Genomic DNA, 72,089 nt, shown 5'->3' on the forward strand with positions numbered 1-72,089 from the left:
ATGCTTTATTTGTTGGTTGATAAACCAATTTCATAAAATCACTATAAAAGATATTGAATCCTGCATTTGAGAGGACATGGCATAGTCATTTATTATTATTTTCCATTAAACTGTATTGTAATCTCACCTGCAGACATATTGTACTGTTGGCTTGAAAGAGTAAAGTATATATTGTGTTTGCTGTCTCTTGACGAAACCTATGAAAGCTTCTCTTTTTTTTCGTTTTATATGTTCTGCAACTTGGATCATCAACCATTCATGTTCAGTTTTTTATATCCCCTGTATGTAGGGATCATCTGTAGGGTTTCTATTGTTTTGGGGGGAAAAAATACCAGCCTTATGGACTCCTTCCTATAAAAAAAATTGTCAACAAGTCCAAGTTTTACTAACCAGGCAAGTAAAATATTGGTTCAGGTGGTAACCCTGGTCATCTGAAACTAATGAAAGCAAATGAAGTATTCTGATGGAATATTATGCTGTTGTCATGCCCACCACTTTAGGAGCTTGTGTGCTAACCTCTGTGCCTGCTGCATAGATTTGAGTAAAGATTAGGCTTTGGAAATATTAACATACTTGTATGGCTAAACAGCCTAGAATTTTGCAAGCAGTGCAACTGCGTTCAGTATCACTTGCAACATCTAGGCTACACAGAGGTTAACTCTCACGTGAAAACAAGAAGTTGATATTTTCCATTAAAATTGGCATGGCTATTATTTTGCTACCCATATTAAAGAGAAATATAGTTTTTTGGGGGATATTCATACTTACCTAGGTGGATGCAGCATCAGACCGCTACAGCTGTCCCCCGTCGTCTCTGCACTGAGAATGGAGCCACCGAACACCGCCGATGGCTCAGTTCTCTCACCTCCCTGAGCAGAGAGCTGCTGACTGTCAGTAAGCAGCTCTCCTGCTCTGCTCCTCTACTTTAATTGGAGCACTGAGCTATGGAGAGGTAGGGTGTGGCTGCCTTAGCCTCTTAGTGGCTCACTGAGAGGCTGAAATTGCCATCAGTCCAGGCACCTGGTATATCCAGACTTCCTAAGTTGGGATGATGCGCTGCCTCGACTGACTGCAGTCATGTCAGTGGAGAGCGGACTTCAGACTGGTCTCTGCTGAAAACGGGTTACAGGAATGCAAAACGAATTGCACTCCTCTGAGGCCCCGTACACACGTCCAAGAAACTCGACGGGCAAAACACATCGTTTTGCTCGTCGAGTTCCTTGTGAAGCCGCCGAGGATCTCGGCGAGTCAATTTTTCCCATTGACTAACGAGGAAATAGAGAACATGTTCTCTATTTGGCTCGACGAGTTCCTCGTCGGTTTCCTTGGCCAAAAGTGTACACACGACCAGGTTTCTCGGCAGAATACGGCTCCAATCGAGTTTCTGGCTGAATTCTGACGAGAAATTAGGTTGTGTGTACGGGGCCTGACCCTTAGGAGAAGTCCAGCCTAAAAAGCTCAGGCTGGACTTCTCCTTTAAAGCGTCCCACTATACAAACTCCTATAGAATACAACTTAAAGATGGTCCAATGATTTGCCAACAAATATTGCATTCAGGGATATAAAAAAAGGCATTTATATGTTTAACAAATAAAAAAAAACTTTTTTTTGTTAGGGGTAACAACATTGAAAAATATATCAGCTTCCTATTATTTGTTTTAGTTTTTAGACAACAAAGAACTTTTCATACACTTCTAAATGTCCATAGTGTCTTATATCTGACACGCGTTCTTGGTGTATAGTCTTATAAAAATACCTTGTTAGGGAAAATATAGCAAAGCACATTGGGCCAGATCCACAGCCAGCCAGCGCAACGTAAATTTTTCCATTTAAGTTACACTGCGCAAAGTTGCCAAGTTAGGTGCCGATCCACAAAGCACTTACCTGGAAATTTGCGGCGGTGTAACTTAAATCCGTCCGGCGCAAGGCGGGCCAATTCAAATAGGCGAGTCCATTTGGGCGCTCCCGCGCCGGACGTACTGCGCATGCTCCGTCGGGTAAATTACCCGACACGCATTGCGCTAACAGACGTCGCTCCGACGTCATTTGCTTAGACGGTAACGTAAATGGCGTCCAGCGCCATTCACGGACGTCTTACGCAAACGACGTAGAGTTTGAATTTTCGACGAGGGAACGACGGCCATACTTAATAGGGCTTAGTCAAATAGGACTCAGCCCTATTTTTACACGGTGTAACTCGACGTAAACAACGTAGATTTAGCGTGACGGGCCCGTCGGAACGTTCGTGGATCGCCGTAAGTGTTCATTTGCATATTCTAGGCTGGCCGCAATGGCCTCGCCACCTAGCGGCCGGCCTAGAATTGCATCCTTAAGATCCGACAGTGTAATTCAATTACACATGTCGGATCTTCTGTCTATCTCTTGGAAACTGATTCTGTGGATCAGTTCCAAAGATAGAAACAGGGATACGACAGTGTATCAGTAGATACGCCGTCGTATCTCTTTTGTGGATTACCCCCATTATCTCTGTTTTAGGAAAGACAGTTACCAAACTCCAAAAAAATAATCTTCTTTACGATTTTCATCTATTTAATTGAGTCTTTAATATTATAATTCTATTTCTCCTTACTACTAGTAAGAGAGTCATTTTGACCACTGGTTAAGTAAAACTACCCTTAGTCTCTGAATCTACAGTTATTTATTACTGAATTAATCTGCTTTAGTTTAATGATAATATAGAATTTGTAGACAAATGGCAATGTTTGTTCAGTTTGTACAAACTGCATATGCACATGGGTTAACACATTTTGCATGCAAGACCAAGTAATAGGGGAAGGTTGAGGAAAAACCTGGTGACCTACCTAAAACAAACAAAAAAAAAAGTTGCCAGGAAAATTCTATGGAAAAAGGCATCCAAGGTATTCAAGGGTATCAGCCCGATGGGGCCCACACACGATCGGAATTGCAGATGAAAAAAATCAATCAGACTTTTTTCATCGGAAATTCCGATAGTGTGTACGCGACATAATTGTAACTATCACACATTGTGCAGGGTCTCACTCCTTCAACATATAAGCTTTTCATATGCTTATGGATGTATGGATGTTTATTCTATCTCAGATTTATGGACAAGTTTCTATCATCTACAGTTTTTGATCAGATGGTTTAAAATTTCTACTGTATCTAGCCTAAGTACATTTTAAAAATGTTACATAAAGGGAAACTCCAGGCAAAGAGCTACATTTACAGTTGAAAAACATATAGTAGGTTTGGCATTTTACCTGCCAAAAGAATTGTGATTCTGTACGATCAGTCTTTTGAGTTACACACGTTTTCCACCCAGCACTACCCAACAGGTGACACATGTAGTTTCTAGCTAAGCAGTTCATTTTTTGGGGTTTTGTGATTCAGCTTCTTATGGGCAGGGAGCTGACCCAGGGACCTTGTGAATGGGTGGAAGAACCAATCAAAAGACTGGTGGCAAAAATTACAAATTCTTTGGCAGGTAGCTTACCTATTGCTTTGAGTTCCTTTTTAAAGTTTTGTCTATGGTTACCAAAGCAGCAAGTTTATGTTGCTCTGGTAGTGTATTTCTGTTTATTGCTTTCCTTTGTGTGCCCTGTCTAGAAATATTTATCTCTGCATTGTTATAGCCTGTTTGGATAATCTTTGGCATTGATAAAAATTAAGGCACGCTTACTCACATACTTAGAATTCTGTATGATCTGTGAGCTTTTATTGAAAGGGGAACAGCCATGAACATGAGGCCTGTTAGCCTGTTAGCATTAGCAAGCCCTGTGTGTTGGCCTAAGCACACTAAAAGTGGGAAGCTTGCAAGTAGGTGGTAATTAAAATAAATAAAAACAACTTTTCACTGTATCCCGTGAAGTCACCTTGCCTGGCTTCTATTACTCTGATTTCAGCAAAGGAGACTTCCCACATGCAATGCAACTTGTGTTCTCATCTGCAACTGGTGTCAGTTGCCCCTAATATTCTTTACTAATTTCTGTTGAATAAAACTAAGTTGGTAATGACTGTATTAGAGAATACATCTGGAATTCCCAGTAGGAGTATTTTTGTGATTAATCTTGATAGATAAAACTATGTTTTTTTTTTTCTATAAACACATGTGGTTGATTTATTAAAGAAGTACAGAATATTTAATAAATCCTAGTAAAGTTGTACTCCATTCAATATTATTCATGCAGGTATGTGGCAACCCCCCCCATATATTTAATTTTTTATTCTATTGCACATGAATGGATGATTAAAGTGAAAACAGATTAATTTCATTGGCATTAATCCTTTTTTTACTGAATCGGCCGTCAAACAATGACATTTTGAAATTAAGTTTTATTTTGAAATAGAGTGAGATATTAGGGTACCAATGAGCTACCATAACAAACACATATTCGAGCCGATATAAAAAAAAAGTTTATATGACTATTGCCCATGCAAACAAACAAAATTTGGCTTCATTTGGTCAAAGGTTGCTTTGCTTCACTTTTGCTCCAACTTTCCTTGCGTAAGATCTGTAAATCAGTCCATTTACATTAAATATGTTTTGTCTTTTCTATTTTTATAGGAGAAAGATAGTACATTACAAACACAAACCAAATTTTACAAAAACTGCATCTGACACAAACAGTCTTGCTTCATCTGAGTCAGTCTAGCATATCATAGATCCATGTATTTGTTGACAGATTACATCTTTAAACAGCTTCTAAGCTTTGCATCACCTCTGAGCATTGAAGAGTATGGCAGCCTGATCAACTTGCAGTATTAATGTCATGAACACTGAAACAGCGCTCATCACCACTGACAAGCTTGTGGTCTCCAGGCTCCATGAGCCACAGCTACCATCACAGAGGGCAGATGGATTACAAGAGATCTATTCTAGAGCCAGGCCAAGGTCAAAAAGCTGGAGAGGGATACCAAACCAAGGTCAAGAGCCAAAGATGATCATCAGCCATTGCTAGAGGTAATACCAGGAAGATATTTAGAGACTAATACAAGGAGCCATGATATAACGAGACAGACTTGACATCCAAACAAAGGTCAAAAAGAGGGGTCTGTGGTCAATCTTTAAATGATTTGGAGCAAACTGAAATTTAGTTGTTTTTCCAATGGGTTCTTTGCTCAGCATTTTTTTTTTTATTTAAAAAAAGGAAAATGTCCAAGGTGCACAGAACAGAACCTAAGATTCTGCTCTCATCTCTCCTAATATGAACAATTAGAACCATTCACTAAAAGACCGGTGGGCATTAGCAAGAGATCATCTTGACACCCTAACACAGGTCAAAAAGAAGGGACTGTGGTCTACGTTCGCTTTTCATCTCTACTTTGAGGGTAGAGAGAAACACATTCCCCAAAAAAATTTATACAGCCATCAAACAACTCGTCTTGTAGTGAATAACAAATCCAGAGGTCAAATATTAAATCACTATTAATAGCCAATAGATGTGCTTCCATTTGGAACCAGATTGTGAGCCTGAAAAACATAAAAAGTGAAAGGTGCAGGCTGGATATAACAAACCTATGCCACTGTCACTGGATATTCAGGTATCCCTCCACCGTGTTTGTTTGTATGTGTCCCTAATTCAATAAAGCGTTGCAATGCTATGAGAATTTTTTTGTGTCACTCCCTGTTTATGTCTTTTTTTACATATACAGATTTTACAGATATTTTTCTTTTCCTTATAGGCAGATGTAGAGAAGCAGCAATATAGAGTTGTGCATAAAGATAGGATACACAATCCAACACATAGATCATAGGTTACAAGTGCATTACGTAACAGATACAATGCCTCCAAAGACTATACCATCACATAGCAAACGCATGGAAGGAACACACACACCCTACTATGTGGGGTAGCAATATGGGCTTATGTATCAGTGAATAGCATCAGCAAACGTGCCCAACTCAATATCGGTTGAGTTATACAAATATATTTGAAGGGGGAACAAGAAAGGGGAAAATTAAGGAAAAAAATGTAAAAAGCAAGAAAAGAAAAGAAGTAAAGTAAGAAGAGGAGAGCACAGCAAGAATATATACTAGATTTTACTCAGCATCTTTGGTCATAATACTCCCTTACTGAATTTGTGGTAAACAGCGAGTATACAAGTACAGTTTTTTCCGTAGTGAGTACAGTTTCACTTCTGTAGGCCAGAAGCTCTGAAAGTATTATGTCAAGAGATTGTCAATGAATAGATATAAATGTATCAGTCTGTAAGCTTCCTATTGCTGTTCATTCGTTAAAGCGGGGGTTCACCCTAAAAAAAAATTCTAACATTACATTGAGCTGAGTTCTGACACTGACAGTATGCAGTTTTTATGCTGTACATACCATTTTATTGCTATTTTATCCCCCGGCTTCCGGGTAGTGAATCCCGTGGGAGTGGGCGTTCCTATTCACCGGCTAAGTGATTGACGTGATGACCAAAGCTTCCCACCAGCGCATAATGTGCGTCACGAGTTGCCAAAAGAAGCCGGACTGCGAGTCGGCTCTATACGGCGCCTGTGCACGGACGTTGAGCTTCTTTCAGAAACTGGTGACACGCATTATGCGCCGGTGAGAAGCTTTTGTCATCACGTCAATCACTTAGCCTGTGAATAGAAACGCCCACTCCCGCGGGATTCACTACCCGGAAGCCGGGGGTAAAATAGCAATAAAACGGTATGTACGCCCAAAAAAAAAAAGATCAGCATACTGTCAGTGTCAGAAGTCAGCTCAATGTAATGTTAGAATTTTTTTTTAGGGTGAACCCCCGCTTTAAGCTGACCATGCATTATACAATTTTATTGTTCTATTTCCTTTAGATTTACCTTCAACCATGTAGTGCAAGGGCCTGCTTGATTGCATACAAATTGAAAGGTTTGAACTCATAATATAATGTTTTGGTAAGTCTAAATGAAAATTGTACAATAAAATTGTATAATGTATGGCCATCCTTACTCTATTGAGCCTGGTCTGCAGCCAGGCATACAGTGGATTCATAAACATGAAATCACATACCAAGTAGGGTGCAATCAGCCTGATCAGGTAACGGTCACCTGATTTCTATGGGTACCTTGAAAATAGACATGTGCAGACTGGAATATTTTGTTTCGTTTTTTCGTTTTCGTTTGGAAAATAAATGTATTTAGTTACTCCCGAAAATCGTTTTGATTTATTTCGTTTTTCGTTGGGGAATAGCTTTCGTCCGAAAATCCAATAATACTTGGTTTCTGTCGAATGGTCAAAAGAATATTCGCCGGAAAGTCGAATCTTTGTTGCTTTCTGTCTAATGGTCAAAAAATATTCAACGGAACGTCGAATCTTTACGTTGAATCGTACATTTACGTTCGAATATTCCGCCTACAAGAATTCTATTGTTGTATGACTAGTAATAATGTCGAATCTATTCTCTATAATGTCGAATCTATTTTCTCATAAATCGAAATCTATTCTCTGTAATGTCGAATCTATTATTTCTATAGTGTCGAATCCTTTCTCTATAATGTCGAATCTTTTCTCTATGATGTCGAATCTTTTCCCTATAATGTCGAATCTCTCTATATCGAATTTTTACCGCAAAAAAATGAAAATAAAGCATTTTTTATGTCGGATCTTTCGGTTTTCGTTTCTTGCACTTTCGTTATCGTTTGTTAAAACGATAACGAAAAAAACAGATTTTCGGACGAAAATGCATTCTAACGAAAACGAATGCACATGTCTACTTGAAAATATCTGACTATTGCAAATCAGTTGGTCAGATTATTCTATGGACTGCTCACCATGCATACAAGGATATGACTGTTATAGAAATTGTGTCAACAAAATAATGAAATCTTTGAAAAATTAAATGAACAGTTCAATCAATAAAGAGTAGTTTCCATCTTAAAGAAACATAAAATCCAAGTGTAATATTTACTCAAATTGATTACTTTTGGGCAAAAAGAAGCAAGAAATTATTAATTTAGATTTAACTATACCTACATAAGTTATTGCACACAAACCACTAATCATCATGAACTGTTTTCTCATTCTGTATCTGTTAATGTTCACACAGGAAATGCATTATTTTGAAAAAAATAATAATAGTGGATTTTAACCCGCCATCTGTTTTTATCTAGATATGAATCCTTTAATTGTGTCTTTATTAAATCCGGGGTGAAATTTTAAATTAGTTATGGGCAACGTTGTTACTTCTGCAGGATATTTGCTTATCACATATAAGTCCACAGTATACATGTAGGAATGGTATAGTATTACATTTAAGAATTTACTTTTTTTTTCCTTTTCGAAAAAGTCTAGGAAATTATATTTGTGAAAACTTAAAACCTGCGACCTTTGCTAAAAGCAAGCATACTCAGTTATTTAAATCATATTTATTTTTTCATAGTTCATTACATTTGTGTTTGCTGGTAACCTGGCAAATTGATTAAACTGATAATAAAATGTATTTACACCCAAAGTGATTTTTACTGGGGGGAGAGTAAGAATCCGCTCACTTTTTTTGCTGTCTGTGTTCCTGCTCAGGAGATTCACTCTCTGTATTTCTTCTGGCAATCGTTGCCACTGAGACCTGAAATGCAAAATTTTACAGCCGTTAGGCCTCGTACACACGACCGAGGAACTCGTCGTGAATGAAACATCGTTTTCCTCGACGAGTTCCTTGTTAGGCTTGTTGAGAAACTTGAAAAGCTTTCTTTGCGTACACACTGTTAAGACCACGTCTCGTCGTTCTCAAACGCGGTGACGTTCAACACGTACGACGGCAGGGGAAGTTCGATTCCACTGGCACAACCCTTGGGGCTGCTTTTGCTAATCTCATGTTACTGCGTGTTAAGTAAAAGTTTGTTAATAGACGATTTGCACTTTTCAGACTGTTACAGCGTGACAAATGTGCTATCTCCATTACAAACGCTACTTTTACCGAAGGTGCGCTCCTGTCTCATACTTTATTCTGAGCATGCGTGGGTTTCTAAGCATACACACGAACGTGTTTCTCGTCGAGACCCGACAATTCATTATAGCCGCGAGTATTTAAATTATTTTTTTTCCTTTAGAAATTTCATTTTGTGCAGGGAAGCATGCGCTACTTTACAGGCATACTATAGACACCCCCCAGGTATGAAATTTTAAGGAATATTTCACTTTTATTGTTTCACTTTAAGATTTTATTAAAATCACTGCTACCGAAAAATGGCCGTTTTTAAAACTTTTTTTTGCATTGATACATGTCCCCTGGAGCAGGACCCGGTCCCCAAACACTTTTTATGACAATAACTTGCATATTAACCTTTAAAATTAACACTTTTAATTTCTCCCACAGACTTTTAAAGGGTGTTCTGCGGCTTTTGAATTTGCCGCAAACACCTCAAATTGTTCGCAAATTGGCGTGCGAATTTGGCTTTTAGAGTCAAACTCATGTTCGACCCAAACATAAAGCTCATCTCTATAAGTTTACTGTCTTAATTTCATGGTTTTAATTATAATAAAGTGTAAGTGAATCTTGTCCTAAAGGTGGCCATACATGGGGACTTGATCAACGAATATTTCATCTATAACTATGAAGAAGGATTTACTTGCTTATGGGAGACAACCAGGTTAGAACGCGGATGTGGGTGGCAAGTGCAGGGACACCATCACAATTTTGCTTTGAGGCTCTGTGATTGGCAGATAGTTCCATAGCTGTAGTCATCATGTGCTGCATAGTAGTCTATAAATGTCTGTTTTATCCCACTCAGATACAGAATTCAATGTGAAAAGTGAATGGTTTAGGTGTACATTTAATAAATTGTGAAAGCTGATGATAACACTTTTCACCACTTATCACGGTGACAAGTCCCTAGTGAGAAAGAACTAAAAAAACTGAATATGTCAACCATGAATTCTCAGTTGTAAGTGCAACAAAAGTATTCAAATTGGACCTTTTTTTTATAAGATGATGAAAGCCACCAAACTTACTTTACCAAGTGCATTTTTTTGGTGAAACATTGAAAAAACAGCCAGGAAATTACCATTTTATACATTATATTAAATAAAAACTACTATTAAGCATTTCAAATAAATGCTAAAATATCAATTAAAATCACCTCTTTTCTGTGTGTGATTTGTTAATTCCACTAATTCCTACATACATGGAGTCTTGCAAAGTATTTATCTAAACATGCATGACAAGTAAGCATTATAAATTGACTGTACATCAGGACAACACGGCAGCTTCATGGCTCAATCCTGAACTCTTCTGCAGAAAATGACCCTGTGAAATGATAGCTGGAAATCTATAATTAGTCATTTCCTGATTTCATGTGAGGGTCATTGACCCAGAGCTCTACTTCAGTTACTATTTATGGCAAATAAGACTAGTCAACCAAAATTTTTTCTTATTTATGTGAAAATGTATTCACATCCATTCTATCTTTTTATTTTTTTTAGGAGCATGAAAAAAAAAGCAATTAATTACCCTAGAAAATGAGTTGAGGAAAATGCCATGATGACTTCCACTTGAAATAGACCAGATAAGGACATGGCCTGCTGTGGCGCGTTTAAAAGTGGATGCAAGGATTTTGGTTTCTGAATGCAGCACAAGTCTGATCCTTGTCTGTCCACACAACATTTTCCAAGCAAGATAAAAAGTCTGCTTTTAAATGTCCCTTGTCGGGCCTCCGGTCCATATCAGTGTTCAGTGTCACACTACAGCAACTTAGCCATTATTAGGATGCATAGAGATGTGACATGAATGGAGACTGGGACCAGACGACAGATGAATGAAATTTACATTTCAGCTCTATTATACTATCATCTGCTGATCACAAAAGAAACATGGGATTCATCTTTCTGTTAGTCTCAAAGATGTGCTAGCTATCTCAATGATATAAAAATACAACGTAATACTAATAATAACAACGAAAGATAGAAATATGTGTTGGGGAGTTGATTGGTAACACGTGGGAGCCTAAGCCTATATCAATCACAGCCCTCTTGCAAACTAAAGTAAAAATACTGAAAGTGCTAAAAAAAAAATAAAAAAAATAAAAAATACTGAAAGTGCTAGTTTGCTTAACCGCTTGCCGACCGCCCGCCGCAGTTTTACTGCGGCAGGTTGGCTCGGCTGCGCAAAATCACTTAAAGGGGTTGTAAAGGAATTTTTTTTTTAATAATAAGCATCCTTTACCTGCAGACATTTCTCTTTTCACTTCCTCATTGTTTGTTTTTGCTCAGAAGATGCTCTATTTCTTCTCTGTTCTGTTCACTTCCTGCTTGTCTGATTTTACTGACCACCGTGAAGGGGGGGCTTTACTGCGGTGGTCAGTAACGTGCTCACCCCCTCCTGGGAACTACATATGTGCGGCAGGATGCTCTCTACGTGTAAGGCCTTGTACACACGAGGAGACATGTCCGATGAAAACGGTCCGCTGACCGTTTTCATCGGACATGTCTCCTGGGAGATTTTCGTCTGATGTGTGTACACACCATCAGACCAAAATCCCCGCAGACAGAGAACGCGGTGACGTAGAAGACACCGACATTCTCAAACACGGAAGTTCAATGCTTCCACGCATGCGTTGAATCAATTCGACGCATGCGCGGGATTTCGGTCCGCTGGTTAGACGTACTAACCAGCGGACATGTCCGACGGACAGGTTTCCAGCGGACAAGTTTCTTAGCATGCTAAGAAACTTTTGTCCGCTGGAAACCTGTCCGCTAGGCCGTACACACAACCGAACATGTCCGATCGTGTGTACGGGGCCTTAGAGACTTCAAGGAGGTGTGAATTACTGGGCGTGCCACAATTCATACTGGGAAATGTAGTTCTTACATGAACGAGCGATGCAAACCAGGAAGTGAATGAGAGAACACCGGAGGTGATATAGATGAAAGAATTTAATAGGTATTTACTCGGTTTTAAATAGAATCATTACACTATTCTGTCTGTCCACCTTGCAGACATTATTTTTAGGCAAAAACATTTTTTCCTTTACAACTCCTTTAATATAACGTGATTTTGCTCTGTGGCCAATCAATAAACGCTCATTGCAATTTTTTTACCAAAAATATGTAGAAGAATACATATCAGCCTAAACTGAAAAAAACATTTTTTTTTATATATAATTTTTTGTTCATCCGCTGACACCCGCTATCCCATAGGGATACATGTATGTCCGTATTTCATCCAAAAATGGATGGATGAAATACGGACATACAGTCCGCACGTGTGAAAGGGCCCTAAGTGTTGTGTTGCATCTTTGAAACAATTCTGCCTACAAAATACTTCAATGCTTAGATTCATATACACTTTACCAACACGCACATGAATCTGTAGCAAGTTGCACCAAAGTTCTTTGCATTTTCTAAATTAATGTAAAATCGCACTCTGATTGGACGAGGTGGAGAGGCGGGGTAGTGATATGTTCTCTACCTCATCTAATCAAAGAACGATTTGCATTCATTAAAAAAATGCAAAGCACTCTCTCAATGATGCCCGTGCTGAGTGGTATTTAGAATGCCGCTCGACTCAGGACCTGGAATCAGGGTGAGATCATTGGGGTAGAGGTGTTTACTTCAGTGGTTCACAGCTTCTAGGAGTATTGGCCAGGTGTGCCATAAACTTAGATACATTGGTTCAAGCAATGTAAATACAGTATGTAAAATTATACCATGCCTGGAATTCATCTTTACACTGATAACGTGATTTGCATCAAGCTGATCTCTTTTGCATGTACAATATGTCAAAAAATCATTTTAAACATTTCCTGGGGACCAGAGTAAATGGGATTTCCTGTCTCTTGAAAATTCCCTTTAAAATAAAATAGATCACCATCAACCAATCTCCTAACCAAATATGGCCTTTGGTGCAAGCACATATTCCCTGAAATAAAGGAAGGTTACTGAAAGTTACATGAATAAATCAATCAATCAATCCATAAAAGACAGTCAAGTGTTTGGGGCATGTGAAAAACTCAGCTTCTGGTATTTTAAAATATCTACTTCTCTTACTAAGCTAGAACTAATGGGCTCATTTAAATCATATAAGCATATATAATATAATATCTCATATATTAGATATGTATGGGATAGCTAATATAAAACCCCAAATAAATTCACATTAAAGTCATTAAAGTTAATCATAGAGTAGCGGTAGCAAGCAGTGGCGGCTGGTGCTCAAAGTTTTTGGGGGGGCGCAAACGAAAAAAAAAAAAAAGGAAAAACAATTGCATCCTCACTGTGCCCATCAAATGCAGCCACTGTGCCATCAATTGTCACCACTGTGCCATGCCATCAAATGCAGTCACTGTGCCATGCCATCAAACACAGCCACTGTGCCATGCCATCAAACACAGCCACTGTGCCATCAATTGTCACCACTGTACCATGCCATCAAATGCAGTCACTATGCCATGCCATCAAACGCAGCCACTGTGCCATCAATTCGCACCACTGTGCCATGCCATCAAACGCAGCCACTGTGCCATCAATTGTCACCACTGTGCCATGCCATCAAATGCAGCCACTGTGCCCATCAATTGTCGCCATTGTGCCAATTGTCCCCACTGTGCCCATTGTCACCACTATGTGCCCATTGTCACCACTGTGCCCATTGTCACCACTGTGCCCATTGTCTCCACTGTGCCCATTGGTGCCGCTGTGCCCTGTAAAATGCCCCTCCCCCTGCCTGGCACTTACCTTTCTGGAAGTCAGCCATCCTCCTAGTCCTTCCACGTCCCTCGATTTCTTCTCCCGCCCACGATGACGCTTCAGCCAATCAGGTTACCGATAACCAGAACCGGTGAACCTGATTGGCTGAGAGGCCTGTCAGTCTTATCCAAGGAACGTACCCCCCTGTACGCTCCCTGGATAAGCATCCGGAAGGCTGAGGGCTGTACTCGGAAAGCCTATCAGAGCCGCTGGCTCTGATAGGCACTTCCGCACAGCCAACCAGCTGCCGTTATTCAGGTGGCCGGCGCTCAAGGTCCGGCCATCTGAATAGACCAGCGGCTGGCAAGAATAACATAGATTCATGCAATGCGTGAATCTATGTTATTTTCAGTGGCGGTGCGAGAGCCAGAGGGGGCGGCGCTCCAGCGCCCTCTATAGACGAACCGCCACTGGTAGCAAGTCAAATAGAGACTGCTTCTTTTCCTGGTTTGAGGCTCTCCAGTGTCATTTAGCCCTTTGTTCCCCAGATTTGCTTTCCCTGGCCCATCCCTTTTATTCGTTCGATTTCTGTTGTTTCAGTCACGGAGGCTGAGCATTTGATGTGGGCATTACCACAGCTTTCTGTTTTCAGGATGTACAGCACCCTGCCAGCTCTTCCAACCAGCAATGATCTTCCTGCATTGCAAAGAGAAGCACAGACACCCATTGATGATGTCACTGGATATAAAATAAGGTATATAATCAGAATTGATGAGGGAGGAAAAGAGGAACCAGGGAAAGAAAAATAGAAGTAGATTAGACTTGAGGTTTAACCACTTAAGGACCAGAAGATTTTCCTCCTGAAAGGGGTTGTAAAGTTTTGTTTTTTTATTTTCTAAATAGGTTCCTTAAGCAAGTACATGGTTGGTTCACTTACCTTTTCCTTCGGTTTCCCTTCTAAATGTTTTTTTCTTTGTTTTCTTTGTCTGAATTTCACACTTCCTGTTCTTCCTCAGTAAGCTGTTCTAGCTGACTAACCCCCATTTAGAACAGCTCAGATGATGGGGGCAAGCTTACTGAGGAGAAACAGGAAGTGAGAAATTCAGACAAAGAAAAAAAAAATTAGAAGGGAAATTGAAGGAAAAGGTAAGTGAACCAACAATGCACTAGCTGAAAGGAACCTATTTTGAAAATTAAAAACAAACCTTTACAACCCCTTTAATGACCAGGCCATTTTTTACGATTTGACACTCCATTTAATTGACAATTGCACGGTCGTGCAACTCTGTAACCCAAACAAAATTGATGTCCTTTTTTCCCCACAAATAGAGCTATCTTTTGGTGCCATTTGACTACCTCTGTGTTTTTTTTTTTTGCGCTATAAACAAAAAAGTCAATTTTGAAAAAAAAATATATAATATTTTTTACTTTTTGTTATAATAAATATCCCCCCAAAAAATAAAAATGTATTTCTTTATATGTTTAGGCCGATATGTATTATTCTACATATTTTTGCTAAAAAATTGCAATAAGTACATATTGATTGGTTTGCGCAAAAGTTATAGCGTCTACAAAATAGGGAAAATATTTATGAAATTGTTATTATTATTATTTTTTTTTACTAGTAATGAAGGAGATCTGTGATTTTTAGCGGGACTGCGACATAGCGGTGGGCAGATCAGACACTTTTGACACTTTTTTGGGACCATTGACATTTATACAGCAATCAGAGCTAAAAAATAGCCACCGGTCACGGTAAAAATGTCACTGGCAGGGAAGGGGTTAACACTAGGGGGCGATCTAGGGGTTCCTTAGGGAGGTGTTTCTAACTGTAGGGGCAGTGTACTGACTAGAGGAGGAGAGAGATCGCTGTTCCTAAACACTAGTGTAGCACTACCCCCGAAGGAGCTGCTGGTTTGTTTTGGATGGCATGTTACCTCATGGCTCCTCCGCCGTCTAAGGGTGTATGGTGAATGTAGCATTAACGGAATGTCCACGACAGGTGTCTTTTTCTGTGCTCTTTATTATCCAGCTGGGTAAAAACAATAAAACTTTGTGGTGATAGGAGAGTTGAAGTAAAAGTAGAAATAGCAGATTCAGACGTAGCAATAGGGAAACAGTCCTGCTTCCAACAACACTTAGTCTTCTTCACCACTCCAGCCGGAGTGGGTATAGCGTACCTGGACAGGCCTCTCTCAGCTAGAGTATCACTCGGAACGTAGAGGAAAAGTCTCTGCCACAGACCCTCCTTAGGATTGAGGTAGCGGAGGTAATCCTCCTTGATAGACTTTGGCCTGGATCTCCTTCAGGTAGTTTGCAGGTTACCGACTGACAGGTGACCAACTTCCAACCTTTCAGTAATCGGTTTCCTCAAACCCCGGTGGATTGTCGAGACCCTATTGGATTGCCAGCCTCTCTTGACTCTCCTCAGATGGATTCCCCACCGATTAGCTTCCTCTCACTGGAAACACGCTTGGGATCTTCTCAGGATTGAGGACCCAGTCGATTACTGGGGCCCCGCCACAGCTTTAAATGTTCCGGACCAACATGGTCCCAGAACCAGGAACACCGCGTGGTACGCGCACCCTGGCCTTGGAGGCCATTTTGCCGGGGTGCCGTGATGCAGTCACCCTAAAGGTGGGTGCCGCACTCGAAGAAGAAGAACCCAGAGCAATGGCGTCTGTCCCATAAATACCCTCCCCCAGCATGCACAGCGAGGAGAAACCCTCCTGATAGGCTGCTGGAGAAAAGCACCCAAACCTCGACTCCACTGCTGCCAACTATCGTCCCGGGGTGGGAACAGCACCCCAGGAACAACATAATAAGCCCACAGCACAGTCAAGCTGAGATAGAGACCCAATTTGACCAGATTAACTGGATCAGAGCCAACTAACACTCTGATCCCCCTATAAAGTTAACAAAGCATCGGTACTTGGAAGTAACCAGGCGCTACAGTAGGAACAACAGATCTCTCTCTACTCCCCTGTGAGAACGAGGGATCTGTCTGTCCCTGTTCTGGCTCTCTAAGAAGTGATCGAGGGTGGCGGCACGCCCCCCTTTTTTTTTAAGTGGCCGGCGTACAGCTACGGTGATTCGCGCAGGGTAGCCAACCTGATGCCGAATAATAAATTTAACTACTGGTCGGCAAGTAGTTAAAGTGTTGCTAAACCCACAACAGTAAAATCAGTCTGTTTAATGTATGCACTAAAGCATGCTTGTTATACTTCTTCTCTGACTTCCACCACAGACCCCAATCCATCTGCTGATAGTACAGAGCCTTGGAGGCACTCTGCACATGCTCAGGTTGGTGTTTTTTTGTTCTTGAGAGGGTGCATGTGATAAGCACAGGGCCAATCAGCACTGTCCAGACAGAGGGTCAAGGGTCCTACAGCCTCATCGGACAGTCATAGGAGAATGAAAACTCCTCCTACATGCTTTGACTAGTGCTCGGCAGGACACTGATAGAAGTCACAAGACTGCTATACACTACTGATAAAAAAACTTATTTAGCAGTTTATATTTACTAAAATAATTTCATTTCCGTGTACTGTGGGAGACCAGATATAGTAAATGCAGGGTCCTGGGTTTAGTAACATTTTAATGTTTGGAATAATAGGAAACAACTATTTAAAAACATATATAAAGAGTAAAATACCTATCGTATTTGCCAGCGTATAAGACGACTGGGCATATAAGACGACCCTCTAATTTTCCATCTAAAATGTTGTTTTTGGGATATACTCACCGTATAAGATGACCCCCTTGCTACTAGTCATGCCCCGCCTCACCTCACTGTGCCATTACATGCCTCACTGTGCCATTACATGCCAGACTGTGCCACCATTACATGCCAGACTGTGCCACCATTACATGTCAGACTGTGCCACCATTACATGCCTCACTGTGCCATTACATGCCAGACTCTGCCACCATTACATGCCAGACTGTGCCAACATTACATGCCTCACTGTACCATTACATGCCTTGCTGTGCCACCATTACATGCCTCACTGTGCCACCATTACATGCCTCACTGTGCCACCATTACATGCCTCACTGTGCCATTACATGTCTCACTGTGCCACCATTACATGCCTCACTGTGCCACCATTACATGCCTCACTGTGCCATTACATGTCTCACTGTGCACCATTACATGCCTCACTGTGCACCATTACATGCCTCACTGTGCACCATTACATGCCTCACTGTGCACCATTACATGCCTCACTGTGCACCATTACATGCCTCACTGTGTCACTGCATACCTCACTGTGCCATTACATGTCTCACTGTGCACCATTACATGCCTCACTGTGCACTATTACATGCCTCACTGTGCACCATTACATGCCTCACTGTGCACCATTACATGCCTCACTGTGCACCATTACATGCCTCACTGTGCACTATTACATGCCTCACTGTGCACCATTACATGTCTCACTGTGCACCATTACATGCCTCACTGTGCACTATTACATGCCTCACTGTGCACCATTACATGCCTCACTGTGCACCATTACATGCCTCACTGTGCACCATTACATGCCTCACTGTGTCACTGCATACCTCACTGTGCCATTGCATGTCTCACTGTGCACCATTACATGCCTCACTGTGCCATTACATGCCAGACTGTGCCACCATTACATGCCAGACTGTGCCACCATTACATGTCAGACTGTGCCACCATTACATGCCTCACTGTGCCATTACATGCCAGACTCTGCCACCATTACATGCCAGACTGTGCCAACATTACATGCCTCACTGTACCATTACATGCCTCGCTGTGCCACCATTACATGCCTCACTGTGCCACCATTACATGCCTCACTGTGCCACCATTACATGCCTCAATGTGCCATTACATGTCTCACTGTGCCACCATTACATGCCTCACTGTGCCATTACATGTCTCACTGTGCACCATTACATGCCTCACTGTGCACTATTACATGCCTCACTGTGTCACTGCATACCTTACTGCGCCATTACATGTCTCACTGTGCACCATTACATGCCTCACTGTGCACTATTACATGCCTCACTGTGCACCATTACATGCCTCACTGTGCACCATTACATGCCTCACTGTGCACCATTACATGCCTCACTGTGCACCATTACATGCCTCACTGTGTCACTGCATACCTCACTGTGCCATAGCATGTCTCGACGATCCCTGACATGCAGAATCTGTCAGACCGCGGCCGTCCATTTTTCAAAAGCCGCGCCTCGCCTCGTGCTGTTCCGTGATAGGCGGAACACTCAGCTTCCCAGGAGACACTGTGTTCAGTGTTCCGCCTATCACGGATGCCCTCTCGTCCGAGACCTCACTGTGCACCATTACATGCCTCACTGTGTCACTGCATACCTCACTGTGCCATTGCATGTCTCACTGTGCACCATTACATGCCTCACTGTGCACCAGTATATGCCTCACTGTGCACCATTACATGCCTCACTGTGCACCATTACATGCCTCACTGTGCACCATTACATGCCTCACTGTGTCACTGCATACCTCACTGTGCCATTACATGTCTCACTGTGCACCATTACATGCCTCACTGTGCACTATTACATGCCTCACTGTGCACCATTACATGCCTCACTGTGCACCATTACATGCCTCACTGTGCACCATTACATGCCTCACTGTGTCACTGCATACCTCACTGTGCCATTGCATGTCTCACTGTGCACCATTACATGCGTCACTGTGCACCATTATATGCCTCACTGTGCACCATTACATGCCTCACTGTGCACCATTACATGCCTCACTGTGCACCATTACATGCCTCACTGTGCACCATTACATGCCTCACTGTGTCACTGCATACCTCACTGTGCCATAGCATGTCTCGACGATCCCTGACATGCAGAATCTGTCAGACCGCGGCCGTCCATTTTTCAAAAGCCGCGCCTCGCCTCGTGCTGTTCCGTGATAGGCGGAACACTCAGCTTCCCAGGAGACACTGTGTTCAGTGTTCCGCCTATCACGGATGCCCTCTCGTCCGAGACCAAGGACGAGAGGGCATCCGTGATAGGTGGAACACTGAACACAGTGTCTCCTGGGAAGCTGAGTGTTCCGCCTATCACGGAACAGCACGAGGAGGAGGCGCGGCTTTTAAAAAATGGACGGCCGCGGTCTGCATGTTAGGTTACTGGCGTATAAGATGACCCCCGACTTTTAAGAAGAATTTCAGGGGTTAAAAGGTCATCTTATACGCCGGAAAATACGGTATTTTTCCTATAATGTTATCAAGGGAGGACAGGAAACTTTCATTCTGGGAATCAAACACAACCAACTCGTCTTTTTATAATAGCGATGTAGTGGAGTGCCCATTTACTCACCTGACAGGCGCATACCTGGGTTCCTGGACATGCTCAGGGAAGCTAAATCTCTTTGTTTCCCTTCCTCAGCAGCACAGAGAGGCCACACCTAATGAGGCAGAGTAGCTGGGCAAGTATTCTGCAGCCAGGTGAGCCAGACGCTTCATTGTTAGAACTGGTAAGAATAATACATAGCTCCCAACTGTCCCTCATTTGTAACCAGGGACTGTCCCGCTTTTGAAACCAAATCCCTCTGTCCCTCGTGCAGTCTCAGCCGTCCCTCTTTTTAGTCTAATGTGCACAACTGTTTTACTATAAAAAAAAAACACACTAAAAATCAGCGCTCATGGCTCTCAGAACAATCGCTATAAACCAAAAGTTTAAAATTAAGTAAATTTTTTAAACTTTTGGGGGCAGATCCACAAAGAGAGTACGCCGGTGTATCTACTGATACGCCGGCGTACTTTCAAATTTCCGGCGTAGTATCTTTGGTTTGAATCCTCAAACCAAGATACGACGGCATCTGGGTTAGATCCGACAGGCGTACGGCTTCGTACGCCTTCGGATCTTAGATGCAATGCTTTGGCGTCCGCTGGGTGGAGTTCCCGTCGTTTTCCGCGTCGAGTATGCAAATTAGCTATTTCCGACGATCCACGAACGTACGAGCGGCCGTCGCATTCTTTTACGTCGGCTTTTTACGGCTTTTTTTTTAAAGCTGCTGTTTTGTGGCGTATAGTTAAACCTGCCAAGTTAAGTATGGCCGTCGTTCCCGCGTTTGTTTTGAATCTTATTTTTCGTTTGCGTAAGTCGTCCGTGAATCGGGATGGATGTAATTTACGTCCACGTCCAAAAAAATGACGTCCTTGCGGCGGGAAATTTAGGGACGGCGCATGTGCAGTTCGTTCGGCGCGGGGACGCGCTTCATTTAAATGAAACATGCCCCCCTACTCGCTGATTTGAATTAGGCGCCGTTACGCCGCGAGAGATACACTACGCCGCCGTAACTTACGGCGCAAATTCTTCCAGGATTCGAAACAAAAAAAGTAAGTTACGGCGGCGTAGCGTATCTCAGATACGCTGCGCTGGGGCAGATCTTTGTGGATCTGCCCCTTGGTTTATAGTGATTGTTCTGAGAGCCATGAGCGCTGATTTTTTGTGTGTTTTTTATGTCTTATTGGTACTTCCGGGTACTATCTTTTTTGCTGCTCTGGACTCTCTCCGATATACACCCTCTAAGGAAAGATTGGCAACTTCCTGAATCTCAAATGATCTTTATTTCTCTATTACACTATCATTGTTTAGCGCCAGTGTATTTTTCTGTTTTACTATCAATAGTGTATGCTGCATGATCCAACCTCTTGCAAGTGCAATTGCTCCAGAGCTTAGTAAATGAGGTAAATATGCAAGGAAAAAAAATGCATTTTTGGTTGCATATGATTGGATGGTGGAAGTCAGCAGAGCTTCTGCTCATTTACTAAGCTCTGGAGCAACTGTTCTTGCAGAGTGCGACCACACTTTGTAAAGTGCACAGTCTATTTGCCTTTAGTAAATCACCCCAATGTGTGCTAGAAGGTGTCCCTCTTTGTAATAGCACACAGCTTTTCCAGAAGACCCAGCCACTGTGGGCAACCCTTCCCCTGTATGCGGCCAGAGGTGAGGGGCATCGTAGAGCCTCGGAAATGGCCAGAAAGGCCCGAGGACACCTCAGGAATGGAGTATTTCCGTGTCTTTTCGAGCATTACCGATCAACGCCATTCAGCTCCGCTCGGAACCGGTGCCCCACCTTAGGCCAAACGCGGTACTGCACACCGCTTTGGCCTAAATCCTGCTTGTTTTGTGAGACAACACTCACAAACTGAGTTAGGATTTTTTTAAATACAGTGCTCGTATTGCGAAACACGTTTTTTCTGCTCTTTAGCTCCACCCTTTGGGCAACTTCTGCTAATGTTGTCTTGCGTGTTTGTTCTTTGGATTTTAGTCCGACGTATTTGTGTACACACGATCGGATGATCCGACGGAACACATTTGTTGTCAGACAATTTGAGAGCATGACCATTCAACATTTGTTGTTGGAAATTCCGATGGAGCATACAGACGGTCGGATTATACGTCAAAACACGTCCATCGGACAATTGTTGTCAGAATATCTGATCGTGTGTATGGGCCTTAATAGAGACTATACAATGCAACTATGTTATCTTGATTAAATAAAGCATCACCATGAAGAGGCCATGTTTGATCAGCTTCCATTACTCTACAGTGTATGCATGTTTTATTGCCATCTCTGTCCGATCATTAGGCAGTTTATCAATTACAATACAGGGACAATTTCCTGTAAAGAAAGTGCAGCACACAGAGTGTGTGACCATGATGCATGGTGGGTGACTGTTGTCCTAAACCATATGGTATATTGTAACACACCTACTGTATAAATGGCACTGTAAAGGATGACTTATAAATCCATAAGTATATTATCAGCTGAACTAGATAAATGCTGCTTTGTGAGAATTACAAGGTCTCACCCAAATAAATACTAAATACTGTACATATATATTGTATATAATCATATTATTGAATTTGCAAATGAACATGGTTTCACGGTTTTGCATTTTTCCAGGCAATGGCTTCCATTGTAGTGTATTGCATTCAGTTGCATAACATCTCAGAGCTGCTATGAAAGTCGATAATGGAAGATTTTCCACTTCCAGGTGCTGGGATTGCAGGTATAAACAGTGAACAGATAGATTTAAAATGCTCAATAGTTGTCACTGACTGCAGGTCTGGTTCTCATAGAGGTGTGTATAAGGTCCATGCACACTGGCATAAAAAACGTTGCTTCTACAGGAGTTTTGAGTTCTGACTGTAGAAGCAACTCAATGTTATCCTTTGTGTCCATACACATTAGGATGTTTACAGGCATATTGTGAGATCAATGTTAAGAGGCAGAAAAAAAGAAACCTTTCTCATTCGCGTTTCTGAATGGAGCTCACTGGCAGAAAAAAAATGCAAAACTCTCCTAAACTCGTCTAAACTTTGTACAATAAAATTCTCTATATGAACATTACAGGAGTATTTGATCCCAACATATATTATCTGTACTGTTCCAGGAGGCAAAAGTCCTCTGCCCAGGTTATTCCCCTTAGTTTTCATACAGGTAAATATATTTATTCAATATAAGTATTTTATAAGCGCTGACAATTTTAAACTCTGGGCCTTGGTGCTGCCCTCTTTAACCCTGCTGACATAGACACTGTACCACGATTGTCATTATAGAACCTGACTTCATATCATTTAATAACATTGTAAGTACAGGTGCCAGTTCTAAGTGAAGATCATGCAATGATGATGAATCCATGGCTTCAAATAAAAGGGAACAGCAAGTGTTCTTGGATTAGGGTTGGAGCTGGGCCATGGGTTTAATAGTAGCTTCTGCGTACCTCATTGCTAAGTCACTAAATAAGCCTCACTCTGAGAAACTGTTATAAAAATACAGTCTGAAAAGACTACCCTATCTGCTTCAACAAGAAACTGCTATAGAGGCACTTATTCCCTTCTCATAGGGAACACTAACTTCAGGCCGTCCTTCACTTTCAAAGGGTGACCTCTTGTTATGACACTTAATTGTGTAAATTCTACTTTGTTAAATCCCTTATTATACTTCAGGCTTTCTAGCATGCACCTTCTGTGCTTCTTCTGCAGTACAAGTATTAAGGTCCTCTAGAAGTGCTGATAGGTTCAGTGATGAAGACCATGCACCTTATGTGAGATTGCTGCCTCTAGTTTATTTATGGAATCACAGAGATTGTCTCCAGTTCTGAATGTTGTACTTCTGGTTAATGGAAATTGGCTTTTAACAATATTGTTATAATTTTTTTTTTAGATACCTATGTGACCAGTCTTATGTATAAATGTTATTTGTGTGTTTTGGTGTATGCAAGCACCATTTATGCCTATCGAATTTAAATATAATTGTACAAAAAAACTGACTATTTCTGAATGTTTTCACACAAAATGTTCACACAAGGTCCACACATTTTCTAGCTGAATGCAATTGGGAAATTTCGCTACTCCTGGGTGAAAGCTGTGTGAATCATGCATGAATATTCATTTATAAATAGACCCCAAAGTGTATGCAGCCATGGTTGCTCGTTACATATGATGGCTATGTGTCCTATTTAGTTATTTCGGTCTACTATTTATCTACCTAAATGCAAATATGTTGCTGTATTTTGAAAAAAGACTTAATGCCCGAGGGCCGGATTCAGCAAGAATTTACGCCGGCGTATCTATAGATACGCTGCGTAAATTCAAAGCTGCGCCGGCGTATATTCTTTCTGTATTCAGAAAGCAAGATACACCGAAATTAGGCTAAAATCCAACTGGCGTAAGTCTCTTACACCGTCGTATCTTAGGGTGCATATTTACGCTGGCCGCTAGGTGGCGCTTCCGTCATTTCGGCGTAGAATATGCAAATTACCTAGATACGCCAATTCACAAACGTACGTGCGCCCGGCGGAATTTTTTTACGTTGTTTGCGTAAGGCTTTTCCGGCGTAACGTTGCTCCTGCTTTTATGATTATGTTAAGTATGGACGTCGTTCCCGCGTTGAATTTTGAATTTTTTACGTTGTTTGCGTAAGTCGTTTGCGAATGGGGCTGGACGTAATTTACATTCACGTCGAAACCATCCTTGCGGCGTACTTTGGAGCAATGCACACTGGGATATGTACACGGACGGCGCATGCGGCGTTCGGAAAAAACGTCAATCACGTCGGGTCACCACCCATTTACATAAAACACGCCCCCCTCATTCTCATTTGAATTAGGTGCGCTTACGCGGGCCCCATTTACGCTACGCCGCTGTAACGTAGGAGGCAAGTGCTTTGTGAATACAGCACTTGCCTCACTTACTTACAGCGGCGTAGCGTAAATACGATACGCTACGCCGCCGTTTCTACCTGAATCTAGCCCCAAGTGGTTTTATAATACTTTTTATTATATTATACATACAGTATGTACTATTATTTTATCTATATTTGCATTTCTCACTGAACACAAGGGAAATGTAAAATGTAAAAAGGAATGGAAACAAGCTGGGCAATAATTATTCGATGCAAATGCAATCCAGTCATTTTTGAGATCACATATGGACTTGGAGCACCGCTCCAAGCTGGAGGATAACCGGTGTCCCTACCGGTATTCAGAAAGTGGGAGCAGGCGTCAGGCACTAATTCAGATGCATAGACATATAAGGGGTAAGACCCAGTGCTTCAGAAATGGCTATGTATGGCCTCAGCCAGGGGTGGACTGACAACTCATGAGGCCCCCTGGCAATAGGAGATTATGGGGCCCCCGGCAATAGGAGATTATGGGGCCCCCAGGCAATAGATTATGGGGCCACACAGTATACACACACACAGTATACATACACACAGAATACTCACACTGAAAAGGTACTGGAGAGGCGGGGCAGCTATAATCTTGGGATTTTTTTTAAAAACACAGATTTTTACATACTGTCCCTGGTTTTACTGAGGCTGGCAACCCTGATGAGTTCCCCTAGTGGCATGGGGCCCTCGGGCAGTGCCCGAGGGCCCGAATGGTCAGTCCGCCCCTGGCCCCAGTCAGTGCTGCTCCGGCCAGGAGTCATGGCAGGAGCAGTGCTGGCTGAGGTCATGCACAGCCATATCCACATCTAAAGCACTGGGATGGTTTTGAGTGATTTCTTACCACACACCAGTAATTTTTGGGTCTGAAAGTAGAATTTGATTAGGGCCCCTCCATCGCCACTTGCAACGGGTTTTTAATTAACAACATTTTTTTTTTTAATAAAACCCTTTCTCTGCTCATATACAACTATTTCCTTTACCTACAGAATACCCCCTATAGCAATTATTCCTATATAAACCCAAAAACAAAATTTTTATCCTTAGAATATGGTGGCTGTATTGGTATGCCTTTTTGAGACTTTTTGATGATCCTGTCAAAGCCATAGTGTAACAACTATCACTTACTGCACTGTATCTAGAAGGAGCAGTTATACCACCCTAGGCTGATCTTCTTATTCGGACTCCTCCTTCTCCTTTTATATCCATTACATAAGGAGGAGGTGTTTTGCAGTTCACAGATAATAGCTGGGAAAGCTGCTAATATTGTTTGAAATATCAGTTCACTGCACAGGAAATTACAAGGACACTAAAATTCTGGCAAGGTCACTGTGTAATCTTATGTACTTGCAAAAAAAATGCACTTAATTGTAAAAAACAAAATAAAAAAATTAATGTAGCCACAAAATCTAAGGACTGAAAAGCTTCAATTTATTACATTTCTGTTCTTGGGTTTAGATATTCTTTAACTTTAAGGAGTTTCTTACTACTGTTTGTGTCAGACCCCTTTTCAAAAATAAGCACAGTTTGTTGTCAAGGGTAGATTTAAGACCAATCATCCACATGGCAACCTACAGGAGCTTAGGGCCTGGTGGATGCCCAGAAGCCCAGTTACAACATTCTTGCTCTTAAATCCAGGGGAAAGCTGTGCACTTGCTTATAACTGTACAAAGGAGGATGTACTTGTGTTTGTTGGGTCGAGAAATGCCAGTTTAAACAATGCAAATGGATATGGGTTGACTACACCTATTATTATTCTTGTCAATCAATGCTGCTACCACAGCTAGAGCCCCGTTCTAGCTTAAAGCTCAACTCCAGGATATTAGCAGTTCGCCTTCACACCTTCCTCCTGTTGGTATGAAAAAAAAAATGATCCAAATAACCATCTTACCTTCTCAAAGCCACAGTCATGTTAAATCCTTCTCTCTTCTTCTGTTATTATGGCATAATGTGGCATCTCATGTTAATAGAGGTGACCCTTATTTCATTATAGGCTCCAGAGGCAAAATAACTTGCAGGGGGATGCCTGGTCCCCAGGGGCAAGAAACTGTGAGGAGACTGTGACTTTTATCCATTACACTGTAGGAAAACTTAGGAAGAGGTATTTGAAATAGAGAATGAGGGATAAGGTAACTAATATACAATGCACAATTTAAATTTCATTTTTGACTGGCGTTGGGCTTTAATCCATCTCAAAATTGTGTTATATCTGGCAATCATTTACCCTACATTTTTTATTGGATGGCATGAATCCGGTACACCTATTCCTCTGTTTACAATTTTTTAGAACTTTAATATTAACTTAGATAAGCATGCACCATACATCAATGTAATTGTTCTTTTATGCTTGATTAGGGTAGTCCCTGGGGACTGTGGCAAGTAGCTGCTTAGTATGCTTTTCCTTGGTTATACTACAGTTTTGCCAAGCATCACACCATATAACTTAGTACGAGTAATGCTGCTTCTGCTGTGTATACTGTAATGAGAATAGTGGCATTTACAGTGCCCTACATTTGAAATTTGCTTTGCTATTTTTATGCTTGAGAAGTGCGTAGGCATGTATGGGCCCTCAAACTGGGCCTTTCCACAAGCTGCCATTTAGGCTGTACCTGTAATAAGTCTTATTTAGGGATCAATACAAATCTTGCTTAAAGTGGTTGTATACCCCAAAATTTAACATTTAAATACGTCTCCTAATCTCCTTAATCACATGCAATGTGTTATTTTTGCCTACCTGCATTGTTTCCCTATAAATCGATGTATTCCCGAGTGATGACGTAGACATGCGCAGGCGCCGTATCGTTGTTAAATCCGGCAAGCCGAGACCCGGCCGGATACATTCTCTGTTTATGTCGGGGCTGCGTCATTTCCTGTTGACGTCAGCCACGACATCCCGCGATGGTTGGGCAGCTATCTTCACCCCCAAGACTCTTTGGCCAAGAGGATCATGGTTACCATGTGACTCCAACGTCACACGGCTAAAGGAGACAGACGGCGCGATTATCAAATAAGGAGAACTAAAGGGAAGTGCCAGATAAACACGCCCCGGAATAACACAGCGCAGAAGAAACTGTGGGCGGAAGTAGAAAGGGAACTAAACAAGGAAGACCACAACTAACATGGCGCGGATATAACAGCAGAAATGATTTTACACGATCATCTCTAAAGCGTTCGATCGTTTTAGAACTGTTTGATATTCAAAACCATATGCATGGTTAAATTAGAACCGGAGGGTATACAACCGCTTTAAGCACTTATGGTCAAAAATCTCATGCAAAAAGTGACATCTAAAATGACACGTATGATTATATTCAGCATACACCATATGTGAACATGCTAGAGTGAAGTAGCCTTTGGAAATCCATGTCTTCCTCTCCCCTCCCCCTATCCTGTTGTGTAGTGGAGGTTTATCACTTATCAGAGTGACAGGGTGAGATCTGCGTTGGTATTTTATCTCTGGTCTGTGGCACTGTCCCTTCAGAGCGGAGACGCCACATGCATTAGAGTCTCACTGTGCAGAAAGGACATTCTTCTGTGACTTACAAAATCCTTTTTATGCACTCAGCAGCATGGGAGTTTGGGAACCCTGTAATTATTATAAGGTATAAAAAAAAACTGCCATTTAAACATAGACAGTAATTCTGCGGATGAAAAAATACTTGCACCTGCGAAGCTGCTTTTGGGAATAAGGAGGCATCAAAATGTAGACACAGGGGTGGATTTACTAAAGGCAAATAGACTGTGCAATTTGCAAAGTGCAGTTGTTCCAGAGCTTAGTAAATGAGGTAAAGCTTCCCTTTGCAAAAAGTACCCAATCACGCGCAAGGAAAAAAAAATTCATTTTTGTTTGCGCATGATTAGATGATGGAAGTCAGCAGAACGTTTTCTCACTTACTAAGCTCTGGAGCAACTGTTCTTGCAGAGTGCAACTGCACTTTGCAAAGTGCACAGTGTAGTTGCCTTTAGTAAATCAACCCCACAATGTTGCAAGCTGGTCACAAAAAGTTTTCTTACATATGTATCTTTCTACCAGGCGGGAGAGCATAATGAGCTGTACATCCTTAGTCATCCCTGCTGGCACAGCTCATGCTTCTGACACATTGGCGGTTCACAACTCTTCTGGCAAACATCTCTATTGTGATTGAGAGTATTATGGGGACTAAAACTAAAAGTTCTTATTTTTAAAGACTCTATCTGGCTACGACTTAAAACAAAACCCATCTGGGTACATCAAACAGCTTTGGGCCCAGCATATTAGCTAGAAGCTTCATGATGTGCTATCAGTGACCATACTATTATTATAAATCAAGCATGTACAGGTGCTGCTTATCAATCAGAGCATGGGTTGTAAGATCTAAGGAACAGGGTCCTCTGATTCCTCATGTATTGAATTGAATTGTAACATTGTAAAGTGCTGCGCAAAACAGTTGGTGCATAGGTATGCACAGAGGGTGCACACCCTAATCACTACATGCAATGTCTATTTCCTCTACTGCTCGGGCTTCCCTCCTTTACTCTCTCCCCCAGCTCCTGTGGGGGATATTTCAGGATGGAGAGTAGGGAAAGGGGCTAGTAAATATGTCATTTACCAGCACCTTCCTTTTCTAAATGAGCACAATAAACACACTAACTGTGTTCATTCATAACTGAAGCATAGTGAGTGAGTGAGTAAATTATATAGCGCTACAAATGCCAACTAAATCGCCTCAAGGCGCTGTAACCAATGTGATCGCCCAACCACGCTTCAGAAAAGATGGGTCTTATGTTTTTTTCTGAAGGCCCAATGATTTTCCTCCAATCGAATGTCTGCAGGTAGAGCATTCCATAACCGAGGTCCTTGGACAGCGAATCGTCGTTCTCCTTTCGTTTTGTAGCGAGATTTGGGGGTGTGGAGGAGGTTCTGATTTGTTGATTGGAGGACCCGACTTGGGGTGTAGTGTTTTATTTTCTCACATTGCGTGCATTTGTGGGTGAGGTAGATGGTCTTGAATGTCACCTGGTCCTTTACGGCTAGTAAACTATGTTTACTATGCTTCAGTTTGTGAATGAACAGAAAGACACTCAGTACAGAGCATTTTTCTTTCATTCACTGTCCTGTGCAGCTGAGGCTGCAGAGAAAGGCATTTGTGTCTGAGCTTTGGGGTGCAAACCCTAATGCTACAGGCTGCACACACCTATGTGTTGGTACTATATAAATCTTGTATAATAATAATAATAGTAATTGGTACTAGAAAAAGAGATTTTCCCATGATCCCACACAGTATATTTACTACAATGATTCTGTACAGTCAGTTAGTGTGGAGGTAAATGTAGAAGATCTCAGTTGCATCTGCTACAGTTTAGACTAGCAAGCTTTATGTAAAATGGGATGGTTCTAATGCCAGTGCACCTAAAGGGAAGTTGTACTGTGAGAAATATAAAGTATGTCACTACGTTGGTACTTTTTAAGCCACTGACACAAAACAAACATGCAGCAAGTGAAATCAGAACTCCTTATCTGCATGCATGTTCTCAGTCAGTAATTTAAAAAACGAAACAAAGCACTGGATCACCAGGCAACTAACATTTTACAGAAAGAAAGGTCTGTATATTTCTCTATGTAGGAGCTTTGTTGAATAAGATAAAATCAGTAAATGAAGTCTTCCAAAAACCATAACTGTAAAGCCCAAAGCCAGTAATTAGACAAAATCTGCCTCATTAAAGCAGAGTTCCACCCAAAAGTGGAACTTCTGCTTTAAGCACTGCTCGCCCCCTGACATGCCACATTTGGCATGTCTTTTTTTTGGGTTGGCAGTGTGTGTCCCCTTTTTAGTGGGACTTCCTGTCCCACTTTCTCCTTCCGGGTCCTTGGCCACCTAGGTGACTCCTCCTCTCACCCTAGGCGGCCCCTCCCTGTCAGCGGTCTTCTGGGACACAACACAGGTCCCAGAAGATCGCTGGCCAATGGCAGAGCGACTCGCGAATGCGCAGTGCACGCCCGGCCGTGAAGCCGTAAGCTGTCACGGCCGGGTGCCCACAATAGATATGATGGTGCCAAGGAGAGGAGGAGGAGAGGAGCGGGGCTCCATGCGGCCGCATTGCTGGACCATGGGACAGGTGAGTGTCGGTTTATTAAAAGTCAGCAGCTATGCTTTTTTTGTAGCTGCTGACTTTTAATAAACAAAAAAAAGGGTGGAACTCCACTTTAAGTCTAGGGGTGCAGGAATAGTTAGTTATTTTACACCAGAGGAAAAAGGGGACAACACCAGGGTAAGGTAAGTAATGCAAACATTTAACCCTTACAAGGTGGGGGGAGGGGTGGGGTTATAATATACAGGAGCTGATTTTGTATAATCCCAGAGTAGGGCTTTTAAGGGTCCATTTGAGACCAATTTCAGATCATTTAGAATTAATATCGGGTGCACTTGACTTGTATAAGGTGAGAAGCAGTTCTACAAAGAAAAAAGCCCCTCGACACTCCTCTTCATAGTTTTTGGTACAGACCCCTAAGTAATAAATTGTAGAAAAATAAACATTCTTTGTTTTAGTCTAACTGGGGTATCTATTCTCCCTTTAAAGCAAACCTGTGCTTTTCCAATGCAGATTTGCTTTTATCCTGCCTCTGCAACAGCACATGTTTACCTGTTGTTCAACTCTGTACAGCCAAGTATGGAAGATCATGTAACTCACTACCCTTTGGGGGTTATTTATGAAAGGCAAATCCACTTTGCACAAAAGTGCAAACTTCAAGTGCAAAGTGCACTTGAAATTGCACTGAAATGCACTTGGAAGTGCAGTCGCTGTAAATCTGAGGGGTAGATCTGAAATGAGGGGAATTTCTGATGATTTTATTATCCAATCGTGTACATACTCGGACAAGTGTGCGATACACGAAACGCGTCAGCCATCTAGGCTGCAACCACATGTCGATCATTAGGAATTCTTCTAGACCTACCATCCACAACCCATTATACTTATGTATATTTTTTTAGAACAATTGCAAGGTGCCACTCTGGTGATGTGTCTGTATATTTCTATGAACTTACACTTTACAGTCATTTATGAAACCATTTTACATTCCATGTCATGAAGTCAACATATGCTATTATGATTTTCTTGATATCCATGCCTTAATACGTGTATGTATATACTAATGAAATTAATAATTTTTACTTATTTACTTGTTTTTTCATAATTGCTATGTACAGTATTTATACAATTATCTATGTGAATAAATGTTTTTCATACATCGAATCTCCACTGGTCAATGTCCTCATTTAAAGTCCCAATTTCCCTCTTTTACAAAGTTGAAATTCTTAGATGCTTATTTCAGGCAAGGAAACTGATTGCCCAGAAATGGCAATCGGCACTACCCCCCTCCAGTAAGGAACGGTAACATAGTATGCATGAGACAATTTTGAAGGAAAAAGCGACATATGTTAGACAAGGTGGATTTAAGAAATATGACAATATTTGGAAACCTTGGTGGGAGGCAAGAGGTATTAACATTTAATTAAAGGAAGGGTAATAGTATAGGGATATCTGAAGCGACCTAAAGGAGAAAAGAGGGAAACATAGAAAGAGGAAAAATGGAAATAATTTTTAAGATAAGTGAGAGTGTGAGGGGTTGGGTGAGAAAATGAGATGGATGGATGGGACGGTAAGAGATGATTGGTGTAGCATAGAGAGAAGACCAGGGTAATAGAGTGAGAAATACGAAGAATTCTAATCCCATCCAGGAAAAACACCTGTGGTAATAAAAGGTGTATAACAAGCTGCGCTATAATACAATAACTAGAAGTAAAAATAACAATAATAGTTAGAGATTGAAATCAGCCAATCCTCAGTCAATCACTTTTAAAAAAAATGAGATTAAGAAATTGGTGAAATACCACTTAGAAAAAAGTCTATGAAGACAAATCCAATGGGGTCTTAGAAGTGAAAAAAACACATAGAAGATAGTCTATGAAGACAAATCCAATAAGGTCTTGAAAGTGAGATTAAGTCACAGAATTGAAGGTGCCATCAGAAATACTGAATATAATTTCACACCACAAAACACTCGTGATCCACCACTGTAAGGATTATGTGCTTACCAGAACAAGTTGGTAAAACAGCCTGTATAATTAGACCTGCAGGTACCAGTCACACTCCTCCGATTCAGACAAAGGCTGGATAATAGTTGAACTGCTAGCACTCAGAGATCACTGCCATTCCACCAAAAAGATGTAAAAAGCTCACATAGCGTAATACAGTTAAAACCAAAGATATTTATTCAAATGACAAAATGTGAACTTACAAACTGTGGTTTAAAAGAAGCGTATTGTTAAGAACGTTCGGATGAAAAGCCGGCCGGCATACGATCGCCCGTCTCTTTTGCGATGATGTCAGCACGTCTATCCTCCCGACATATGTTTCGTCTTAATTAGACATCGTCACTGGGGAACGGGCGACGCGCTGAGTCATCGCTATAAATAGGACCAAGGAGAACCAAGCCTTGATCTGATTCTCCAGCAGAGGAACCATCTTGCTCACTGGCAAAAAGGCGCCTATGCCCTAACTTAAAATAGCATTATATAAACAATATTAATATGTTAAAATTAATAAAACTAATAGGACAGAGAACAGGATCAGTGTAACTCAACTGGTCATACACAATGCCTATATTACAGGAAATATAAATCGATAAGAATATTGCATTAAAATATGTCAAATTAAATTGAGCCACAATTCCTATAAAGTAGAAAATCCCTAATCATTGATAGCAGTAAAGAAAGTTTACATAAAACTTAAATATAAATAAAAAATATAATATAAAATACCCAAAATATATATATATATATATATATATATATATATATATATATATATATATATATATATATATATATATATATATATATATATATATATATATATATATCTTTAAGGTATAAAAATGTATGAAAATGGTAATAATATTGTGAAATATCTATAAACACGCTAATGCGCATAAGTGCCAGCTTGTAGCCAACAAATCTCAACCCATTATGTGAATATGAAAGTAAACAAAAATACCCAAAAACCATATATAAAAAATATAAAAAATATGTATGATTACCACCAATTAGTGTGAATCAATTAGTGAAGCACTTATGCTCATATTTAAATGAAACATAAGGATATCTAAAATATCTATGCAACATGAAAAAATATATAAATGATATATAAATTATAGAAGTGTATTTAATAAAACATCACAACTTAGGCCGTGTACACACGGTCGGACAAAACCGATGAGAATGGACCGAGGTTCAGTTTCATCAGTCCAAACTGACCGTGTGTATAGCCCATCGGTCTGTTGTCCTTCGGTCCAAAATTTTAAAACATGCTTTAAAATCAAACCGATGGACCACTGCCCGATCGGTCCAAACCGATGGTTAGTACAGAAAGCATCGGTTCAAAACCCGCGCATGCTCAGAATGAAGTCGACGCATGCTTGGAAGCATTGAACTTCGTTTTATTCAGCACGTCGTGTGTTTGACGTCACCGCGTTCTGACCCGATCGTTTTTTGGAACGATGGTGTGTACGCACATCAGACCATCAGGCCACTTCAGCGGTGAACCGATGGAAATGGCCCGTCGGACCATTCTCATCGGTTTGGAACGACCGTGTGTATGCGGCCTAAGAGTTGTCAATAAAGGCATTGAGGTCTACCTCCACTTTGAGTCTAAAAATGGTATAGCATTTAATTTTATGAATCCAGGCCATTTCTAGCCTGGATATGCTGCGCACCAAATGGGAATCACCCCAGGACATTATTAGACCGACACAGATCACTCAGAAAAGCAGATACCCTTCTGCAAGAAGGTAAGCGCTCTGAGAGCACATTTTATAGAGGAGCACTTTAGAAGATTGTGGAAGATTACGCATTCACGAAGATCACTCATTTTTACATACAGGACTTTTATTTATTCATTGCACACTGTCATTTTATGCTGTTTAACAGCCCTTACTTTATTTATTTGTTACTGTTTTATGCGCTGATCACTTTCATATTTCATTCACCAAAGAGTCCCCCCGCCACTGTGGGGCATACTTATCGATACCCAGAAAAAATCGTTTTGGCTGGGTTCTTATAGTGGGCCTCTAAATAGTGTCGGGACACTGGATGTTTTGGAAAACCACTAAGGATGTTAGTAATATGTTCATTCAACCTGACACAGAGGGGTTGTTAAGTCCTGCCCACATATTGCAGCCCACAAGGGCACTGGAGCAGGTAAACGACCCCTACCGTAGAACAGGTGATAAAAGGTTTAATCTCAAATTCAGCAAGAGTGCTTGAAGATGAAAATCTATTAATGCGCCTATGGGTGCAACCATTCAAAGTACACACCCTGCATCTCCTACATTGGTAGAACCAGTCAGATATTCGAGGAAACCTTTCCTATTGGGGGGGGATCCAATATATTGGGTGCCACTCGATTCCTAAGAGATGGAACTCCTTTGTAAATGACCTAAGGCCTACCTGGAAGGATGGGGTGGAGCAATGAGTCGTTGGTAAGAATGTGCCAATGTTTGTTAAGGAGCTTTTTTACACTCGTATGTTGGACTGAATACGTTGTTATAAAGGGAACAGAAGGAATATTATTTCCTCTCTGTGGTCTCATTTGAAGAAACGCCAGAATAGCCTTTCTCTAGAAACCGAGTAGTCAGAACATCCGTCTGTCTGAGGAACTCCCCATGATCGGTACAGTTTCTCTTGAGGCGAATGTACTGGCTTTTAAGGACAGACTTTAACCAATTGTCATAGTGACAGCTCCCGACAGGAATATAGGAATTCCTGTCTGTGTCCTTGAAGTAAGTAGAAGTAACAAAACTGTCATTACTAACCTTAACCTTCAAATCCAAAAAATATATTTCATTTTGGCTGGCCTCGAAATTGAGAAAAATACCTCTATCATTAGTATTGAGTTCATCCATAAAGGCATCCAAGTCACATCGCTCTCCATCCCAAAGGAGGAGGATGTTGTCTATATACCTGGCCCACAACACCACCTGGGGTCGTTGTTGGGCATAGACAAAGTCCTCTTCCCAAAGAGCCATGAATAGGTTGGTTAAACTGGGGGCATACTTAGCCCCCATGGCAACCCCACGGTCCTGTCTGTAAAACTGACCATTGAACCAAAAATAACAATGTGATGCTGCAAAGAACAACAACTCTAAAATGTATGAAATTTGTTCATCAAACAACCCTGAGTCTCTTCTTAAAAAGTATTCGACTGCAAATAAACCCAATTTATGTGGGATGACTGTGTATAAGGAGGTGACATCAGCTGTCACCAGCCAAAGACCAGCTTTGGGAGTAAGCCCAGCCAGTAACTTGAAAACATGCCGCAAATCTTTAATGTGTGACGGCATTTTAGCTACCAATGGCTGCAGATAAAAGTCGATGTACCTGCCCACCCGGGATGTGATAGAATCTATACCACTAATAATAGGGCTTTGCGGGGGGCAGGTAGTGTGCTTATGTATCTTGGGCAAATAGTAAATTACCGGCGTACGAGGTGCTGTCGGCACTAGATATTCTTTATCTTTCATATTTAAAATCCCTAATACAGATCCCCTCTGATTCTGAACCTCAAGTTCCTTTTTGTACTTCACCTTGGGATCCGAAGGAAGTTGTGTGTAGGTATTCCGATCGCTCAAAATCCTGTGGTAATAGACTTTAAGTGGTGTTCTCTATTCTTATAGGCAGGTGGGAGAAAAGGGAAGGGGGTTATGATTGTAAAGCTGTAAAACAAAAAATGTTTCAATAAAGATGTATAGTAAAAAAAAAAAAGCTCCAACTGGGGCTTACACAGGATTTCCTGAAAGGAACAACAGGGTAGCAAAGTAAAGGTGAGTATGTGCTCCAGGGAAGATTAAACAAATGATCAAAGCTCAGGTCTGTCCTAAATATAGTAACTACATTGAACCAACATAAATAATGCTAAGAACAGAAATACATTTTTACACTATTTAAAGGGATTGTAAAGGTACAATTTTCCCCCCTAAATAGCTTCCTTTACCTTAGTGCAGTTCTCCTTCACTTACCTCATCCTTCGATTTTGCTTTTAAATGTTCTTTTTTCTTCTGAGAAATCCTCACTTCCTGTTCTTCTGTCTGTAACTCCACACAGTAATGCAAGGCTTTCTCCCTGGTGTGGAACGTCGTGCTCGCCCCCTCCAATGGACTACAGGAGAGTCAGGACGCCCAATAACACACAGCTCCTTTCTCTATCTGTAACGAGCATCCTGACTCTCCTGTAGTCCAAGGGAGGGGGCTAGCACGACACTCCACACCAGGGAGAAAGCCTTGCATTACTGTGTGGAGTTACAGACAGAAGAACAGGAAGTGAGGATTTCTCAGAAAAATCGAAGGATGAGGTAAGTGAAAGAGGACAGCACTAAGGTAAAGGAAGCTATTTAGGGAAAAAATAAATTGTGCCTTTACAACACCTTTAATGCTGAAGTGTAGACAAACCTGCGCCCCTAGTGGTCTTAAAGTGGCCGACATACCATGAAGGCGATTCGCGACACCGAAGCTGATGCGTGTGGCAGGCGCCCGTGATTGCTCCTGAGAGAGACAGAACCGGAATCTGTCAATGTAAACAGACAGATCTCCATTCTGTCAGGGGAGGATAGACAGATCATCTTCTTCTCCTAGTGATTAGGAACAGCGATCTGTCTCCCCCCCCCCCAGTCAGTACACTGCCCCTACAGTTAGAAACACCTCCCTAGGGAACACTTAACCTCTTGATCTCCCCCTAGTGTTAACCCCTTCCCTGCCAGTGACATTTATACAGTAATCAGTGAATATTTTTAGCTCTGATCGCTGTATAAAAGTCAATGGTCCCAAAAAAGTGTCAAAAGTGTCCGATCTGTCTGCCGCAATGTCGCAGTCCCGCTAAAAATTGCAAATCCCCGCCAATACTAGTAAAAAAAAATATATATATATAATAAAAATGCCATAAGTCTAGCCCCTATTTTGTAGACGCTATAACTTTTGCACAAACCAATCAATATACGCTTATTGCAATTTTTTTTACCAAAAATATGTAGAAGAATACATATCGGCCTAAAATGATGGAGAAATTTGTTTATTTTTTATTTTTTGGGGGGGATATTTAGTTATATTTTTTCCTCAAAATTTACGTTCTTTTTTGTTTATAGCGTAGAAAAAAACAAAAACGCAGAGGTGATCAAATACCACCAAAATAAATCTCTAATTGAGGGTAAAAAAAGGACATAAATTTTGTTAGGGTACAGCGTCACATGACTGCGCAATTGTTAGTTAAAGTGACGCAGTGCCGCATCGCAAAAAATGTCCCGGTCATTAAGTGGTTAAACATCCTTCCGGTCCTTAAGTGGTTAAACACAGTCCATTGCTGGCTCAGGAACATAATGTGATCAAGCACAGGCTGTGAACAGACAGCTAAATCTGCTAGGCTTGTTGAGGTGCTCAGACCAACCTATAAACGCTGACAGATATTCCTTTCATTTTGGCAAACTCCAGGAATGACAGATTGCCAATCAAGCCTCTGCTAGATCACTACCGCATATTTTCAGATTGTACGTCATTGTAATTTACACCTGATGTTGTACATAGAGCTGTTTTCTTGTTCTGTATACTGCAGCCAGCAAATTAAAAGGTAAAAAAGTAGTTGTGAATTGCCATCTGAGACCACCTTTGTGGTGAATCTGTGCTCTTGTGTTCAAATTTATTTGGTGATCTCACTCTTAAATTCCACTCAAAGCTCCACAAATCCTACAGCCACTGTGTGACTTCCCAAATATCCCTGTAAGTGTTGATCCTCCAATGTTGACATTGCTAAAATGACATCACTCTCATACCAAATAGTTCTAGTAAACCACAGGCAGCCAACTGTTAGTATGGAAGAACTTTAACTGCAGAGATCTCAGGTCATTGATGTGGATAAAGAGTCAAAGCTGATGTCAGCTTAGAAACATATAAATATATTATTATTACACTATGTAAAAATTGGTAAAGGAAGCCTATAATGGGACAAACACATTTTTTGGCATTCGGCCGAAAGAAGAACAGGTGCAGATAATGACGACGAAAAGGGGGCGGGATCAGCCCCAGGGGGCTGCACATTGCGGGGGTGTGATCTGTTCTCCCCTCCCTCCTCCTGTCCTCCCTCCTCCTCATGCAAAATGGTGATCTCCCTGTGTCACAGAGCTGAAGTGTCCAGGCGGCCGCAGTAACAATATCCCGCCTCCTGCAATAGACATCTGATGGCCACTGGTGAGGCTGCATCTAACAGGCATTGGTGAGGCTGCATCTGATGGACACTGATGAGGCTAAATCTGACAGGCACTGGTAAGGCTGCATCTGACGGGCACTGGTAGGCTGCATCTGACAGGTAGGCTGCACCTGACATGCTCTGGTGATGCTACATCTGACAGACACTGGTGAGGCTGCATCTGACAGGCAGGCTGGATCTGACAGGCACTGGTGAGGCTGCATCTGACAGGCACTGGTGAAGGTACATCTGACAGGCACTGGTGAGGCTGCATTTGACAGGCAGGCTGCATCTAACAGGCGAGCGGGTGCTCACTCGATTCACACAGTGCCTCTGTGTGCCGCCGATCTCCATTCCCTGTGACGTTACGATGCACGGGGGCGGAGAACGGCGCAAAATTCAAAAAGGTAAACAAACACCTTACATAAAGAAAGGAAGAGGTACAGCGCAAATTCTAGTGTATAGAAATTCTGATGTGATACCAGAAAATTCCTGACGTGACGCAAATAAGTGAAGGTGACACAAAATCGTAAGGTCAATTGCTATGCATCACTGAAACTAAACAATTGACTATAAATAAAAATGCACGTGAAAAACAAAAATAACTTGTAAATGAAAACAATATATGAATGTGTATAAAATCTGTGAATGAATGAGATTGTGCAAGCAAAAAAGACTACAGGTGAGGTATTAGTCCATATGCTCCCAGATATCTTAAAGAAAACTTCTTTAGAAGAATGAACTTCACAGCGAATGTCTTCAGAAAAAAGGATAGTACAGGGCTGACACAACCTTCCACCAAGGCACACCTGAGTGACAAAACAATGCCCTTACCAGATGTGGAGACCACAACGGTGGTCAGACTGGACCCGGGTATATTTAGAGTCACCCAAATGACTGTATGTAGCACACTGGATCTGGCCTGCACTCTGACGTTTTTCACGCTAACCTGAACTGACCCAGGAAGGGGAAGCCATAGAGGACGCCGAGATCCAGCTTTTGAAAGCGCACTTTGTGCACCTTATTGGGCTTATGATTCTCCACCTATCTGTAAGTGCAATATTTTACTTTGATCATTAAATTGTTTTGCAAAGTTGCACTATGGGCCCTTTTTCTTTTCTTTTTGCATCTGAGCCATTCATCCGTTCTGACCGATGGGAAATAGCTTGAAGCAGATCCAGTGTGCTACATACAGTCATTTGGGTGACTCTAAATATACCCGGGTCCAGTCTGACCACCGTTGTGGTCTCCACATCTGGTAAGGGCATTGTTTTGTCACTCAGGTGTGCCTTGGTGGAAGGTTGTGTCAGCCCTGTACTATCCTTTTTTCTGAAGACATTCGCTGTGAAGTTCATTCTTCTAAAGAAGTTTTCTTTAAGATATCTGGGAGCATATGGACTAATACCTCACCTGTAGTCTTTTTTGCTTGCACAATCTCATTCATTCACAGATTTTATACACATTCGTATATTGTTTTCATTTACAAGTTATTTTTGCTTTTCACGTGCATTTTTATTTATAGTCAATTGTTTAGTTTCAGTGATGCATAGCAATTGACCTTACGATTTTGTGTCACCTTCACTTATTTGTGTCACGTCAGGAATTTTCTGGTATCACATCAGAATTTCTATACACTAGAATTTGCGCTGTACCTCTTCCTTTCTTTATTTTGTTTAAATATTTGTATCTATATTTTTGGTACTAGCAGCATTTTCAATTTTTTGTTTAGCGCAGTGTTTTTTCAGTTTTTTTACAAAACACCTTACATACAGTATACTGTAATCTTATAGATTACAGTACTGTATGTAAAAAATACACACCCCCCCTTGTCCCTAGTGGTCTGCCCAGTGTCCTACATGTACTTTTATATAATAAAAACTGTTCTTTCTGCCTGCAAACTGTAGATTGTCCATAGCAACCAAAAGTGTCCCTTTATGTCAAAAATGGTTTTAGAGCAGCTAGAAAACAGCGATAATAAATTATAATCACTTGCAGAATTGTGCGATAGCGATTTGTGGGGAAATTCGTCATAAAAAAAATAAAAGTAATAACAGCGACAATTCTGCAACTGAGCAAATTTTAGTGATTTTGAGTTGATTACATTATTGAATAATTTTTATTATAATTATATTATTATTTGTTATAATTATTTATAATTATTTATTATATTATAATTTATATATTTTTTTTTTAAATTCATACCTGGGATGCCTACTAGACTCTTGTTTGGACAGATTTAAGTGAGTTATTCCTAAGAATTACAGGCCTACAGTATAAAACGCCAAATTTCCTTGCAAATAATGGTACCGCTTTCAGCACCTTTTTTTCTGAAATAATCATACCGCTAGGGAGGTTAATATGCAAGTTATTGTCATAAAAAGTGTTTGCGGACCTGGGTCCTGCCCCATGGGATATGTATCAATGCAAAAAAAGTTTTAAAAACTGCAGTTGTTTCAGGAGCAGTGATTTTAATAATGCTTAAAGTGAAACAATAAAAGTGAAATATTCCTTTAAATTTCATACCTGGGGGTGTCTATAGTATGCCTGTAAAGTAGCGCATGTTTCCCATGTTTATAACAGTCCTTGCACAAAATGAAATTTCTTAAGGAAAAAAAAGTAATTAAAAACTAGCGGCTATAATGAATTGTCGGGTCCCGACAATACAAATAAAAGTAAGTGAAAAAAACGGCATGGGTTCCCCCCCCCCAGTCCATTACTAGGCCTTTTGGGTCTGGTATTAATATTAAGGGGACCCGCGAACCAAAATAAAAAAAAAGGGTGGGGGTCCCCCAAATTCCAGTACCAGGCCCTTTAGGTCTGGTATGGATATTAAGGGAAACCCTGGGAAAAATGTAAAAAAAAATGGCGTGGGTTCCCCACAAAAATCCATACCAGACCCTTATCCGAGCACGCAACCTGGCAGATCGCAGGAAAAGAGGGGGGGGGACAAGAGAACGCCCCCCTCCTGAACTGTACCAGGCCACATGTCCTCAACATGGAGAGGATGTGCCCATGTTGATGGGGACAAGGCCCTCATCCGCACAACCCGGATCCTCCAGATCCCAGCCCCTACCATTTCACCAAAAGTGACAAAAAAGGTAAAAAAACACACACAGCTTAGGACAAGTCCTTTAATAATAATAAAAAAAAATTCTTCGACCTGCCGCTACGAACGATACAGCCTCCATAGGAGGTGTCCAACGGAATGACACGTGAGCCATCTGACAGCTCTTAAAAAACCGAGGGCGGGGCCACCCGTTGTGTGGACAGGTGACCCCGCCCCCTCTGACGCAATGGGGGTTTCCGGCGGTTTCCCTGTGGCATCACGGGTGATCCCACCCCCTCTGACGCAATGGGGGTTTAGTGTGACGCATCAGAGGGGGGCAGGGGTCACCTGTGACACCAAGGGAAAACCGCCGAAACCCCGTTGCGTCAGAGGGGGGTGGGGTCACCTGTCCACATCACAGGTGGCCCCACCCTCGATTATTTAAGAGATGTCAGATGGCTCACGCTTCATTCGGCCGGATGCCTCCTATGGAGGCTGTATCGTTTGTATCGGCCGGTTGGAACTCGTAGAAGGATTACAGCGCTGGAATTTTTTTTTTAAAGGACTTGTGCCAAGCTGTGTGTGTGTTTTTTTACCTTTTTTGTCACTTCTTTTGTGGAATGGTAGGGGTACAATGTACCCTGTTACTAATTCACATGGGGGGGCCGGGATCTGGAGGTCCCCTTTGTTAAAGGGGGCTTCCAGATTCCACAACGCCCTCCGCCCACAGACCCCCACATCCACCGGGCAAGGGTTGTGGGGATGAGGCCCTAGTCCCCATCAACATGGCGACATCCTCCCCATGTTGAGTGCATGTGGCCTGGTATGGTTCAGGAGGGGGGCCGCTCTCTCGTCCCCCCCTCTTTTCCTGCAGCCTGCCAGGTTGCGTGCTCAGATAAGGGTCTGGTATAGATTTTTGGGGGGGACCCCACGCCATTTTTTTTTATTTGGCACAGGGTTCCCCTTAAAATCCATACCAAACCTGAAGGGTCTGGTATGGATTTTGAGGGGGACTCCTACGCCATTTGTTTTCAATTTGTCGCAGGATTCCCCTTTATATCCATACCAGACCTGAAGGGCCTGGTAATGGAATTTGGGGGGAGCACCACGCATTTAATTTTTTTGGTTCGGGGTTCCCCTTAATATTCATACCAGACTCAAAGGGCCTTGTAATGGACTAGGGGGGGAGCCCATGTCATTTTTTTCAATGACTTTATCTGTATTGCCGGGACCCAACAATTCATTATAGCCGCAAGTCATTTTAAATGACTTTTTTTCCTTTAGAAATGTAATTTTGTGCAGGGAATTTTCTAAATCCAAATCCACTTGAGATCAATAGGAGTCAAATCTGTCAAATTAAAAATGCCAATTTTTAAGGTTACTAGGTATGGGATGTCCAAAGTAGCATGGGATGTACTGTCCTGGGGATCATATAGCAATGTAAAAACATTTTAAAATATTTTTTTGAACAGGAGCAGTGATTTTTGCTTAAAATTAAACATTAAAAATGCCCAATACCTTTAATTAACAGGCCTGTGGGGTGCCTTAATCCTCCCTGTGCAGGGTCTCATTTCTGTAATGTACAGAAAGTGCTGCAGTAAAAATTGACATTTACAAAGGAAAATAATGTTAAAATAAGCACACAGACCCGTCCAAATGTCTGCTATATATTTTGAGGGACCTTAAGAGTAGTCCGTGCTTTTTTTTTTTTTTTTTTTAAGAAGTAGGGAATTAAAGCTCTTTGCCTGTATTTTTTTTCTTTGAAAATTTCACTTTTGCTGTATTGGATGGAGAGCGTATGTGAACAGCAATTTTCAAACCTTGCCACAGATTCTCAATTGGATTTAGGTCTGGACTTTGACTGGGCCATTCTAGCACACAAATATGCTTTGATTTAAACCATTTCATTGTAGGTGTGGCTGTATGTTTAGGGTCGTTGTCCTGCTGGAAGGCGAACCTCTGCCCCAGTCTTCTAAGATTACCCTGTATTTGGCTCCATCCATCTTCCCATCAACTCTGACCAGCTTCCCTGTCCTTGCTGAAGAAAAGCATCCCCACAATATGATGCTGCCACCACCATGTTTTACAGTGGGGATGGTGTGTTCAGGGTGATGTGTAGTGTTAGTTTTCCACCACACATAGGGCCAGATCCACAGAGCAAGTACGCTGGTGACTTGTCCTCAATGTTCCCCTATGGGGGAAGTTCCTCCACTGACTGCGCAGGCGCATACTTCCCGACGGAAATCCCCGAACCTCGCCCGGCATCCAGGCTCATTCTTTAACATCCCCGTGGATTGGAGGATGTTAAAAAAAGAGCCAGGAGGCCGAGCGAGCGAAGCGAGCCATCCGAGCGCAGCGAGGACGTGAGGCCGACTGGCCACTTACCTCAAAATCCACGTCGCCCTGGATACCGGCCGCCGTTCGGGGATTTCCGTCAGCAAGTTTGCACCTGCGCAGTGCTTGAAGGAACTTTCCCGATGGCTGGAACCATCTCAGCGCATCAGTTCGCGCATGCGCTGGAACTTCCATGATACATGAAACCAGCATGTCAGATCACCGGTGTATCTACTGATACGCCGGCGTACTTTCAAATTTCCTGCGTCGTATCGTTGTTTTGAATCCTCAAAACAAGATACGACGGCTTCTGGGTTAGATCCGACAGGTGTACGTCTTCGTACGCCTTCGGATCTAAGATACAATACTTCGGCGTCCGCTGGGTGGCGTTCATGTCGTTTTCCGCGTCGGGTATGCAAATTCCCTTTTTCCGACGATCGACGAACGTACGCACGGCCGTCACATTCTCTTACGTCGTCTCTAGTCGGCTTTTTCCAGGGTATAGTTAAAGCTGCTTTTTTTACGGCGTATAGTTAGATTTGCCCTGTTAAGTATGGCCGTCATTCCCACGTCGAAATTTGAATTTTTTCTTTTTTTTGCGTAAGTCGTCCGTGAATCGGGATGGACGTAAGTCACGTCTAAGTTTAAAGAATGACGTCCTTGCGACGTCATTTCGCGCAATGCACGGCGGGAAATTTAGGGACGGCGCATGCGCAGTTCATTCGGCACGGGGACGCGCTTCATTTAAATGAAACACGCCCCCTAATCGCCGATTAGAATTCCGCGCCGTTACGCCGCTTGAGATACACTACGCCGCCGTAACTTACGGCGCAAATTCTTTGGGGATTCGAACCGGCCTAATGTAAGTTACAGCGGCGTAACGTATCTCACATACGCTGCGCCGATCTATTTGTATGTGAATCTACCCCATAGTTTTTTTTTTACTAAAGGCAACTCCACTTTGCACTACAAGTGCACTGCAAGTGCACCTGAAAGTAAAGTCGCTGTAAATCCAAGGGGGACATGTAAGGAAAATAAAAAACAGCATTTTAGCTTGCACATGATTGGATGATAACATCAGCTGAGCTTTCCCTCATTTCAGATCTATCCCTTAGATTTAGAGCGACTGCACTTCCAAGTACACTTTCAAGTGCAATTGCAGTGCAAAGTGGATTTGTCTTTCGTAAATAACCCCCATACGGTTTTACTTTTAGGCCATAAAGTTACATTTGGTCTCATCTGACCACAGCAGCTCTCTGCTCCTTTTCCTGTAGCACTCCATAACTTTTAGTTGAAAACGACTGGAAAAAATCATGACAAAAGCTGTAAAAACGTGAAGGTCTGCTAAAAAAAACACTCAAAACAATGCTTGAAAACGTGACACTTTTGTGCGAATATCGCCTGAAGCTCCTAAACGTCTTCAACGTTACAATCCAAATCCAGTTGACTTTGACTAACTACTACTAGATATATTATGACTTGGATAAATGATAACCTTCACAAAAAATAGTGAAAGATTCATGTACATGGATAATAGATTGTGTGAGCATGCATGGTTATGTCATTGGAGGCAGAAGGGCAGCTAAATACTCAGTGGTTGGCTTAGCTTGGACAATCCAGTAGTGCCTGTCCAAAAATATCCAACACAGCTGATTGCTGCTTCTCCTATGGCATCTACAGATGTCCACACACAATGTAACCTGAAAGATGGGTCTTGGAGTACTTTTAATCATGAAGTGCATGCTTCCTTCTAATTCCCCTGGCCTGCTGTCCTGTACACATCTAATCACTCACAAACGCCACCTGAAGCTCCCCAACATTATCTCCCTTTCTCAAGGTTAATTTAGCTAATGGCAGGACTTGGAGCAGACAAGAGGAGCAACACATACTGTATATACAAACACACCAGGTCCTAATGAGCTGTGACCCCTTTGATGCAGCAGCGTGCTATTCATTCCTCCTTCCTGTGGAGCTTGTGTTGTCTGCACATCACACAAAAGCAAACAGTGTCAGCACAGCCAGGACATGACTCCCTGGAAGAACCTGTCATTTAGATCTATTTACTTTGCTTAGGACTGTTGCTATCCCTCGAGTGCTCTTCTTCCTATTTACCCTGCTGTACTCATAAGCAAGTTCATGCTTATGCATTCTTATGCAGCCCATTGATATAAAAGGATAGTTGGACATGAAGGCCATTTTGACATGCACAGGTCACAGAAGCAGAAGGCACACGACACGGGCCTGCAAAATAGGCTTGGCCAAAATGTAGTTAAACTCAACACAGAAGCGGTGGGGAAGCATAAATGGCCTCTTTAGTGGGGAAACAATAGCAATGTGTACAGCATGCTATCCTAAGGTGACCAGATTTTTTAAATGAAATCCGGGGACATATTTTTTTTTTTACTAGTAATGGCGGCAATCAGCGACTTTTTGATCGTCGCCACCACTGCTTCACAGCCTGTCAAGTCTCACTCTCCGGGCCCCGGCTACTACTGGGTGGGGAGCGGTGGAAGATCACTCAGCCAGGGAAGGCAAGGAGATAAGCAGGCAGGCGGCTGGCCAGGATTGGGGCCACGGCAGAAGAACATGTGAGCGGAGCGGAATGGGCATGCACCCGAAACTGAAGAAATATTCCCTCTGGTCCGACCAGCACACGATCATCAGATAGGGGGAGAGATAATGGAAACAAATCCACCCCCCTAAGCTAGTAGAAGCACTGACTTTCTTTGAAATTGCTCCAGCCCCTGTTCAAATCCAATCTGGGGAAAGACTTGGTCCGGGGACAGTGTCCTCAATCTGGGGACTGTCCCCTGAAACCCGGGGATGTCTGGCCACCCTATGCTAATCAGCCATTGCTTGTTTTCCTGGGAAATAGCACGTTTAGCTTGTGGAACATCCATAGATATCAAGTTGTCACCCAATGCTTCTGTAAATGGCCTAATTTGGCAACTGTCATCTATGGGTACCCTCAGGGCTAAAAAACATATACATGAGATGCTTATAATTTGCTTCTTAGCTGATTGACTGTGGGTGCGGTTATACTAATTATACTGGATTAGATGTAAAGTGGATGACATACTCATCCTGAGTATAGATTCCCATAATGCCTCCACATCTATACACTATATATTAAGTAAAATATATAAAGACCCAAGTTAAAAGTCCAAAATTTGTGAGAACCGCAATTCAGTTTTATATATATATATATATATATATATATATATATATATATATATATATATATATATATATATATATATATATATATATACAGTACAGACCAAAAGTTTGGCCACACCTTCTCATTCAAAGAGTTTTCTTTATTTTCATGACTATGAAAATTGTAGATTCACACTGAAGGCATCAAAACTATGAATTAACACATGTGGAATTATACATAACAAAAAAGTGTGAAACAACTGAAAATATATTTCATATTCTAGGTTCTTCAAAGTAGCCACCTTTTGCAGCAGACACATCTCTAGAACTGTTAAGAGGAGACTGTGTGAATCAGGCCGTCATGGTAGAATATCTGCTAGGAAACCACTGCTAAAGAAAGGCAACAAGCAGAAGAGACTTGTTTGGGCTAAAGAACAGAAAGGAATGGACATAAAAAAAAAAACCAGTGGAAATCTGTGCTTTGGTCTGATGAGTCCAAACTTGAGATCTTTGGTTCCAACCCCCGTGTCTTTGTGCGACGCAGAAAAGGTGAACGGATGGACTCTACATGCCTGGTTCCCACCGTGAAGCATGGAGGAGGAGGTGTGATGGCATGGGGGTGCTTTGCTGGTGACACTGTTGGGGATTTATTCAAAATTGAAGGCATACTGAACCAGCATGGCTACCACAGCATCTTGCGGCGGCATGCTATTCCATCCGGTTTGCGTTTAGTTGGACCATCATTTATTTTTCAACTGGACAATGACCCCAAACACACCTCAAGGCTGTGTAAGGGATATTTGACCAAGAAGGAGAGTGATGGGGTGCTGCGCCAGGTGACTACCTCTTGAAGCTCATCAAGAGAATGCCAAGAGTGTGCCAAGCAGTAATCAAAGCAAAAAGGTGGCTACTTTGAAGAACCTAGAATATGAAATATATTTTCAGTTGTTTCACACTTTTTTGTTATGTATAATTCCACATGTGTTAATTCATAGTTTTGATGCCTTCAGTGTGAATCTACAATTTTCATAGTCATGAAAATAAAGAAAACTCTTTGAATGAGAAGGTGGCCAAACGTTTGGTCTGTACTGTATATATATAAAAATATATATATATATATGTTGTCATTTGCATCATCAGTATCCCGTCTTATGCTGGGGTGCCAGCACTAACCAGCCTTAGGCACGACATGTTAGAAATTTATGTTAACAGCGTTTTTTACCCTGCTTTTACCCCCCGCTAGCGTCCGAAAGAGGGTTAAAACCACTGCAAAGTGCCTCTGCAAAGGCCCTTTGCCGGCGGTAAAGCCACGGTGCCCCATTGATTTCAATGGGCAGGAGCAGTGGAGGAGCGGTATACACACCGCTCCTTCACCGCTCCAAAGATGCTGCTAGCAGGACTTTTTTTACCGTCCTGCTAGCGCAACGCTCCAGTGTGAAAGCCCTCTGGGCTTTCACACTGGAGAGACAGCAGTGGCTGTTTCAGGTCGCTTTGCAGGCGCTATTTTTAGCATACAGCGCCTGCAAAGCGACCCAGTGTGGAAGGGGTTTAAGTCTGGAATTAATTTTTTTTTCTATTCTTTATTTTATTTTATAAAAAATATCACCATACAAAATTTGTAAAACATTGCAATCAATACAGTTTACGTCCTACTAACAATTTTAAATTCAAAATGTATACAATATACCCTCTCCCCCCCGCCCCCTTCCCCTCCCTTGCCCATCCCACCACCCTATCGCTCCCTTGCCCATCCCACCACCCTATCCCTCCCCCTCTCTCACTTGGTAGAACTCTTATTTCCATCCGTTTCTACTTGTGGACAAAAAAGTGTAGCGCTCTGATACAAAAAAAGGTATGACAATAAAATCAAAACCATGCGTGGTCAATATGCAACAATGTGAAATGCACATGTATATGAAGACACAAATGTGATAACCATATATATAAAAGTCCAAAATGAACCGAGTGATGAGTGAATAACACAAAGTTCAAAATTGAAGAGTGAGATGAAATCTTCCAAAGATAAATGAGTGAATATAAGTGAATTTCCAAATGAAGAAATATCCCGTCACCAGTGTGAATGCAGGCTTACCGGAACGTGTGGACTCTGCGAAATGTATATTTCCAGAGTCAATCAGGATTGGTATGAACTGGAAACCACGGTGTGGAGTTGCTTCAGGAAGGGTTCAGCGAATGATCTTAATACAATAACCTAGGGAGAACTGGAAGGTCTCTCGCTCAGGGAATGCAGGAGATGGTCATCCGTGTTTAAAGGTCACATGTAAACGTGGAAAAGAAAAGAGGGGACGCCATAGTGTAATACCGTCAGAAAATCAGTTTAAGTTTAATTAAAGGTTGCACTTACATGTCAGATGAGAATAAAGCGCACTTCAATATAATGATGGCAACATTGGAGTCATCCCTGACGCGTTTCGTGTAAGCACATGTTGTCAAAAGGGTATCTTACTTTCACGTCATTAAAGCCTACACACGACCATTTTTTACGACATGAAAAACGACAACGTGAAAAACGACGCGAAAATTTAGAGCATGTTCTAAATTTTTAATAGTTATTTTTAACGTTGCGAAAAATGCTCTGGAGCCAACACACGCTCGTTTTTAATGACATAAAAAAAAAAAAAAATTCACATCGTGAAAAATGGTCGTGTGTACGCGGCATGAGTCTTTTTGCAGCATTCAAAAAGTAGGGGAATAGTGACTCTTCTATTATTGTTTTTTTTAGTAATTTCCTTCATATATTGTAAGATCTCTTTCCAATATTTTAAAATTTTCGGGCAGTCCCACCACAGGTGGGCCATCGTTCCTATTGCCTTACATCCTCGCCAACACTCTGGAGTTGCATACCACCGGGTCAAACATTTATAATTCATTTCTGCTGTCTTCTTGTCTACAGCGGAGCCGTGTGTTAGTTTCATAATTTTTCCAATAGTGTGCTTGTTACTTTGTGCTCCCAACTCTATTTCCCATTTTTTTATGTATGGCGGGACCTCCAATTCTTCTATTACTAGTAATATTTTATATATCTGCGATATATTATTCCTTGTGTTTGAATCTGTACATAACCGCTCAAGCGGTAATAATTCATCCCCTTGTTCTTAATGGGTGGGGTAATTTTTCTACGAAGTGCTTTAACTGGAGGTACCGCCATTCATTTATCACCATTAAGTCAGTGTTATGTTTTAACTCTTGAAATGTGATTATTTTCCCCTTTTTAATTATATATCTCAATTGTGCACTGTCTCTTTTTATCCAATCCCCCCTATTGTCTTTTTCCCTGGCTTAAAGTAATCATTATCTTTTAGTGAAATTAAAGGTGAATTATATTTCCCTTTACTATATTTATGATTAGTGTCCCATATTTTATGTGCATTTTGTGTCATTTCGTGAGTGTTCTCTCCCAGTGCCCTCTATTGTGGGGGGTTCCATATTATACTTTTTAATTGTGTACTGGACATTATATTCTCTATGTTAACCCCCCCTTTTTGATTTTTTTCCTTTGCCCATTACACTATTCATGATAACATAACTGAATTATAATACTTTTTAAGGTCAGGAACCACTAAACTGCCTTGTTTTTTCCCTTGACTAAGTACAGAAAATCAAATTCTAGGTTTTTTATTATGCCAGATAAATTTCGTTATGGTTTTTAGTGTTTTAAAATAATACTGCAGTAGTGATATAGGCAACATTTGAAATGTGTACATCATTTTAGGTAATAATACCATCTTTACTGTGTTAATGCGCCCAAACCAGGAAATGGGTCTAGTTGATATTTTTTTTATTTCGTTTTTTATTTTATCTAAGAGGGGAACATAATTTAATTTATATATTTTCCTCAAGGATGTAGATAACTTTATCCCTAGGTACTTTAATTCCTTCTTCCTCCATGGAATTATTTTTGCAGGCTCTGTTCTTCCTGTTTACTTATATTTATATTTAGAATTTCTGATTTAGTAAAATTTATTTAGAAATTTGAAAGTTCTCCATACTGTTTTAATGTTTTTAATAAATTTGGCATTGTGATCCTGGGGTTAGATATATAACAACACATCATCGGCGAATGTTGCCAGTTTGTGTTCTTCATCCCCTACCTTAATACCACCTATATCTGGATTATTGCGGATTGTTGCAAGAAGGGGTTCTAAGGACAACACAAAAAAAATGGTGATAGGGGACAACCCTGTCTCGTCTCGTTTCTCATTTCGAAGGAGGGGGATGGCACTCCATTAATTTTTACCGTTGCTGTTGGTTGTTTATACAGTGCTTTAATCCACGGGATCATTCTTGGTACCATGGTTTCCAATGTTTTTTTATCATAAATCCCCAGTCTACCCTGTATAAAGCTTTTTCAGCATTAATCGACAGGAATAGACCTAATTTATTACAAAATTCCTGCAGTTCTTTCAGAAACATTAGTCTTGCTGATCTTCCATCCTTCTGGCCTATTAAACATGCTGGGAATCCCCAGTTGTACTTAATGTTCTGTGTACGCATTTGCTCTAGTAGTGGTTTGAGAAGTCGCCTCCTAGCAAGTGTTTCAGGCGCTAGGTGTGTGAAGATTTGAAGCTTGACCCCTTCATATTTAATGGGTGGTCTTCACCTCAATTTCCCCCATACTTCTGCTTTTTCTTCATATAGTTGAAATCTCACTATTATATCTCGGTCCAGTCTGCTTCTATATTTTTAGGTTTCCTGACCCGATGGATTCTTTCGATCTTAATACAGTCTTCGACTCTTTTATCCAGTTAGGGGTTGAATATTACACTCATAATTTTTCTCAAATCTTCTCCTCTTTCTTCTTTTAGCAATTGAATTCTCAAATTTTGTCTTCTATTTAGATTTTCTTGATCTTCTAATCTGTATAAGACTTTCCTTGTGCTTGTTTATCTGCTCTCTCTTCTGTCGCCTCTACACGTGTCAGCATTTGTCCCAAGTTTGCTCTCAATGTAGAAATTTATATTTTAATAGCATTTTCCAGTCTAAGTAACATCTCAGCCATTTGCGTTTTGCTTGTCTCTAGTTCGCTTTCTATAGCCACTTCCCGACCTCCTCATGTACATATACGTCAGCAGAATGGCACAGACAGGCACATGTACGTACCTGTACGTCCTCTGCTAGACGTGGGTGGGGGGTCCGATCGGGACCCCCCCCCGGTACATGCGGAGGTCGGGTCCGCTCGGGGAGCGATCCGGGACGACGGCGCGGCTATTTGTTTTTAGCCGCTCCGTCGCGATCGCTCCCCGGAGCTGAAGAACGGGGAGAGCCGTGTGTAAACACGGCTTCCCCGTGCTTCACTGTAGCGGCGCATCGATCGGGTGATCCCCTTTATAGGGGAGATCCGATCGATGATGTCATTCCTACAGCCACACCCCCCTACACTAGTAAACACACACACAGTGATCCCTAAATGTTACAGCGCCCCCTGTGTTTAACTCCCAAACTGCAACTGTCATTTTCACAATAAAGAATGCAATTTAAATGCATTTTTTGCTGTGAAAATGACAATGGTCCCAAAAATGTGTCAAAATTGTCCGAAGTGTCCGCCATAATGTCGCAGTCATGAAAAAAATCGCTGATCGCCGCCATTAGTAGTAAAAAAAAATAAAAAAATAAAAATGCAAAAAAACTATCCCCTATTTTGTAAACGCTATAAATTTTGCGCAAACGAACCGATAAACGATTATTGCGATTTTTTTTACCAAAAATAGGTAGAAGAATACGTATCGGTCTAAACTGAGGAAAAAAAAAATTATATATGTTTTTGGGGGATATTTATTACAGCAAAAAGTAAAAAATATTGCATTTTTTTCAAAATTGTCGCTCTATTTTTGTTTATAGTGCAAAAAATAAAAACCGCAGAGGTGATCAAATACCACCAAAAGAAAGCTCTATTTGTGGGGAAAAAAGGACGCCAATTTTGTTTGGGAGCCACGTTGCACGGCCGCGCAATTGTCTGTTAAAGCGACGCAGTCCCGAACTGTAAAAACCCCTTGGGTCTTTAGGCAGCAATATGGTCCGGGGCTTAAGTGGATAGTTAAATACGCTCTTGATTGATCAGAGACCTCCCCTTTCTTTTTCCCAGAGCCCTGTTCATACCAATCCATTTTGGATGTGTTGACCTGTTTTGGCAGTCAAGACAATAGAATGAAACCCTTAAAGGAAATCGATCATAGCATACGCTTTCTTTTTTTTTAAACTTCAGAATTCAAATATTGGAAGAATACGGCCTTTCTTCTTGGGTGAACGAAATTGATAATATTATGTTTACGGAGGAGATGCAAGCTAAAGAGCTTGATATGTGGGAAGAAAATACCAATACTTGGTATATATGGATGCATTATTCCTCTTCGGAGAAACCGAGGAATAGAGTTTGTCAATAGCTATACTTCTCTCCTTTTCGTAATCTCTGTAATTTTATAACCAGAGTGAACTCGTCCCCCATGTTCTTTTATTGTCCTCTATTTCTATAATCGCTCTTTCCCTTTCTTTATGATTGCTATACTTTTCATCTTTTTCGTTTTAGCCCTCTGATTTATGTCATGAATATAATGATACATACAATAAATAAGGGTCACCAAGCTCTGCTTCTTGGTATCCACTTCAGACTGTTTTAAAGGGGTTGTAAAGGTTCATTTTTTATTTTCTAAATAGGTTACTTTAAGCTAGTGCATTGTTGGTTCACTTACCTTTTCCTTCAATTTCCCTTCTAAATGTTTTTTGTTCTTTGTTTTCTTTGTCTGAATTTCTCACTTCCTGTTTCTCCTCAGTAAGGTGTTCTAAATGACTTTCCACCGCTCGGATGATGGTGGAAAGCTTACTGAGGAGAAACAGGAAGTGAGAAATTCAAACAAAGAAAAAATACATTTAGAAGGGAAATTTAAGGAAAAGGTAAGTGAACCAACAATGCACAAGCTTAAAGGAACTCATTTAGAAAATAAAAGACGAACCTTAACAACCCCTTGAAGAGCAATATCTTACTCTACTTATTATTATTATTATTTCAGGTACTTATATAGCACCACCAATTTACGCAGCGCTTTACATATATATTATACATTCACATCAGTCCCTACCCTCAATCTAAGGTCCCTAACTCACATTCATACATACACATACTAGGGCAAATTTAGACAGGAGTCAATTCACCTTCCAACATGTCTTTTGGAGTACTACTTCTTTGTATGTTTATTTTTATACATTGCACAGAGTTTTAGTTTTATTTTGTATATGTGCAATTGCACTCATTTATTGTGAGTGACTGTTTGTCATTTTCTAACTTTGCTAACTTTGTTAATAATAAAAACATATTCAACTTCAGAACTGTAATAACAATACAAACAATAGTTATTTTTGACAATCCAATACACACTTACTTGCAAAAAATCTCTTTTCTTGTTGTGAGTTCTGCCTGTTTGCTGGTCATCTCTTTTCACCACTTCCTAGATTTCCTGCATGCCTTGCATCTGCTCCTCTGCTTTTACTTTCAATTTCTAAGAACTACATATCCCATGGTACCTTGCTGACAACAAGCAGTGATTTCTGTACTGACTCCTCCTCCTGAAACTCCTCCTCTCAGGTCTCTGCAGTTCAGATGGCAGGCTCTGTGAAATGTGTAATTTCAGGGCACAGTGAATACATGTCACATAATTCAAGAATGTAAATGTGTGGATCTTCACAAAGTAAGATTACAAACTTCAAGATAAGGGCTAAAAATAACTGAAATAAAATGTGATTAATGAATATATAGCTTTATATTTTGACCATAGATACGCTTAAATGACCATAGATATGTTTTAATGCAACAAAATGTATGTTGAGGCACTGCAGTGCAGAAAACAATAATATATGCATTTTTGGTGGTATACCCGGCCTAGCCCTTTTTATAATAGTAAAAATCATGAATTATGATGAAAATCGCAATAAAAACTGCATTATCACATTAATAAAAAGCAAGAAAATATCCCAAATAATTTCAGCACTGGAGCCCCAGATCCTCTTCACACAAACTGCTTTAAGAGCAAGGTACAGAGTGGTATGGTGGGCAGTAAACACACAGCGGTTGATTTACTAAAACCGGAGAGTGCAACATTTGGTGCAGCACTGCATAGAAACCAATCAGCTTCAAGATTATTTGTCAAAGCTTAAACGAACAAGCTGAAGTTAGGAGCTGCTTTCTTTGCACAGCTGCACTAGATTTAGCATTTTCCAGTTTTAGTAATTCGACCCCACAAAGTCCAAGTTAGGCACTAGTGATATATTAAAGGAAGGTCCCACACAACACATCTGTCTAGAGCCACTTATGAACTGTAACAGCGATCTGACGACTTCAAAGATGCCAATAGCATCTGCAACCAGAAGCAGAATATGGCCTGGCTGGTCCATACCCAAAGGCACTGTCCCTACTCCTCTGGACCCTCTCTCTGTTCCTACCAGACAGGGAACATGTCCCTTCACTAGCCACTCACATAAAATTCCCCAAACCTGGGAGCCGGAGACCAAAATAGACTCTGACTGACCCAAGATGGCCACTCACAAGTCAAGTCACATAGGGTAACAGAGTCTAATCATACAGCTGTCTACTTGTGACTTCCCCTTCTGCAGTGCCACTTGCAGTGGAGAATACATAATGCACCGGCCTAGATGCTGACCCTTCTGCATGCATGACAGACTGCCACAGAGGCAACCATGAGTGGAGGACACATAGGAATCAAGGTTTTAAAGGAAGGACGGGGCATATGTAGAACACATCTTCTTTCAATTTACAGAACACATTCCTTTTTGTTTCTTTATTTTTTTTATTTTCTTTTATTATGTTTATTATTATTATTGATCGTAAATATATAGGACAGACAAAAGCCAGTGTATTCAATTTATATGAATACATTTATGGTCGTGATCACTACAACTGCAGCAAAATAGGACCTCTGACAAAATGTTATAGTAAAGTATAACTTTTTAGTTTTGAATAAAGTGGAGAAGGATTAGGACCCCGGTCAGGTTTTTATTGCTGTCGGTGCCCCTGTTAGGGAAATTCACCCTCTCTATTTACATGGAGACTGACATAAAATCAAAAATTTGGCGTTGTCACCAGAACAGTAATGTAGGGGGATCTTCCAATGGGGCACTAGTTCTGGTGAGGGAATCCCTCACTTTGAAAGGATTTCCTCTCACAGCCTGTTTTGGTTATGAGACAGGGAGTAAAGGGAAAGCTTACCAATGGGACATAGATTGCAGGGGTTACATTCTTGTCATAATATTATAATCCTGTAATACTGGGGCCATAAAGTGGCTGTGCAGCGTACACATGTATATGCAAACGAAACCCCTGTTTTTTAAGCAAATGTTTAGACAGGATCATTTGGTTGGTAGCAGGCTGGTTGGTGAGCTGAGCTGGAATTTTCTTTGGTTTTATTTGACATGTGTCGCCCTTCCGTGTGCTCCATGCTGCGAAGGCCAGGTATAGGTGGGTGCAGTGGCCATTTGTTTGTACTGTTGGAATATTGGTAAGGGGGTGCACTGGAGGCCTGTGCACCCTTGTGCCTTTAACCACTTTCCGACCGGCTACAGTATACACCTTGTATGCATGGTGGCTCCTTTAACCGATTGCCGACCGGTGCATTGCCACGAAATGAGATTTGCCATCGGATGAGATGGTCCGCCTCCATCACATCCTATTGGCTCACTCCTGTCACATGACATATTTAAACGTCAAGTATCGACGCAAACATCAGTCTCAGCTAGGCTATCATAGGGAGAGGATCTCCTCACGTCGAAAGCATGACGATTTGCCGACGTCATTTGGAGCATGCGCACTGGGATAGGTCCATGGACGGCGCATGCGCCGTTCATTAAAAACATCAAATACGTGGGGTCACTAGTATTTTACATAGAACATGCCCCCAATCAGCCTATTTTGAATTATACTGCGCCGCCGTAAGTTTCAGCGCAAGTTCTATGTGAATACAGGACTTGCTGCTCAAACTTACGGCGGCGTAGTGTATCTGAGATACGTAATGCCCACCTAATTCTAAGTGAATCTAGGCCTATAACTTTTGTGCAAACCAATCAATAAACGCTTATTGTGATTTTTTTTTTTACCAAAAATATGTAGAAGAATACATATAGACTTAAACGGAGGATTTTTTTTTTTTTATAATATTTTTGGGGGATATTTATTATAGTAAAAAATATTGCTTTTTTTTTTCCAAATTGTCGCTCTTTTTTTGTTTGTAGCACACAAAATAAAAACTGCAGAGGTTATCAAATACCTCCAAAAGAAAGCTCTATTTGTGGGGAAAAAAGGACGTCAATTTTGTTTGAGAGCCACGACGCACGACCGCGCAATTGTCAGTTAAAGCGACGCAGTGCCGAATCGCAAAAAATGAGCTGGTCATTAAGGGGGCAAATACTTCCGGAAGTTGAAGTGGTTAAGATGTGGGCTCCCTCCAGGCTTATCTGCCCTCTATCTTTCCATTAGCATGCATGTTCTTCCAGGGCCATCTTAATAGCATCATGGGCCCCTGGGCAAAGTAATGCTCTGGGGCCCCTACAATGGAGACAGTGCAGGTAAACAGAAATAACATAGATAGGAGGTAGGGGATATCTAGGGTGTAGGGGGGTCAGAGTTCTGGGGGGATATCTGGGATGTAAAGAGGCAGCCCAGGCTCAAGGACCAGCGGCTTTGAGGAAAGGGCAGGGGCCCCCATGCAGCTGGGGCCCCTGGGCAGTGCGCAGGTGTGCCCTTTCATTAAGACAGCCCTGTGTTCTTCTACTATGAAGGCTCTCAAAAATGTAGTTATGACTGCAGATAATACTGGGGTGCCGTGAAGTGGCAATGCAGCTTACGCGTGTATTTGCAATTGTGTCCAAAATATGCCCCTGTTTTTAATGCAAACAGTTTGACAGGATATTTTGGTGGGTTGCAAGCTGGTTGGTAAGTTGAGCTGGTAATATTCTTTGTTTTTTTTTTTGACACGGGTAATACCCCTTTCACACTAAGGAGTTTTTCAGGCGTTTTAGCGCTAAAAATAGCGCCTAAATGCCGCCTGAAAAACTCCTACCCTGCAGTCTCAGTCTAAAAGCCTGAGTGTTTTCACACTGAGGCGATGTGCTGGCGGGACCGCTCCAGAAGTCCTGCTAGCAGTATCTTTGGAGCGGTGAGAGGAGCGGTGTGTTTACCGCTCCTCCACCACTCTTTCCCATTGAAAACAATGGGACACCGTGGCTATACTGCCGGCAATGCGCCACCGTGGCGCCTCTGCAGTATTAACCCTTTTTTGTCTGCTTGCAGGGGTTAAAACCGCACCGCTATCGGCCGAATACCGATGCAATTCCGACGGTATAACGCCGCTAAAAATAGCAACTTTATACTGCCACCGCACCTCCCGCCCCAGTGTGAAAGGGGCCTTATAGTCCGCCCTTGGTCTATTCAAAATGAAAAAAATATATATTTTTGCCTTTAGTTCTCCTTTAATTCGTATTCAATATACTTTGCAATCACAGCAGCAAGCTTTTCACAATGAGCTCCAAGACACAGCGGGAGATGCCCGCTGACTGTGTGTAATATCCAGGCACTGACTGTAGTGACTCGTGAGGCTGCGACTATGGCAAGGTGAGGCTGCGATTATGGCAAGGTGAGGCAGCGATTATGGCAAGGTGAGACTGCAATTATGGCAAGGTTAGGCTGCGATTATGGGCATAGTGAGGCTGCAATTATGGCTAGGTTAGGCTGCGATTATGGGCACGGTGAGGCTGCAATTATGGCACAGTGAGGCTGCAATTAGCGCACGGTGAGGCTGCAATTATGGCAAGGTTAGGCTGCGATTATGGGCACGGTGAGGCTGCAATTATGGCACGGCGAGGCTGCGATTATGGCAAGGTGAGGCTGCGATTATGGCACAGTGAGGCTGTGATTATGGCAAGGTGAGGCTGCGATTATGGCAAGGTGAGGCTTTGATTATGGCAAGGTGAGGCTGCAATTATGGCATGGTGAGGCTGCGATTATGGCAAGGTTAGGCTGCGATTATGGGCACAGTGAGGCTGCAATTATGGCACGGTGAGGCTCCAATTAAGGCACTGTGAGGCTGCGATTATGAGCATGGTGAGGCTGCGATTATGAACATGGTGAGGCTGAAATTATGGGCATAATGAGGCTGCAATTTTGGGCACAATAAAGCTGCAATTATGAGCATGGTGAGGCTGCAAATATGGGCACGTTGAGGCTGTGATTATGGGCACAGTCAGGCTGCAATGATGGGCTTTAAAATGCATGTTTTTTCCTCTTATGAACAAGATAATAATGACATTATGCTGTTGGGCTAGTATAATGATGCTATGGGGCTGGTATGACATTTTTTACAGGGCTGATTTTTACTCCCAGTCCGGCCCTGAACAAGGGGGTGAAAAAATCCTGTCATCCCAGCCGGTGTCCTACGCGTATGCGCAGTACAAACCACAACGGGGCAGACGAAAATAACCAAACATAAATAGCTCAGTCAGCTGAACACGGCGCCTGCGCAATGACAACCATCTTGTGACAGACGGTGCCGCACGCACCTGATGCTCGTGCTAGTCTGCAAGGGGGCGGGTGCATTACAGTTATATTGTCTAAGGGGCAGAGAGCTACAGAAGAGGTCGAGTTTTCTATTGATGTGCAGAGCTGATAACATGGCCATGCTTTTAGCAATATACTATATGTCTTAGCAAGGCGTGTTTAAACAAATGTAGGATGGCTTTTAAAATGTTGTTGGGCGGCTTTGCAACACGAGTATATTGCTAATACCACCCCCAAGTTATCAGCTCTGCCCATCAATTGAAAACTCGATCTCTTCAGTAGTTATCTGAGCCCTAAGATTTCTGACTTCTCTAAAATCCTTTTCTTATAAATACATCATGGCGTGCTGTGTTTAAGCAATGAGAGGGGAGTCTGGGCATACACTGTGTGAGAGCTGATTGGAGGAAAGGCCCCACCCACTCTACATAGGCAGGGGAACAAAGAAACGTGCAGAGCTGTACTGTGAATAGACAAGCTCCCTGCTTATCCATCTCTAACTTACCTCCCCGACACAAATTTCCAGCTGCTTTTATCTCATGTGTTGGAGAGCTTGTCAGAAGTTATTATGCTGATAACAGAGGAATGGAGCAGCAGAAAGACACAGGACTTAGGGCTTTAGTGAAAGATAAGTAAACTTTGCAAATATATATGCCCGGGTTAGATTTCATGAATGGGGTTTACATCCACTTTAAGTAAGTGAATCTTTGTTCACCTAATACCCAACCATATACAGGGGTATAATAAGGTACAAGAAAAATCCAGTTTAGCTTTGTGCATGGTTGGATGATTGATGTGAACAGCCTTTGCCTTATTTACTTTGTGCACATTCTCCTTAAGCAGATCAACCCTTGGAAAAGCCCATTTAAAAGCTGACCCTGGAAAGTAGATGTCCCTGAAGGGTGACCATTATAGTATTATAGTAATCCTGACGGAGAATTGTCAGGTCATATGATGGACAGGAATCTCCACAGCCCTGCAGAACATGGGCTGAGCACTGTATTCATTATAGATAGTGTCACACTAGGATATACATCAATATTGCACATCTTATAGACATGACAGGACACTGCTTTGTTCCTGTGTTATACAGTATAAATAATGAAGAGTTGTCACCCTCATCAGCACTAGATTTTTAACACATAATCCTGGGAACACTAAAACCTCCATCTAACAGAAGTGGCCTTACTATAAAGATTTGAGCTGTGAGCAGCAATCATATCTCAAATGTGGGGTGAGTGTACAATGAGGGACATGTGCTCAGTCAGTGCTCTGCCGACACAGGTACAGGGATGCTGGTGAGACTCATCAGACACCATTCATGGACAGGTAAGTACTGGACAGCCACCAGTCTATCCATAGGTAAGTACTGAAGAGTAGGGATGAGCCGAACACCCCCCTGTTTGGTTCGCACCAGAACCTGCAAACACACCAAACGTTTGTGTGAACTTTAGAACCCTGTTAAAGTCTATGGGACTCCAACGTTTGAAATGCTAATTTTAAAGGCTAATATGCAAGTTATTGTCCTAAAAAGTGTTTGGGGACCTGGGTCCTGCACTAGGGGACATGTATCAATGCAAAAAAAAGTTTTTCAGGAGCAGTGAATTTAATAATGCTTAAAGTGAAACAATAAAGGTGAAATATTCCTTTAAATTTCGTACCTAGGGGGGAGTGTAAAGTATGCATGTGAAATAGCGCATGTTTCCCGTACTTAGAACTGTCTCTGCACAAAGTGTAATTTCTGAAAGAAAAAAAGTAATTTAAAACTGACTTGCGTCTATAATGATTTGTCGGCTCCTGGCAATTCAGAGAGAATTCATTCATAAAAAAAAAAAAAGCGTGGGGTCCCCCCAAATTCAATTATCAGGCCCTTCAGGTCGGGTATGGATATTAAGGGGAACCCCGCCGTCAATTTAAAAAAAAAATGACGTGGGGTTCCTCCCAAATATCCATTCCAGACCCTTCAGGTCTGGTGTGGATTTTAAGGGGAACTCCACCCCAAATTAAAAAAAAATGGCGTGGAGTTCCCCCAAAAATCCACACCAGACCCCTTATCCGAGCACGTAACCTGGCCAGCCGCAGAAAAAAGGGGGGGACGAGAGAGATGCCCCCCCACCTCAACCGTACCAAGCCACATGCCCTCAACAAGGGGAGGATGTCCCCATGTTGATGGGGACAAGGGCCTCAACCCCACAACCCTTGCCCGGTGGTTGTGGGGGTCTGCGGGCGGGGGGCTTATCAGAATCTGGAAGACCCCTTTAACAAAGGGGACCCCCAGATCCTGGCCCCCCATGTGAATTGGTAATGGGGTACATTGTACCCCTACCATTTCACAAAGGATGTGTAAATAGTTGTAAAAAAACACACACACCATGGAAAAAAGTCCTTTATTAAAAAAAAATAAAAAAATCCAGCGGTGGTAATCCACTCTCGGTTCCGGCTCCCCGCTCCAACGTTGTCGGTATCCAGCGACGGGTGATCTCCTCTCCGGTCCAGCGATGAGATGATCATTCGGGATCCAGAGCGCTGCATCGCCGGCCACCTGTCCCCACCGGAGACAGCCCGGTGAATGATGCTGCTGAAGCTAGTGATATTTCTTATATTGGTGAGGCGGGGCCACCGTCACATGACCCCGCCCCCTCTGACGCAAGGGGGAAGCCTGGGCTTCCCCAGTGACGTAGCAGAGGGTGCGTCAGAGGGGGACCGGGTCACTATCTTCAGCAACGTCATTCGCCGGGCTGTCTTCGCTGGAGACAGGCGGCCGGCGATGTTGCGCTCTGGATCCCGGACGATCTTCTCATCGCTGGACCGGAGAGGAGATCACCCGTCGCTGGATACCGACAACGTTGGAGCGGGGAGCGGGGACCGAGAGTGGATTACCACCGCTGATTTTTTTTTCTTTTTAATGAAGGACTTTTTTCCACGGTGTGTGTTTTTTTACAACTATTTACACTTCCTTTGTGAAATGGTAGGGATACAATATACCCCATTACCAATTCACATAGGGGGGACCAGGATCTGGGGGTCCCCTTTGTTAAAGGGGTCTTCCGCAGACCACCACAACCACCGGGCAAGGGTTGTGGGGATGAGGCCCTTGTCCCCATCAACATGTGGACATCCTCCCCATGTTGAGGGCATGTGGCCTGGTATGGTTCAGGAGGGGGGGGCGCTCTCTGTCCCCCCTCTTTTCTGAAGCCGGCCAGGTTACGTGCTCGGATAAGGGGTCTGGTGTGGATTTTTGGGGGAATTCCACGCCATTTTTTTTTTAAATTTGGGGTGGAGTTCCCCTTAAAATCCACACCAGACCTGAAGGGTCTGGAATTGATATTTGGGGGGAACCCCACGTCATTTTTTTTAAATTAATGGCGGGGTTCCCCCTAATATCCATACCAGATTTGACCAGATTTGAAGGGCCTGGTAATTGAATTTGGGGGGACCCCAAGCTTTTTTTATTTTATTTTTATGAATGAATTCTCTCTGAATTGTAGGGACCAGACAATTCATTATAGCCGCAAGTCAGTTTTGTGCAGGGACAGTTCTAAGTACGGGAAACATGCGCTATTTCACATGCTTACTTTACACCCTCCCTAGGTATGAAATGTAAAGGAATATTTCACTTTTATTGTTTCACTTTAAGCATTATTAAATTCACTCCTCCCGAAAAAACTTCAGTTTTTAAAACTTTTTTTTGCATTGATACAGGTCCCCTGGGACAGGACCCAGGTCCCCAAACACTTTTTAGGACAATACCTTGCATAGCCTTTAAAATTAGCACTTAAGATTTCTCCCATAGACTTTAAGATGGTGTTTGGCGGGTTTTCGAATTTGCCACAAACACCCCAAATTGTTTGTTGTTCGCCGAACATGAGTTCGACTTGAACTCGAAGCTCATCCCTACTGAAGAGCTAGGGAAACACTGACACATCTACCAGGCATCCTACAGTACAGGAGAGTAACTAAAACTATGGGGGAGATCGTGGATTAACTAAAACTGGAGGGTGCAAAATCTGGTGCTGCTTCATAGAAACCAATCAGCTTCCAGGTTTCTTTGTCAAAGCTTAATTGATTAAGCTGAATCTAGAACCTGATTGGCTAGTGGCTACAATGCAGATCTGCACCAGATTATGATGAATGCTCCAGTTTTAGTAACCCCCCTAGGTTGATAGGGAAGGATGCAATTTACTACACCAAGATCCACTGATAGTGTGCGATCATGTACTTTACTCCACTCACAGACACATCACTGTATATATAACATCATATGGGGCAGGATGCTGTACAACACCAGCAGTCACTGACAGATCAATCACTATCTGTGATCATCAAGGATTCATTTTATAGCACTGACATCAACTAAAGAAAACATGAAAATACCTGATGACAGGGAATTAAAAAGTCTCTTCAATACATTCCACACAAGGATTATTGAAAAAATGTATCTATTGCATATTTATGTAATTATATAGTATGAATTTTATTAATATTATTTACTAGTTTTGAATGATAATAATAATTATTATTATTAATATTATTATTCACTCATTTTACTGGTTGTCTAAGTGAATTGTATAAACTTGTATTTGGGTGAGAGCTCTGGTCGATCCATATACAGAGGATCTCCATTTTCCCCTCTATTAGTAGAACACACAATTGTATATATATAGATATATAGATATATAAAATGCTTAGCATATCTACTATCGACCGTGACAATGAAAACATATTGACGTTCATGTAACCCTTGTAGTAGGAAACTATTTAACGACACTTTATAAATGCATAAGGTAATTGTCCTCGCACACAGAAATCAGACTAATGACATGATAATATCTGTCTAAGGATCAATAATGTTTATAAAACTATTTCCTAATAAGGATGTTGCCGTTATTTAGACGTCTTGAATAATAACCGATTGGGATTTGCTGTTTTTTCATTATTTTAGTCTCTAAATAATAAAGTATCTATCTATAGGAAATAAATATATAACATCGTGTGTATAAAAAAATGAATCTATATAATATAGTATCTTTAGGAAATAAATATATAGAATGCAAATAAAATACATCTATAGAAAATCAATATGAAACAAAGGTATAGTATGTATAGAAAATAATCTATGTAATATATTATCTAAAAAATAATAATACTATATAGCATATATAGAATAAAAATCTATCTAATATAATATCTATATGAAATAAATATATAGTATATACATCTATATAATAAAGTATCTATATGAAATAACTATATTGCATGTACTGAAAATAAATCTATATAATAGAGTACCAATATGAAATAAACATATAGTATGCATAGACAATGATCCTGTATAATGAAGTATCTATATGAAACAATTATATAATATAGTATCTAAAATCTCTCTCTCTCTCTCTCTCTCTCTCTCTCTCTCTCTCTCTCTCTCTCTCTCTCTCTCTCTCTCTCTCTCTATATATATATATATATAATCGATATTATATTGACATAAAATAAATATATAGTATGTATAGAAAATAAATGATTCTATATATCATAGGATCTATATGAAATAAATATATAGTATCTAAAGGAAATAAATATATACAATATAGTATTTAAATGGAATAAATGTATAGTATGTGTAGAAAATAAATATATTTATTATAGAATCTATATGAAATAAAGATTTATATTATGGTATCAATAAAATAAATATATAGTATCTATAGAAAATAAATCTATATTATATAGTATCAATATGAAATAAATATATAGTATCTATAGAAAATAAATCTATATTATATAGTATCAATATGAAATAAATATATAATATCTATAGGAAATAGATATATAATATAGTATCTATAGAAATGTGTTCTATATTTTACCCTTCATTATATTTTCCCGTGTGTGAAATACACAGGGCACACAGTTACGGTACTTGAAATAGGTATTGACAACAGATAATTGCAGAACCCATCAGTGACAGCAGTCGGATGAAGTGAATATTGGGAATTCCTACTAGAAACAAAGAACAGCAAGAGTATAACATTTTACCGGATATCAAATGGAAGAAATACAACTTAAATCCTGTAATTCACAGCCGGTAAAAATATGTTTAAAATGTTCATACTTTAACGGAAAAGTCCGAAGTTTTATACTACATCGATTCAGATTATATTAGTATGAATTCATATGTATGTATATATATATATATATATATATATATATATATATATATATATATATATATATATATATATATATATATATATATAAAGGGTTCCTGTTTTTTTTTTTTTTACTTTTGTATGTTTGTTATTACCTTATTTAAATAGCATATATTACATGTTAGCTATTGATATAGTATATGATGGAGAAAGTTTAACGTTTATAAAACATTTGCAATTGGATTTGCGAGCAGTGAGGTCTCTTTTTTGGGCTTTCTACAGTTGTATAAAGCTTTGGGAAAGGAACTAGTGTCTTGAAAGCTTATATCTTTACTAACTTCATTTAGACAAGGGTATCCTAGACTCTAAGCTTCCTGCATTAATCAACACATTATAAAAAGGCTTTACTATTTCATAGCATAATTTACTTTTGCTTAACAGAAGACATGCTTCTGGTAGAGTAATATTGTAGTAAACAAGAATTGAGCTGATGTACCAATACAAGCATTCAGGACTTGATTCCAGCAGGGAAGAGGTTAAACAGCAGCAGCAGCAGCAGCAGACAAATTCCCAGTGGGCTCCCAGTGTGGCTCATCCCGGACTCCTGTTTATTATGGTAACCAGCACACAAGCTCCGGGTAGTCACTTCTGAGCTGGGGAAATGCTGCCTCCTAGTGGTGTCCTCGAGCCAAGCCGCAGACCAGTGTTAATACTGATGTCGGTCTATGTGATGAAGAATGATCTGGCTATTAACAGGCAACTTACCTCTTTTTTATAAAGTGTTGGCAGGTTACAAAGCACAGAGTACAGAAATCCATTTATATCTGTCTCTTTTTCCTGTAGGAACTTACAATCTAATCCTCCTACCACACTCTGCAGTTTGGGATACCAATATGTTTTTTGATAGGGGGAGGAACAAGAGCACCTAGCAGAAACCCAAACAAAAATCATGTGTAGCAGAATCTCTGATCTCTTTCTGTCTAATGAGAACCTTCAAGACCAAAGATAGCTGACATCCTTCAATATGTGGTGGGTTGTGATGCATAAGTGGGTGCAACGGTGGTAAAAGTCATTGGGCGCCAGACACTTCTTGGATGTAAATTAGGTTTTATTTCTTTGACAGTCCTTTTTTATATTTTGCAAGGGAAAGAGTGTTAGGGCCAGGACACCCTTAAAGGGGTTGTAAAGGTAAAACAAAATTCCCTAAATAGCTTCCTTTACCTTAGTGCAGTTCTCCTTTACTTACCTCATCCTTCGATTTTGCTTTTAAATGTCCTTATTTCTTCTGAGAAATCCACACTTCCTGTTCTTCTGTCTGTAACTCCACACAGTAATGCGACACTTTCTTCCTGGTGTGGAGAAAGCCTCTTAAGGGGGGAGGGGGCAAGGAGGAGTGTCAGGACACTCACTACTTTGCAGATAGAGAAAGGAACTGTGTGTTAGTGGGCGTTCTGACACTACTGCTCGCCCCCTCAAGAGGCTTTCTCCACACCAGGGAGAAAGCCTTGCATTACTGTGTGGAGTTACAGACAGAAGAACAGGAAGTGAGGATTTCTCAGAAGAAATAAGGACATTTAAAAGCAAAATCGAAGGGTGAGGTAAGTGAAGGAGGACTGCACTAAGGCAAAGGAAGCTATTTAGGGATTTTTTTTTTTACCTTTACAACCCCTTTTTTTAAGTAGTTGCAATTTCAAATGGCAGACACCGAGACTTCAACAGGAGGACAGCCGTACAGGAAAAGGCCCCAGCAGGGTGCCACTTCTGCACGTGCAGGATTGCTGTCTCCTATGGTAACAGTACTTAAACAGTAACTCAAAGTAACATTTCTCTCTGCTGTACTACAACTTCTCCTTGTAGTGCTTCAACCCCTTGAGCTCCTGCTGTCATTAGACCCTCGGATTCACTGTTTCTGAATCCCGTGAGCTCCTCAAGGTATCTCTCTCAAGCGTCACCCACGCTTCCCTAATGGGTCCCTAGCTTGGCACTTTGGATACCTTCACGCTTCACCCCTGCTGACCGGCTTCGTCCCTAGCTTGACACACAAGCGCCACCTCTGCTGGTTGGGTCCCTGACTTGGTCACCGCCTGAAGTTTCCGTATTCTCCACCGTGCCCGTTCGGTGAGAATACTGCTCCAGTACTTGCTTCGGTTACTCACTGTGGTTCCTGGTAAAGGCGATTGGTCCCTTAATGGCATCAGCTTCCCTTCTACCTCCGACCACGTCAGGTCGACTGCAAGCCGCTGTCCCAACCCTGCGCTGCCCTCTTACTCTGGATAGGCCCTCACACAGCCTGGCAGCCAGATTACATCCATCCACCCAGACGGCGGTCTGGGTGGCACACAAGAACCTGGATCACCTGACATCACCCATATATATAGGCTCTTCCAGCATTCAACAAAATCCCATTGGGCTGAGATACACCATATACCGATAACCTGACCTTGAGTTGTCCTTCTTAATCAAATACCTCCAAGTGCTCGGCCACCTGGTGGTAGAAGAGGAAAGTACAACCAGGCCAAACTTAAAGGGTCACTAAAGGATTTTTTTTTTTTTTAGCTAAATAGCTTCCTTTACCTTACTGCAGTCCTGGTTTCAGGGGCGGACTGACCATTCGGTCAGTCGGGCACTGCCCGAGGGCCCCGTGGTGGGGGGGGCCCGGGCTGGCTCAGTCCGCCCCTGGAGGTGCCCGCAGCAGCGTCAGCATCTACACAGTAAAAAAAAGTCCATCCGTACCCCGAGATGGCTGGACCATTAAATCCCGGGCAGCTAGGTGGGTGATGTCTTGGCGTGGATGGATGGCTCAGACAGAGCCGCGCGGGGATGTATAGTGCAGTCACTATGACAGGCGCTCCGGCCACCTCTCCCCCCTGTGGAATTCAGCTGAGGGGGCGGGGCCATAAGTCACTGCCGCGGAGGACTGTCTGAAGGAGCTGCTGGACTCGGAGGCAGGCAGAGCAGACATAATTGCAGCACAGACACAGCCAGGAACGAACGGCATCCACACTGACCTGCCATGTGTGAAGAAGCAGGTCAGTGTCGTAAATAATGAAAGCATTGTGGCTGCAGTGCAGTTACTTTGACAGTCTAATCTGTACTACAGTGACACAACTAGAAACATATCTGTAGAGGTACATCTAGTACCACACTGACACCTTTAAGAAACATGTCCGCAGTGACAACAGTCGCCATAAATACACCTGCATAAACATAATGAGTACTGCACTGACACCACCATGCTGGAAGAGGGTACTCCTCTGTGAGGTGAGAAGAACTCCTACCTGTTAGATATACAGTATATCTGCTTTAAAGGTAGCTCTGAAACTAGCAGCTCTATCCTTTGTAGCACTATGGATCTTCAAAATTCTCAGTTACAGATCCTTATCAGTTTGAGATCTATTAGGGACAAACCTGTAGCAGATTTAACCAGCCAGTAACCAGTCTAAGCTTCAGCCTGAGTCAGAGTGATGTTTAAGTATTGAATTTAGTTGTCACATACTTTGTAACAGCTGAGCTGATGAGAGGGCTTCCTTTATTTCTCCTGTCCAATGCCCCTTGAAGGTAATGACAGGGTGCAGCAGGACAAAGAGTGACATGGTCCTGACACTGGGTGGTCAAACAACATTCTAGAGCCTACTGGGATGTTATGGATGCTCAGACTGTAAATGGTGCAGAATACTGGCACACAGGAGCATCTGCACAGGGATGTGCAGATGCACAAAGCAAAGAAGTAGTTAAGAGGAGCCAGAGTCATCAATCAACAACCTTGTAGCAGAGATCAGAGACCAAATTGGAAGGCAGGAGCAGTGTCAGCGTCCAGACTGGAGTTAGCAGAAGTACCAAAACAGCAGAGGACAAAGTCAAGACAAGAGCCAAAGTCAGCAATGGGGGATCAATATATTAGATATCAAGATCAAGCAGCGTCAGTAGACAAGATGGGTCAAATGCCCTGCTTTGTGCCCCCATGCCCTGCTTTGTGCCCCCATGCCCTGCGCTGTGCCCTATGCCCTGCTGTCTGTCTGCCCCATGTGCTGCTCCATGCCCCCATGCCCTGCGCCCCCATGCCCTAATGTCTACCTCATGCCCTGCTCTGTGCCCCATGCCCCGCTGTCTGCCCTATGCCCTGCTCCGTGCCCCCATGCCCTGCTGTCTGCCCCATGCCCTGCTCTGTGCCCCCATGCCCTGATGTCTGCCCCATGCCCTTCTGTCTGCCCCATGCCCTGATGTCTGCCCCATGCCCTTCTGTGTGTCCCCATGCCCCAATGTCTGCCCCTTTCCCTTTTCTGTGCCCCATGGCCTGCTGTCTGCCCCATATCCAGCTGTCTGGTGTGTCCTACTGTGTGCCTCACTGTGTTCCCAATTCCCTCATGTGGGCCTTGTGATCTGTCCCGAGCCCTACCTAATGCCCAATGATGTGCCCTGTACCCTGCTGTGTGCCATATGATGTGCTCTGCTGTGTGCCCTGTGATGCATCATTCAGTGCCCCATAATGTGCTCTGCTGTGTGCGCCATACTGTGCCCTATATATGCTCTCTTGCTCCATGTAATATCCCCTGCTGTGCCCCATAATATATCCTCTTGCCCCCCATGTAATATGCCCTGCTATGCCTCATAATGTGCCCTGCTGTGCCCCATAATATAAGATTTTATCCTTCCTAATGTGCTCTGCTGTGCCCCTTAATGTGCCCTCATGCCCCCCATGTAATATGCCCTGCTGTATCCCATTATGTGCTCTCTGTGCCCCATAATGTGCCCTCATGCCCCTATGTAATATACTCTGCTGTACCCCATAATGTGCCCTCCTGCCCCATGTAATGTTTCCATGCTGTGCCCCATAATGTGCCCCTAAGCCTCCCCCCCTGTAATTGGCACTATAATGTTCCCTGCTGCCCCCCCATGTAATGTGTTCTACTGTGCCCCCCCAATCTGTAATGTGCCCTTGAGTGCCCCTTAATGCGCCCTGCTGCTCCCCATGTAGTGTGCCCTCCTGCCCTCCACACATACATATTGTGCCTTCCTGTGCTATGACCTGCTGACTTCAATACTTTGCCATGGTTCCCCCATGCTTTGCCCTGGTACCCTCTGTGTACTGTTTATCTCAGGTTCGACCCAGAATTGAGGCGTGCACGCAGTGCAAGATGGGGGTGGGACTTTGTGTGGGTGTGGCTTGACTGTGGGCGGGAACATAGGGGGCCCCATGATCTCCTGTTGCCCGGGGGCCCCATGAGTTGTCAGTCCGCCCCTGCCTGGTTTCATGTCCTCATTGTTCGTTTTTGCTTTGATGTTGCTGTAATTCCTCTCTGTTCTGGACACTTCCTGGTTGTCTGTTTCCTGATCACCACAGTACTGGGAGATTTCTCACTGTGGTGACTAATCAAGGAGGTGTGATTACTGTGTGTAAAACGAAACTGGATTGGTGCTGAGGAGTTTCAGACAAAGTATCACTGCCCTCTATTGGCTCACTGCCCTCTATTGGCTCTCTGGCTCTGTACATCAGAGAACAAGCAAACAACAGCAAAAAACGAAACTAAACTACAGGCACATTATATTATTGTTTTTTTTATCTATTTTTAATCATTTTTAAAAGGAATCAGTTAACTATTATGTCTCTATACCCTGTAAACAGTCATTTCAGCTAAAAATTTGTTTTCCTTTAGTGACCCTTTAAGGACAAGTCAGTGGATACCTAATAATTAACTACAGTAGCTACGCCTGACAAGGAATATGGTAATGAGCTCCCTGACTAAGCA

This window comes from Rana temporaria, chromosome 3 (assembly GCF_905171775.1).
Source record: "Rana temporaria chromosome 3, aRanTem1.1, whole genome shotgun sequence".
Lineage (NCBI taxonomy): Eukaryota > Metazoa > Chordata > Amphibia > Anura > Ranidae > Rana > Rana temporaria.